The sequence below is a fragment of the Ruditapes philippinarum genome, unplaced genomic scaffold, assembly GCF_026571515.1.
Source record: "Ruditapes philippinarum isolate M1 unplaced genomic scaffold, ASM2657151v2 ctg3549_1_1_1_1, whole genome shotgun sequence".
Lineage (NCBI taxonomy): Eukaryota > Metazoa > Mollusca > Bivalvia > Venerida > Veneridae > Ruditapes > Ruditapes philippinarum.
The window spans coordinates 4,508-76,596 of record NW_026861604.1 but is presented as its reverse complement, the minus strand read 5'-3'; the positions used below and the strand labels follow the sequence as shown (position 1 = coordinate 76,596).

The following is a 72,089-nucleotide window of genomic DNA, read 5'->3' as shown; positions in this document are numbered from 1 at the left end:
ACCTGGGGTTCAGTAAAAGTAATAATCTCGTAAAAAGATTAAATTTGCATGAAAACATCCGTTACAATGCGGAAATATACCGTTAAATTAGGACTGCCACTTATAGTCATGTTTGTTGATTTAATATTGATGTACGGATGATCCGAAGGCGGAGTTTCTTATGCCAACAGAAATTGTATTTCCCATTTCGCCACAATGAGGTTACCTTTTTTATGCTAATAAAACTCATTTTGGTTGTTTGGACACCAAAATAAGACCTGGAGTCGATATAAAACCCAATTTATTAATGAAATGTCGCTATTTAGTTTTTTATGAAATTTATTAAATGTAACTTTAAATAATCAATAACAAACGATAATTTAGTCATCTGCAAAAATTATTGCTGTATTTTGAAGATTAAATTAAGAGTTTAACCAAGGAGGTCAATTCCGTAAACTGAACGTTACTTGCTGGTGATTGTGAACCCTACTTGTGAGTTTACGAATTTTATCTGTACCCTGACTTGTGAGTATTTTAAAAGATTTAATGGAGAGAAAGTATATCATTTAACGTATTTATATGTTATTGACAGGCAAAATGGAAGAATTCAGTTGTCTTAATTGCCCCCTTTCTCTTAAAAAAATCGGAAACACTATTTTCACAATTATGACATAAGAACAAAAGCTTAAAATAACAATTTCTCAGTTTGACAACAATAACATAAACATTAAAATCATACCCCAAAGACGTAAGAATTATTTCAAAAGAATTGAAAAAAAAAATAAAAAAAAGGACTTGTAAAGCAAATGATATTACAAAAACAGTAAAAGTTTCAAGACAAGAAGGACTTGAAAAATAATCTCCAACCAAGAAATGTCAAAAAATCAAAACGCCTTTTAAAGATGTTCACACATCGACCAAAGATACGTTTTTTAGTACAGCTGACTAAAAGTTTAAGTTTAAACTTGGAGTCAAATTATTCCACAGATCCCACATTTAAGTTGTGTTTTCAGGGGAGTGTTTGTTACACAGAAGCAACTGTCAAGACCCTCAACTACAAATGATTCACCCAAATCCACCTGAAATACATGTATATGGCAATTTATAGATATATATATCTTTTGACTTAAGATCACTTATGATAGCCAATGATAAACTTTTCAAATTGTGTGAAAAGAAAACTAACAGGTTGTCGTAGACAATGGCAAGACTGTTAACTATTTAAAAATAAGTGGAAATAAACTTGCAAGAGTGAAAACTACCTTTTACACATTTAACAACAATATGCAGGAAACTCTTTAAAATGATTTATTATGAGTGATCCTAGTCGCGCATGTAAGAAATAGAAATTCAAGGCATTTATGAGAATATAAAACCGTGTTTCAAAAAGCATAATGAAATAAACGGTGCGTGTAAAGCTTTCATGTTAAATACAAAATGTAAGTAATCTTGTGATGATCTTTCGAGGAGGATGGATTAATTTCTGACGTTATATAACGGTCGCGTCAAGACTAACAACAATGCCGTTGAACTTAAAAGTAGAAACGTTTATAGTACTTATGTTACATCTTAGCTTTATATCTTTTCAAAGAAAAATGAATAGCAAATGAAGATAAGACTTGTTGGTCAAGAAATAATTTTCTTTCTAATTCGTATTACCAGCTACTTCATGCTTGTATTTCCATGGAAAGTGAAAACATGATGAAGGTCCATTCATGTGCAGTATTGGCTACTTATATAGAACTAAAAGATGTGTCATGCTCTTGTGACACAATAACTTCATATTATGCAAGATATAATTTGGAACATAGGACAAAAAAAATTAAAAATCATCAAAAGTGACTCGCAAGTTATGGTTCAGTGAAAACACAAGTAGGGTACAGATCATTAAAATTGTTTTAGCAAGACGGGTACAGTTATCAGAATGTTCGCCTCTATTACTTACTGTGTTTTTAGCTCACCTGTCACAAAGTGACATGGTGAGCTTTTGTGATCGCTTTTCGTCCGGCGTCCGTCCGTCGTCCGTCCGTCCGTCCGTAAACTTTTACTTTAAATGACATCTCCTCATAAACCACTAAGCCAATTTCATCCAAACTTCACAGGAATGTTCCTTTGGTGGTCACCTTTAAAAATTGTTCAAAGAATTTAATTCCATGCAGAACTCTGGTTGCCATGGCAACCGAAAGAAAAAACTTTAAATATCTTCTTTTAAAAAACCATAAGAGCTAGAGCTTAGATATTTGGCATGAAACATCTTCTAGTGAGTGTCTACCAAGTTTGTTCAAATAAAAGCCCTGGGGTCAAAATTGGCCCCGCCCCGGGGGTCATTGATTTTCCCTATATACATATAGTAAAAACTTAAAAAATCTTCTTTTAAAGAACTCAAAGAGCTATGGCTAAGATATTTAGCATCAAACATGTTCTAATAGGTGTCTACCAAGTTTGTTCAAATAAAAGCCCTGGGGTCAAAATTGGCACCACCCCGGGGGTCATTGATTTTCCTTATATGTGTATAGCAAAAACTTAAAAATCTTCTTTGAAAAAACCCAAATAGCTAGAGTTAAGATATTAAGCATGAAACATCTTTTAGTGAGTGTCTACAAAGTTTGTTCAAATAAAAGACCTGGGGTCAAAATTGGCCCCGCCCCGGGGGTCATTGATTTTCTTTATATGTGTATAGCAAAAACTTAAAACTCTTCTTTGAAAAAAACCCAAGTAGCTTGAGTTTAGATATTAAGCATGAAACATCTTCTAGTAAGTGTCTACAAAGTTTGTTCAAATAAAAGCCCTGGGGTCAAAACTGGCCCGGCCCCAGGGGTGTCATTGTTTTTAACTATATGTGTATAGTAAAAACTTTAAAAAAATCTTCTTTCAATAAAGCCCAATGAGCTAGAGCTTAGATGTTTAGCATGAAACATCCTCTTATGGGTGTCTACCGAGTTTGTGCAAATAAAAGCCCTTGGGTTAAATTGGCCCTGCAACGTTGAGGGGGTGCGGGTTGGGCGGCCTATATACAGGTGAGCGACCTCAGGGCCATCATGGCCCTCTTGTTATCAATATTCAAAGATATCCACACAAGTGTCTGTGCGGTAAGACAAGTTTAGACAATAAAGTTAAGATTCAGATACGAGTTATAGTGAAATAAAACAATTTTAGGCATAAATTTGCTTGTGTAATCGGCGTGTGTTGACATAGACAAAACACGAAGCGAAGAGCAAAGCGTTTTATGCGCATTAATTTAAAGAAGCTGGATATAAATGTATCTATAAGCAAAGAAAAAATATTTCTTAATATGATTCAAATGTTTTCATACCGTCTCAGATTAAATGCAAACCGTCATAAAAAGTTGTATTGGTCACCCCGCCTGTTTGTACTGAACTGATGTTGAGATCTTCTCCCAAGATCCGGTTGGGGTACAAATCGTTTATATACTGTGCTACAAGGCTTAGCCTTGAAACATTAAACTGGACTTAGTCCTAAATACAAGCGTTTACGTTTATTGTAATCGACCTCTTGTAAAATATATCATAAACATAATCTTAATTAATTAAGTAATATAAAACTATATATAATTTTATTAGTATACTTATTAAATTTGTTAGGGCTTTTCATATATTAAAAGCATTGATTGAAATTGTATTTACTAGCTGTTGTTGTTAAGTCCATCATCTTTATTTAGATATACTTATATAAGTCTACTGAGCCCTGAGAATTTATTCTAGTTATAATTTGTGATCGTTTGGTCTCCGTGTAAGCATTGATTCTCATTAGAACCTGACAATTATTACACATGATATAATATAATCTACATGCATGTGTATGTTGAAAAGTTAATTGATTTCAAATCAATTTACTACATGCGTAGGACATATATTTTCTGTAGCGTGATGAATTATTATAATCAAATTGACAAATGAACCAGTTATGGAGGAAGGATCCAAGAAATAAATGTTAGTTTGTATTTCAGGGGAGGATCACGCTTCAATTAATTCTTTGTGTGAAGCCATTTTCAACATCAATCTCTGCTATTTTTTCAGCTAGACTTTAAAGAAAACTTTGTTGTGTGTATAATTCTAAATGTATTACGCTTGTGAACAGGCAAATTTTAAAAAGAAACACATCCTCAGTTCCATTTTATACAGATGAATACTAAATTATGTGGAAATAAATTTTATTTCATTTAAATCAAGTGCGTATATGATCAAGTGCGTATATGACTTTTTCATGCTTTTCATAAGATAAGTTGTCGTTTTCGTTTATTTTTCTTTTGTAATAACATCATCTGTATAACATGAATGTGTGCTATTTATCACAATGCTAGATATTAAACAGTTTATTAAGCATCAACAAAATGCCGCTTTGTTATTAATAACTACACATAACTAATTTGTATCAGTTACATAAACATTGCAGAGTAGCCACCCTAAGTTGAAAGAAGAGAAAACTTTTATCCAACATATTTTAATTTGGATTCAGAGCCATCAAAACATAAATTTCATTTTTAGTGCATTTATATGGGAATAGATTATTAATACATGTCTTGTCCGAAGAAAAATAAGTTTTTGCTTTATTTATGATGCTGTAATTTTTAACTGTTAAATGTTTTTTTTTATATTAAAATTGCGTTTTGCGCTCTTGTTGATACAGTCAAATATCGTTATCTCGACTTCGCTTTTCTCGATATTTCGTTATCTCGATGAAATTTTGAAAGTTTCGATTTTCTTCCTTCTTTATCTATATTGGAAATATTTGTTTATCTCGATATTTTTATTTCGATATTTTCAGTATCTCGATGTACAATTTCAGCCCCGACAGTTATTTTCACACTATTATCCTTTGTTTATCTCGAGTTATAGTTTTCTTTCGTCTTTTCCCTTCAGACGTGTGAAAAAGACAAACTAGACGAAAATTGCTCAATAGCGCTTGCCATAATGATGATTATGTTTGTAAGATGTTTAGCTGTTTTTATCGGTTTTAATTTATTTAGGGTGTTGATTGACTTATGTCCAAAATGAGTGAAATTTACAAATTCTTCAAAATTCATTAAAACCAAACATATTTTTTTCTATGGCCTACGCTTTTACAGTAACAAAAAGTGGGAAAGGGGAGGTTTTTCTTTCAAAAGCAATGTAGCGTGTACGGTTTGATAATTCCATGTAGTGCATGCCAGCCTGGGCTCCAGTCTGTCTATTTTAATGCTTCTGTTCGACTTTATCAAAACACAATCGAGTATGTAATAGCGCTTATGTTATGAATAAGCAAAAAAATATCAACGCATGAATCCCAGGCTAAGTACATGCCCATTGAAAAAAAGAAGAAAGAAAAACAAAATACATCCCGAAACAAACATCTGGCTTCACTTAAACATTCATGTATATCCACTAAATTATACGGCAACTTCAAGTGGAGTTACTTATACCACTTGAAATCAAAAGCTTGTGAAGGACATCTTATGAACCTTACAGAAAGTTCGTAAACAACTCGACGGCTTGAAATACGAGGGTAAAACATAAGGCCGGGCCTCTTTTAACATTTTTTACCTGTTACACTTGTTAAAGAGACGCTAGATGTCCTACCTTGCCCTCTTCAGGCTAGTTTATGTATATACATAGAGTTACATTAATTGTATTATATACACATTAAACAAAAATTTGGAATCCCTTGATTATAGGTATTAAAGACGTTTGTCAGTTCAAAAAATAAGCATGTGATGCTTCTTTGGTCAGTTATTTTGAGAAAATATCACTGGTTTATTTATTTGACATAATTTTGTCAGAAACTGTTGTAAATATAGAAAATATTGCATTTGTCTGCTCTGTGTCAATCAATGTGAAAACCATTTTGCATTGATAATATCTCTGCTTTTCAGGTCCGTACAAAAACCGGTTCATTTTAATCTATAAGCATGCCAAAGTTGAAACTAAATTGGAATACATATTTAAAATTTAATCTGATTAAAAGTCTACGCAGACAGGTGCTTTATGCAAAAATAATAAATAAACTTATATTTTACATTTGGCCTTTTTTTCTTCCTTGCATGAACATCTAGATTTATTTTCATAAATAAAGCGCAAAATATATATTCTAAGAAATAAGATAAACCATTCGGACTTTTTGACGATTTTTCGTTTAATCTGTAAGAAAAACTATGTCACTTACGTTTGTAAAAGCTTCTTTGTTCTTACTTTTAATAAGAAAGTGTTCATTGTTTAGTTTTGAGTATGCCTTACAAAAAGTTGATAGTTTTGAAGCTAGAGTGGTTGCTCTGGAGACGGCGGATAGTTTAAGGCGTCTTGAAATCGATGAGATATTTGTTCAATTTTCTGAATTCACCAAGAAATTGAGAGCAATGAACATGTCATTAATTTCGACAAGTTCAAACGTGGATGTAAACAATGGTAATACTTCAGGTGTGATTACAGATGGACACTCACTTAGTTACCTGGTTAAAGGAATGGCTGCAGAGAAACTGTTGAGCTACAAGAACAAAAAGAAATTTAAGAGATTGATACGTTCCTTACGAAATGTATTTAGCGACCACGAGAATAAGTTTGAAGAGATGACGAAAATGTTAAAAAGTGAAATTGATCAAAATAGAGACAATCTGATAAATGGCCAAGCTTTATTGGCAGACACATGTGATACCATAAAAGAAGGTTGTAGAAATGAAATGGCCTCGTTAAAAGCTGAATTTGAGCAAATAAAGAACGAAATAGAATTGTTAAAAGACGTAACAAAGAATCATCGGGCTATCGAGATAGAATCATGCGTAGATTTATTAGGTCAGGAACAGTTCGTTAGTGGTACTTATGAGCTCCAAAATGGTCTGAAAGTTTATTGTGACCAAACTACTGATGGGGGAGGTTGGATAGTTTTTCAGCGTCGTGAAGATGGAAGTATCAATTTTGAACGCACATGGGATAACTACAAAGATGGATTTGGAGATTTATTGCACGAGTTTTGGATAGGAAACGATAATTTACATGTCCTTACAGAACATGGTAACCACGAGTTACGTATAGATATGGAGGATTTTGAAGGTAATAAGGCTTATGCTAAGTACAGTCATTTCAAAGTTCATGGAGAAGTTGATAAGTTCAGGCTTGAAGTGAGTGAGTATAGTGGAAATGCTGGCGATTCTCTCATCAATCATAACAAAGCGGCGTTTTCTACACTTGACAGGGACAATGATCCAGACAATGACCATTGCGCTAAAAAGTTCAAAGGTGCATGGTGGTATTTTGCAGGCTGTCACTATTCAAATCTCAACGGATTTTACTACCAGGGGTCGGATTCCCCATTTGGTAAAGGTGTAATATGGTATCATTGGAAACAATCATTTAGGTATTCCCTAAAATTTGTCGAAATGAAGCTCCGGTCAACTTAATCTTATGGATGTTTTGTATTAGAATCGAGATTCATAAAATTTGGAATAATACAACTGCACATCTTCGCATGTACACATGTTTAACAAATAAATGTTTTCTACAAATACATTTTTGCAATGTGTTAATGCAAACAAGCATTTAGGGTAAATGCAACATACTGTACCTAGTTGTGAAAGACAGTGAAACTAGTTATGAAAAAAAAACAGTGTACAATTACACGATTAAATAAATGCATGAATTCATTCAGTTGTTTTTTTTTTTTTTCATTATTTCATAGAGCGATAATGGGAGCAATTCATTGGAATACTTAATGTATATAATGCCTTACATTTAGATAAATATCTGGTAAGATAAAATATAAACTATAAAAAATGCAATATGATGTAACATTAAATAAAAAACGCTATTAAAGTCCAAATTAACGAAGGCAATTACATGTTAGTGTCGAGGAATAATTTACGTTAACAGTGTATTACAAGTAAATGTAAGCGTCTCGCAATAATTTGAATGCACTAATTGGAACTCGTTGCATATTTATCATTATAATTTGCTTCACTTTATTCCCCTATTAAACAGTCCTGTCACTCGAGTGCATATTATTTCTAGGAAAATATGCTCAGAATAAATAAGGGATGCCTACATTTCATACGAAATAATAAATTCTTACAATCTTCATGTTTAAGATGAAATCGTGAAGAATAGATTATGGTGTCGAAAACTAATCGTCACTTTAAATCATATGTTGATTTCAACTCTTACTAATTATTCAGTCGCACAAAAAAGAACATTATGCTGGTGATGACCAATATAGAATGAATAATGGAATATTTGAAAGGTTGATCACCTATAAAGGGTGTCAGCATATATTTGGCGATGACTACTACATGTGTATAATCACCCGGTGGTATAATATATAAAGCAGCTATATGATATACATGTATATCAAACTACCGTTTATACACGGACGTATTTGCTGTTTAATACGACTTCATTATGCTTCTTATCCTTCTTTTCAAATCAAAAAGATAATTCACGAAAAGTACTGTTTCGTTTCCATACGATGCAAATACATATTTTGTAAATTGTAGCTATTCATTGTAATGAATTGAAGGTACGTTATGCCTCAGGAACGAATGAATATTTCGTTCTGTAAAAATGGCAAATAGGAGTTTTATAATGTTTGGGGCATGTTAGATGCATATCACCTGAAGAAAATAGTGTTGCGTCATAAAAGTAACAAAATGTAAACAAAGTAGTATTTTGACTTGTATTCAAAATACTAAATCGATATATCTGTACTTATTGCTAAAAGCAACAGAAGAAAACGATGGCTCGGTTAAAAGCCAATGAGTAACTTTCTGGAAATATAACCGGACGTTAAAAAACAAACAAACAACAACAAGCTTTTGAAAAATAAAGATTTAAGTATTTCTGAGGCATAATAGACATTCATTGTTTTAGAGATGGCTACATAACCTAACGAGTGATTTTATTTCAAGTTACTATGCTTCCTTACTTATAAATGATTGATAATTGAACCACAATGTTGTTACATATTTTGTTATTTGCTCATACGAAAATAAATCATTAAATAACTGACAAATGTTATAAGACCTTGTTTCTAGGACAGAATACCTTAAAATAAAATAATGAGATTTGCATTGTTCCAATGTTTCTACATAAACTTCAGTAGAAGAAATAACAGATCATTGTCTTTGGTTGTTGAATTCATAGAACTTACAATGCTGATTATTTACATAGCGACAGATGGTTATTTTTGCCCCATTGTAGCATGTGCGGTGGCATAGAGGGGACATATGACATATTTTATCTATCACGTGGGCACGCGATAGCTATTACATACGCACGCGAAAGCTACTGTATAGGGGCACGAGATAGCCCCTACGTTGGTCAATCATTACGTGCGCATGTGAGAGCTATCGCGTGCGCACGTAGTAGCTATCGCGTGCGCACATGGTAGATAAAATATCTCTGAAGGCCCCTTTTTGCCACCGTATGCATGTCCTCATCTAGCAAAATCTGTTTAACAATTTGCTAATCTCCTTACAGTAAATGAGGGCTTTGTGAGGGCATTGTGGTCTGTACAGTTGGGCAAAGTGGTCTGGCGTGTACAATGTAAAGTCCTCTAGTGTAAATAGTATAAGTGCTTTGTAATAGCAGGAATATTAGAAATAATATATATTCTATTTACATTATATGTATAATCGGTTAAGTAACACGATGATTATAAAGGCTATTTTGTAAGTTTCAAATCATACACTGGTCTTACTTGTATCAAGTTTGAAGCATTATATGCGTTCAAAGTATAGTTTAAAAGTAACATTTGTTTTGTTTTGTTTGTATAATTTCAATATTTTGTGCCATATTACTATTGCAATAAATCAAAACCATATAGCTTAGATTAGTAAATGTACTACAAAGACCAGTGTATGGAAGATAATTTCCATTCATGTTTTAAAATATACTATGTAATAGATGCTGACAATGTCTCTCCTGAGATTGCAAGTGTAATACATACACGAAGTATTTCTTAATATTATATATTTGAATGTAGAATCTCTAAAAAAGTAAATAACTTGTAAATTAAATATTTAATCAATGGTAACCATTAATAATGAAAGAAAAGAAATACTTGCAGTCACGTCATCTTGCTATGTAATTAGTTATTTACTTATGCATACATGTAATTGTATATATCATGAATGCTTATACATGACTCTTTTGAGAGTTAATTTTCAAAATAAAGATTCTTCTTCTTATTATTATTATTCTTCTATATTCCGTTTAATTTGAAGGTGCGGACGGTATTGCTGTCTGATCATTTCTTGCAAATAATTCTTCATCTTTAAATAAATTTAGAATTATGTTGATTCGTTTTATTTACGCCATGTGATCATCCTTTTTCGAAAGGGCTTGGCTCACTAAAACCATAATAGTGCCCTTAAATTTGGAAAAAAGTAAAATGGCTTCACCATATCAAATGCGTTTATTTTTATGCACACCTACCCTAGATATGTCATTTGCAAATATGTAGCCCATGTTGATTTTATATTATTACTTCATACCAAAATAATAATCTCTTGTTGGGAAATTCTGTGATATGAGAAAATCCCCCCCCCTCCTCCCCACAAAAAAAGGTATAAAATAAATAAATAATATTTTTTTCAATACATCAATCACCAATTTTCAACAATTTTTATTAAAAAGTAAAAACGTCCATGAATGTATTTGTTTACACTATGTCCGAACGTGTTCACGAACAAACCAATATTTTTCGAAATGTGTGAGTACGGGTTGAGTACGGTGGATCAAAAGTCTTACAGTGAATTTACTAGATTTCTATTTATTACTTTTTCTTTCTCAGTTATCATATGAAATCAAGAAAGATAACTAATTTAGAAACATTCCAGACTTATGATTGTGTTACTTCCCTTTAATTGTTATTTTGGTGGTTTCTCTCACGATTTCTTGTGCAAATAAAATAAATATAAAAGCTAGAATCTTGTTCGCAATATAACATACATATATAATTGATTGTGAGATAATTATTGAAATCCATAGCCGAATGGTTAGGATTGTTTTTCAGTCCCAGCGAAATTGTTTGAATCTAAAATCGACACTTTGGTCAACTTATCGTGATAATATAGATCTAAATTCATTTTGAAATAATGTTATGACACATATGAAGAATGAATTTTTTTTACATGTTTGTATGACAAAATCTCTGTTGAACATGGGGTTTATGGTCATTTTAATTCCCAAGTTGAACGTGGACTATTCTATGATAATATCGACAAAAGGAATTTTCACTGGAAATCAGTGACATCAGAAATTCACTGACATCAAGCGCTCTAGGCTGCGTATATTTTACAATATGGCAAATTTAGATTTCAAAATACGCAAAAATCGTCATGAACCATATATTTGACGTTGTAAGTAAAAATGACTTATTTATACGATATTTATAATTGCAATCACAATTCAAACGTCACATGTTAATGAAATACTCCCGTTAAAACTATATCGTCGGAATGTCGATAATCGATCAATAAAAAAAATGTCAAAAGTAAGACAAGAAACTGTTTAAAACGTAGAAAAAGATTGTGGCTATCAAGGGAAAAGTTCCAGAAAGCCACAGCATAGTTTTTATTAGCAGAAAGAATTTAGAAAGGGTAATATAGAAATAGAAAACAAGTAAGGGAGAGACAGAAAAAATAAATGTTTAAGGACGTTGGTGACGTCAATCGCCAAGACATTGAAAAATGACATTGTCAACGATGTTCGACAGTAGCTACGGGACGGTGCAGTCTTGGTTTTACATAAGGTAAATATTCTATAAAGGGAGGTAATAAATATTTATTACCTCCCTTTATAGAATATTTACCCTATGTATTTTTGTAGCAATTCAATACTTCTTATAGAGACAGTAAAAGAAAATTTCATTTCCAGCGCAACGTCGTATTTTTACGTTTCCCGCACTTTTATAACGTTACGTCATTGTTATATTTGTTATGATTATATTATACGTTACTGTCTGAAGATATGTGAAAACATTTGAAAGCGCTAATAGAAATAAACGTATAAAAAATTAACGAACTTTGTACTCTGCATTTCCCAAAACATACTTTTTTATACATGAGATCCACACAAGGAATCGAACTTCTTTATATATATATATTGTTTCAAACATTCAAACACCAAATAAACACGTTTCTCTGATGTCAATGTAAGAAAAGGTTTGCACGCAATAAAAAGTGTGTTATATCAAGTTAAACCCTCAAAACAGACATTAATGCTTGGTCGTTTTGTGCAAGTATCATTCATACGATGCGATGGCGGTGTATAAAAAGAGTATGAGCCACTGCATTTGACAATTTATCACCCGGCATATGTGTTCAATAGATAAAACCGGATTCCAAAATGTATATTTGTAATTGGAACATGTGGTGACTCATATCTAAATTTTAACTGAAAGCACACTGGTAATGCCCGTTAAACTCAATATATCATATCACAATTTAGACATTAGTTTAAGTATAAATAAATAAATAATATTTTTTCAATACATCAATCACCAATTTTCAACAATGCATATTAAAAAGTAAAAACTTCAGTGAATGTATTTGTTTACACTATGTCCGAACGATTTACAAGAACAAACAAATATTTTTCGAAATGGGTTGATTACGGTGGATCAAAAGTCTTACACTGATTATTAGATTTCTATTTATAATTATTATCAATTTAATATAAAAATGTTGTTTCTCGGGTATCATAGTGTAATGAAATCAAGAAAGATAACTTATTTAGAAACATTCCAGTCTAGTGATTGTGTTACTTCCCTTTAATTGTTATTTTGCTAGCTTCTCACATAACAAACATCTGATAAAAGCGCAATATAACATACATATATAAATGACTGTGAATCCATAGACGAATGGTTAGGATTGTTTTTCAGTCCCAGCGAAAGTGTTTGAATCTAAAATCGACATTTTGGTCAACTTATCATGATAATAGATCTAAATTCATTTTGAAATAATGTTATGACACATATGAAGAATGAAAATCTTTTTTTACATGTTTGTATGACAAAATCTCGTTTGAACATGGAGTTTACGGTCATTTTAATTCCCAAGTTGAACGTGGACTATTCTATGATATTATCGACAAAAGGAATTTTCACTGGAAGTAAAATGGAAGCGGGACTCCGACATCTATTTGTATATATATAATCACCAAATAAAGACGTTTCTCTGATGTCAATGTAAGAAAAGGTTTGTACGCAATTAAAACGTGCGTTATGTCAAGTTAAACCCTTAAAATAGACATTAATGCTTGGTCGTTTTGTGCCAGTATCATTCATACGATGAGATGGCGGTATATATTTATATTTATTATTTATGCAATAAAATACTGGTTAAAAATTTTAAAAATGTCAGAAAATAGAATTGTCAAGAAATGTTATAAGATGATGTTAAATGATGATTTTTACGGAAATGTTAATTGGGTTACATCTGTAAAAAAATGTTTACAAAACTACGATTTTAGCTATGTGTGGTATGACCAAGATGTACAATATGAAAACTATTTTTTGAGAAATTTTGAAAATAGACTAAAAGATACAAGTCTACAGGAGTGGAATGAAAGTTTAAATACAAATTCAAAGTTGCAACTATATAAAACCTTCAAAAGGGAATTTATATTTGAAAGATATATTGATATTCTTAATCTCAGGAAGTTTCGGTATACATATGTAAATTTTAGAATTGGTAGTCATGATCTGGAAATTGAAAAAGGGAGATATAATAATACAATAAGAGAAAATAGAATATGCAAATTATGTGATACTAATACTGTGGAGGATGAATATCATTTCTTGTTAAACTGTAATTATTATTCTGATTTACGTGCAGCATACATACCTTTGAAATATTTTACTCAACCAAATATTAATAAATTTAATATCATCATGTCAACTAAAAATGAAGAACTTATAAAATCTGTTGCAATGTATTTATATTATGCATTTGAAAGAAGAAAACGATATATACAAGAATTGTAAATATTACCTATTATCATACACATGCTATGCTTTATTAAAATGTTTGTAATTGTATATATTCTTTGCATGGGCCGGAGGCCTTACAGCGAATAAAAGTTTGTTGTTGTTGTTATAGGGGACGTTTTGTCACATTTGTACGTGTTTTATGCTTTAACCAAAATTAGACTAAAGTGCTCTCCCACGGCCACCCCGGTCAAACTGTATAGAAGTGTCTGCATAAAAGGCAATGAACTACACAGTAATAAGTTGGAAAAGTACATAATGTGGCATCCTGCCTCACTTGGTGTAAAGAAAAATTCAAACGACAGCAAACGGATTTAAATTTAATTCAAATTCCAAATAAAATGTATATTTGTCATTCCATGTAGCTAAATATAGATAAGTATATATATCTGTGGTCACAAGCATGACACGTTAAATGACAGTCAACATACTGACCAATCATAATGTTAGCACCTGCTTTAATTCCTCAAAGGTACTTATCTAACAAGACTTCAAATTGCCGAGCATTTAATGTTGCTGGGTTGCTGGCATCAAATCACTTGCCTTTTTTGTTCTATTAATGTGAGGGGCTTTGTTTGTTTTACTCAAAAAACATATCCAGTACTGCGATGCCTGCTCATGCACTGAAACTACAAAATATATGTTTTAAATACAATCTGCGTCCACATATTTTCACTTACTATTTATTTCGAATTTCATAAAGACCCTGTAACGCAATTATTTATGATTTTATATCAAAAATCTGATGCTCAGATGAAATTTTTATCAATATTACCGTATTTAACATTTCATGTAAATAAAGGGAGGTAATTAGAAATTTATTAACGATTAATTTTAATTTAATTATAATGCATATAAACATTTGCTTTATATATTTAACATATTTTTGAATGTTTTAAAATTGTTTTAGAAGAATAATTATATGAAAATATATAAAACTTCACTTAACTGTATGTTACATCCTTAATTACAACATACAGGGGCTTTAATATGGGGAAAAAACCACAAAAACATGACAATTAAGATTTTATGTATGATCATTTTATTTTGGTTATAATTTATTTCTACACCTCTTCTTTTGTCACTTTTTGTAATTGCGCAATCAAAGAGGCCGTACTCGCAGCTAGGACACAAATCGGACAGAATGGATACTTAAGACTAGATTCCCCAGCAACCGTTAAAAAAATTCAAGAAGCATGCGGAAAGCAAATTTAATTATTGAATGATTATTGATATTGATATTCATATTGATTTAGTGTTTGTGATTGAATGTTACGTTAAATATATTAAATATGAATTGCTTGCCCACAGAATATAACTACCTGTGTATATTATTATTTCATGATTTAATAAATCCAGGCCCGGATCCACCGGGGGGGCTTAAGAGGCTGAAGCCCCCCCCCCCGGCATCTAAGCCTGAAAAAACATGTTTATGTTGACAAAGTGGATTGATTTTAAGTCAATTTACTACATGCATAAGACATACATTTTCAGTTTGATAGCGAGATGAACGATTATAATCAAAATGACATACATTTTCAGTTTGATAGCGAGATGAACGATTATAATCAAAATGACAAATATATCAGTCGTGGAGTTAAGGATCCCAGAAACAAGTGTTAGTTTGTATTTCATGAGATAGAATCACGCTTCAAAAAATTCTTTGAGAGAAGCCATTTTCAACATCAATCTCTGCTATTGTTTTTCAGCTAGACTTTGAAGGAAACAATATGTTGTGTGTATAATTCTAATTACTGTGTTTCTTTTTAAAATATGCCTGTTAAAAAGCGTAATACAAATATATATACTCATTTATATATATAAGCGTACATATATAATTATGCATTACGCTTGTGAACGAGCATATTTTAAAAAGAAACACATCCTCAGCTTCAGTTTATACAGATAAATACCTGAATAATATGAATGTGTGCTATTTGTCACAGTAGACAGATATCAAACAGTTTGATAAGTATTAATTTTCCTGCATGAACAAAATGCCACTTTATACTTTATTATGGATAACTAACAATGAACATTTGTATCCGTTACATAATTGTAGAGTAGTCTCCCTTTATTGAAAAGAAGAAAAAAAGGTCAAACTTCTTAAAGCTATTATTATTATCACAATCAGATGTCATCATTTTCTTCAAATCCACATCATTAGACAAATTACTGAACATTTAATGCCAGAGAACGGACATGCTTGTTTTAAATTTGGTTGCAAATTATTAGCATCACAATCCATGTGTAAAGGAAAGTTTTGTTTTACAGTTTGTTTATGCGTTTTTATTCATTTAGAAAAGTGGTGAAGGAATTGCGTTGACACTTTTAAATTAGGAAAGAATAAAACGTAAAATAAAGAGTAACATTGTTCTTGAGTTAATGTTGAATATATCACCCTTAAGAAGTTAAAATTGTGTTTTGCGCTCTTGTTGATATTACAAATTCATCTGAATAAAATACATTCCATATTCATTAAAACCAAATCTATATTTGGTATGGCCTACGCGTTTGCAGGAAAAACGTAGAAAATGGGAGGTATTTCTAGCGTACATGGTTTGATACATTCTATAGAGTGCATGCCTATTGAAAAGAAGAAGGAGGAAAAACAAAATACAGCCCGAAACAAATAGCGTGCGACACTTTAACATTCATTTATATTTCCTTAAATATATGGCAACTGCAAGTAGAGTTACTTATTCCACTTAAAATTAATAGCTTGTGAAGGACATCTTATGAACTTTAAAGAATTTTCGTAAACAACTCGACGGTGTAAAACTAAAAAAGGCCGGGCCTCTTAAACATTTTTGTCATGTTTCACTTGTGAAAGAGGCGCAATATGTCCTACCTTGCCTTTTTCAGGCACGTTCAAGCGTGTACATAGAGTTATATTTACTATATTATATACACATTAAACAAAAATGGAATCCCTCGATTAGGTATTAAAGACTTTTATAAGTTCAGAAAATAGGCATATGATGCTTCATAAGCCAGTTATTTAATTGACATAATGTTGTCAGAATTTTTGTAAATACATGTATAGAAAATAATGCATTTTGTCTGCTTGTGTCAATCAATGTGAAAACGATTTTTGCAAAAAGGCGCATTGATAATGTCCCTGTTTTTCAGTTCTCTACAAAAACCGTTTCATTTTAATTTATAGGCATGCCAAAGTTGAAACTAAAACAAAGTTTCAAAATAGGAATACATATTTTGAAATTTAATCTGATTAAAATTCTGAGCAAATAAGTTTAGATATGCATCTTTTGTTTGGTGTTTTATGCAAATAAATGGTACAATATAATAAATAAACTAATATTTTAGATTTGGCCTTTTTTATTGTACCAGTGCACAGAAAATTATTAGGCCATGCGTGGGCAAAAATCTACTTAATAAACTGTTTGAGATAAATCAAGCACCCGGAGAAGAAACGGCTGAAATTTATTTCATTTAGTTTTATTTTCATAAATAAAGCGCAAAACATATTCTAAGAAATAAGATAAACTAATCGGACTTTTTTTGACGATTTTACAAGTAAGAAAAACTATGTCACTTACGTTTGTAAAAGTTTCTTTGTTCTTACTTTTTATAAGACAGTGTTCATTGTTTAGTTTTGAGTATGCCTTAAAAAAAGTTGATAGTTTTGAAGCTAGAGTGGTTGCTCTGGAGACGGCGGATAGATTAAAGCGTCTTGAAATCGATGAGATTTATGTTCAGTTTTCTGAATTCGACAAGAAATTGAGAGCAATGAACGTGTCATTAATTTCGGCAAATATAAGTAAGGACGTAAAAAACTGTAATAATTCAGTTGTTAGTACAGATGGACATTCAGCTAGTAACCTGGTTAAAGGAATGGCTGCGGAGAAGCTGATGAGCTACAAGAAGAGAACGAATCTTGAGAGATTTATAAGTTACTTACAAAATGTATTTAGCGACCGCAAAAATAAATTTGAACAGATGACAAAAATGTTAAAGAGTGAAATTGATCAAAATAGAGAAAATCTGATAAATGGACAAGCTTTATTGGCAGACACATGTGATGCCATAAAAGAAGGTTATAGAAATGAAATGGCCTCTTTAAAGGCTGAATTTGAGAATTCACAGAAGGAAATGAAGAATCTAGAGAGGTTGATAAGTTCCTTAAAAAATGTATTTAGCGACCACGAGAATAAGTTTGAAGAGATGACAAAAATGTTAAAAAGTGAAATTGATCAAAACAGAGAAAATCTGAAAAATGGCCAAGCTTTACTTGCAGACACATGTAAAACAGTAAAAGAAGGATATAGAAATGAAATGGACTCTTTAAAGGCTGAATTTGAGCATTCACAGAAGGAAATGAAGAACGAAACAAACTTTTTAAAAGACGTAACAAAAAATCAAAGGGCTATCAAGATAAAATCATGCGTAGATTTATTAAGTCAAAAACAGTTCGCGATCGTAAGTGGCATTTATGAGCTCCATAATGGTCTGAAAGTTTATTGTGACCAAACTACTGATGGGGGAGGTTGGATAGTTTTTCAGCGTCGTGAAGATGGAAGTGTCAATTTTGAACGCACATGGAATAACTACAAAGCTGGATTTGGAGATTTATTGCACGAGTTTTGGCTAGGAAACGATAATTTACAAGTCCTTACAGAACATGGTAACCACGAGTTACGTATAGATATGGAGGACTTTGAAGGTAATAAGGCTTATGCTAAGTACAGCCATTTCAAAGTTTATAGAGAAGTTGCTAAGTACAGGCTTATAGTGAGTGGGTATAGTGGAAATGCTGGCGATTCTCTCATCAAACATAACGGAAAGGCATTTTCTACAGTTGACAGGGATAATGAACAGTACCCTGGCAATTGCGCGAAGAGGTACAGAGGTGCATGGTGGTATCATTCAGGCTGTCACCATTCAAATCTCAACGGATTTTACTACCAGGGGTCGGGTTCACCACGTGGTAAAGGTGTAATATGGTATTATTGGAAAAAATCTCAAACATATTCCCTTAAATTTGTCGAGATGAAGCTCCGATCAACTTAATCTTATTCATGTTTTGTAATAGAATAGAGATTCATAGATATTGGAATAGTACAAAAATGTATACATCTTCGCCTGTACATGTGTCTAACTAATGAATGTTCACAAATACATTTTGCAATGTGTTAATGCAAACAATCACGCAGAGTTAATGCTACATAATGAAGCTAGTTCTGAAAAAAAGAGTACAAATACACGATTAAATAAATGCATTAACTCATTCAGTTGTACATTTTTGTATATCATAGAGGGCATCATAGGAGACATTCATTGGAATACTCTATAATGTCTTACATTTAGATGAATGCCTGGTAAAATAAAAACTATAAGAAGTGTAACGTGATGTAACATAATAAAACGATTAAATTTCAAATTAACAAAACCAATTAAAGTCGCAATAATTTGAATGTACTAATTAGAACTCGTTGCATATTTATCGTTCTAAGTCATTTCATAAATAAAGGAATGCTTACATTTCATAGGAACTTAATAAATTCATGAACTTCAAACATTCATGTTTAAGATAAAATCGAGTAAAAAGCTTCTTGTGTCGAAAAAGAATCGTCACTTTAAATCAATATGTTGGTTTCTGCTATTACTTAAAGCTTTAAGCAGGTGATGACCAATATAGAATGAGTTATGGAATATCTAAAAGATTCTATGATCAACTATAACAGTTGTCAGCGATAGCTACTACATGTATAACAATAAGTAGCAAACTAACGTTTATACAAAGACGTATTACCTTATGTTTTATGACGTCATTCCCTTTATGTATCAACTGAGGAAGCTGAATAAAGCGAAACATGTTTTGATACTTAAATTTGTGTAGGTTTTTGATCCAATTGTCTTATGTTTTATACGAATTCATTAGGCTTTGTTTCCTCTTATTAGATTAAAAGGATAATTGATTAAAAATACTATTTCCATGTAACGCTTATATATTTTTTTATTATAAATTGTGACTATTCCTTTTATATTAATTTTACATTCATTGTTAAATTGTTTTAAAGGTGTCTACAGATTGAATGTTAAGTTACATATAAATTGCGTGTCCGCGGAATGTAACTGGTGTACTTTATTGTTATTGTAAGATAAAATATAATCTTTTTGTAAAATTTTATTGTTTTGAAATCAATATACCGCATGCATATGACATAAATTTTCTGTTAGATAGCGTGATAAATGATTAAAGATTATCAAAATGACAAATATACCAGTCGTGGAGTAAGGATCCAAAAAGCAAATAGTAGTTTTTATTTCATAAGAGGATCACTCTTGAGAGAAGCTATTTTCAACATCAATCTCTGCTATTTTTTCGGCTAGACCTTGAAGAAAACTTTGAAGAAAACTTTGAAGAAAACAATATGTTGTGTGCATAATTCTACTTACTTGTATTACGCTTGTGAACAAGCATATTATTTTATCCTCAGCTTGTATTAAATGATGTGAAAATGAATTTTATTTTATTTAAATCAAGTGCTTATATTATCATGATTTCAGAACGGATAATGTATTATATGACTTCTTATGCTTTTTACTTCTCATAAGATTAGTTTTAGTTTTCGTTTATTTTTTGTTTTTGTAATAGCAACCTCTGTATAATATGCTATTTATCACAATGCTAGATATTAAACAGTTTATTAAGTATCAATTTTCCTCCATCAACAAAATGCCAGTTTGTTATGGATAACTAAACAAACAATGAATATTTGTATCAGTTACATGAATGCAGAGTAGCCTCCCTTAATTGAAAGAAGAGAAAACTGTCACACTATCCAACATATTGTAATTTGGGCATTTTTGAAATTCAAAGCCATCAAAAAATAAAATTCATTTAAAGTGCATTCATATGGGACTAGATTTTTAATATATGTCTGGCACGAAAAAGTGTAAAGTTTTTGCTTTATTTATGATGCTGTAATTTTGAACCGTTGAAACGTTTTTTTTTTGTAAATATTGACTTAAATTTTACACACACCCGCTAACAGATTGCAAGTGGATCGGTCGATTGCAGTAATCCGGTTAAAAACTGACATTTATATAATAAATTCTACCTGCATGAAGCTGTCTAACTCGCAACATGTTCACAGGTGTGATAAAAGGGTTGTTTTTTTTTGTCGATAAACAGAACTTTCGTCAGTTCTAAAAATACAGGCACAGTCCATTAAAAGATTAACACAGGTAAACATAGGTAAACTGCAAGTGATTAACCAAATAACTCGTTAAAAGTTATACAAATTATATTTTATGAGATATAACATTCGTTTGACTCTATAGCACAGTTAGTAAGACCGCTTATTAATATCAAAGTAAATTCAGCTAGTGGATTCGAAACCTGATGGAAACTGTATCATTTTTTATTAAAGTTTTAATTCTCTTTTTTCTTAATTACTAGTACTTTTTAATTGCTGACTTAATAAAATTTGATTACGCATATGAACTTAAAGATACTGTATTTTTGTCTCTCTTAAAATTTGTTAAAATATTTATACATTTATAATAAGAAATTAAAAAATATATATATAATAAGAAATCAGAGGGACGGATTTTCTGACCCGGACCACAAACATATATATCAGATATCTTTCTTGCATATTCTATTATTTTTTAAACTCTTAACCTTAAAAAAACAACAATTTTTATTGACATTTATGTCATTACACTCGTTAACTATTTTATTAGAACAGCGTATGAAATTACAACTTCATTCATAACGGCAATTACGTCATCCAAAGCGTGCCATTGTACAGCACGCGACTCATCTGGCACCCCACGCCAGATGAAATTTCTGGCATGAGTAAAAATAACGGAAACGCCAGTCTGATATGCAAGAAACTGGAATTAATGAGATGAATATACTTCGATTAAAAACGTACATAAATAAATCAATCAATCAAAATAACAACGCATTTTGTAGTTTTGTACTTAAAGGAGAAAATTGAAAAAAAAAACACGAACATTTTTGTTTTAAACATAGACTTCTGCCATTCAGTAGGTTCCTTCTGAGCTTAGCTCTATACCGATTGAGCTATTGCGACATTTGTTACATACTTTTACAATTATTAGTCAAATGCTTAATCAATAGGTTGTGCAACAATAAATTTACCTATATGGTCTTAACGTGGACTGTTCCGTACTATAAATAAATATGAAGAAACTTCTGTTTATCGTGCTCGGATTATACGTGAAAACTGTAAAATTTACTTCTGTGCACATTTAATAACTGTAAACAAATATGTTGATGTTTAAGACACGTTTTTGTGGGAGAGTAGCTTTACCACCTTAGTTATTTACTCTCGGACAATGGTGCAAATGGACGGACGGAATATTTGGCTTTTCCTTCTAGCATCTCCAAACAGGTGACATGACTCGAGTCTTTAGATTTCAGAATTGATACCATCGAAATATCTTATACAATTATAGAATGGACTAAGAAAACAGAGTTAGATAAATAATTCTAAAAGAGATAACTCCACTATGTCTTCTTTTAACGGTTCCCGATTTTCTCATCTTTCCAAGAAAAACACTATTTGCTACTTGATTTTTTATGCAAATGTAAAATTTAAAATCGTTTTGTCAAATTGCTATTAAACAGGGAACACGATCAAAAGAGATAGTTTAGTTGGTAAGATGTGATGCCTTAGTCACAAATACAATAATCCCCTCGTGACTTGACATTTCCAACGTAGTGGTGAAATGACGTCATCGTAGAAACTTTAAGTCAAAGTTGACGCCAATTATGTTTCATTATACGACACGCGTTTTTCCAATCAGAACGGTGCAGTTTTTTAAACAGTGTGCATATCAGTTGCATGTAAACAAAAAAAAACACAATTCCTTAGTGCACTAAATAAAATGATAAAATTGGTTACAACAATGATGACGGTTTTCGCAGTTTAAAGATATGGGTAGTAATGACCCATTTTTACAATACAAACTGCGCTGATAAACTTGTTCTGGTAACCTTGAACCTCTGACAAAATACTCGCCGAGTCGTATCAAATAAAAATAATCTAAAGGAAAATATGAGTTGATATATTCAAACGACACTTGGCTTATTGTCCTTGCAACAGAAAACACTTTCAGAGCTTACTTATTTGAAACAATTACAATAATTACATGTATTCTTTTGATTATTATTTAATTTCCAGTGTCCAGATGTGTTCCAAGTATTTCTCTTCATTGTAATATCTGATTTGTATATAAATTGAAATAAACACTTTAATGTAAATAGAACAAGGAAGATATCACATCACATGGATATCATTGTTGTTTATAACGGAAACTCAAAACAAGAGTATATAATTGAGAGACAAATGTGAAGTGTAGTGGATGTGTGCGTAAGACGCTTGAAGTTGTTGAAATCTTGTCATGCTTTATATAAAATTAAGGGGGAAAAACAAAATTTCCTTGAAATAACATCAATCTGCTGCTGCCATCATCTTCACATCATTAGACAAATAACTGAACAGTTAATGAGTCATTTATTTAGTCGGAAACATGCAAGACCCCACCCACATTATCCAATTTTGTCAAATTTTCTGCTGCATCTCCAAAACTAGAAATACAGAATCACTAAGAACTTCCGTAACGGCAAAATTGAAAATGTTTTAGGGTCGGTTTGACTGAACTTGTTCATCGACAGTACTGGAAAGTGAAAGCTATGGTCCACGCCCTCAATTTGCACCGATGTAAGTCCTTAAGTTGTTATGTTATAGTGCCTAAAACAATACTTTTTATCGACGTTATGTCCTGTATTTCAATTCAAAATGCTGGAAAAATGATGTGCTTGTTTAGAGCCGGAAGAATACGAAGAGCATCAAGGATAATGTCGTACACAGGATGCAACTTGTTCAAATGAAACCACCATTTAACTCCTTTGTCTTAGCTGTTAATATACCATCATAATTAGACATTTGTTAAAATTGTTATTGTTACGGTTCTGTTAGTTTCAAGAGAAGTTAAAACAAATTTATTTAATGTATCTACGATTATAATCTACAAATTTTGCCAGTGAACGGACATGCTTGTTATAAATTTGGTTGCAAGATTATAAATATCGCAATTCATGTGCAAAGGATTTTTTTTTACAGTTTGTTTTTGCATTTTATTAAAATAACGGAAGGTAAAGCGTTGACACTTTTAAATTAGGAAAGAATAAAACGTAAAATAAATAGAAAAGTTGTTTGTTTTTGAGACAATACATCATCCTTTAAAAAAGAGAATATTTTAATATTTAAAATTGCGTTCTGCACTCTTGTTTATATTAAAATTGAGATACATTCCATAATCATTAAACTATATATTTTGTAAGGCCTACAATTTTACAGCAAAAAAGTGGAAAAGGGCACGTATTTCTTTTTAAAGCAATGAAGCGTGTACGGTTTGATAATTCCATATAGTGCATGCCAGAGTGGGTTTCAGTCTGTCCTTTTTTATGCTTCGAGATCTGTTCGGCAATCGACATTATCAAAACACGATCGAGTATGTAATGAATAAGCAAACAATATCAACGCCTGAATCCCAGGCTAAATACATGCGTATTGAAAAAAAAGAGAAAAGAAAAACAAAATACAGCATGAAACAAACATCTGGCTACACTTAAACATTCATGTATATCTACTTAATTTTATGCCAAATGCAATTGGTTTTACTTATACCACTTGAAATCAAAAGAGCTTGTGAAAGACATCTTATGAACCTTACAGAATTTTCGTAAACAACTCGACGGCTTGAATAAGATGGTATAACATAAGGCCGGGCCTATTTTAACATTTTTTACCTGTTACACTTGTTAAAGAGGCGCTATGTGTCCTCCTTTTCCCTTTTCACGTTTGTGTATTATATATTGATAATTGATAATGATATATTATGTATTATATATTATATAAACATTGAACAAAAATGGAATCCCTCCATTAAGAATTAAAGACTTTGGTGTCAATTGCGTTCCTTAAAAAATTATTTCCGTTTCAAAAAATAGGCATAATTTACGATGGTTCTTTGGTCAGCTGTTGTGAGAATATATAATACTGCTTTTCTTCTTCTTCTTCTTCTTATTATTATTATTATTTTATTGTTTAATTAAGTCAGTTATTGAAAGAATTATGTAGCAATGTTTGTAAATATATATAACATGGCATTTGTCTGATACTTGTCAATCAGTATGAAAACCGTTTCATTGATAATGTCTCTGTTTTTCAATTCCGTAAAAACTGTTTCATTGTATATGCATGTCAAAGCTGGAACTAATACAAAGCTTAACAACTGGAATACACATTTTGAAATTCATTAAAAGCCTATACAAATATAGTTTCTTCTTCCGTGCTTTTGCGAATATGTCATTCTATAAAAAATAATATTTTAGATTTGGCCTTTTATTTCAATGTACAATGATTAGGCCTTGCATGAGCAAAGCAAATGTACTTAATATAATGTTTGAGACAAGCACTAGGAGAAAAGACAGCTGTAAAACATTTATTTCATCTAGATTTATTTTCATAAAAAAAGCGCAAAACATATTCTAAGGAATCAGATAAATCATTCGGACTTTTTGACGGTATTTCGTTTATCCAGTAAGAAAAACTATGTCACTTACGTTTGTGAAAGTTTTTTTGTTTTTACTTTTAATTAGAAAGTGTTCATTGTTTAGTTTTGAGTATGTCTTAAAAAAAGTTGATAGTCTTGAAGCTAGAGTGGTTGCTCTGGAGACGGTGGATGGTTTAAGGCGTCTTGAAATCAATGAGATTTTTGTTCAATTTTCTGAGTTCACCAAAAAATTGAGAGCAATGAACATGTCATTAATTTCGACAAGTACAAACGTGGATGTTAACAATTGTAATACTTCAGTTGTGAGTACAGATGGACACTCACTTAGTTACCTGGTCAAAGGAATGGCTGCGGAGAAACTTTTGAGCTACAAGAACAGAAAGAACTTTGAGAGAATGATAAATTCCTTACGAAATATATTTAGCGACCACGAGAATAACTTTGAAGAGATGACGAAAATGTTAAAAAGTGAAATAAATCAAAATAGAGAAAATATAAAAATCGTACAAACTTTAGTGGCAGATACATATGATACGATAAAAGAAGGGTATAGAAATGAAATGGCCTCTTTAAAGACTGAATTTGAGCATGCACGGAACAAAATGGAGAAAGAAATAGAATTGTTGAAAGACGTAACCATGATTCATCGGCCGATCGGGATAAAATCATGCAAAGATTTATTAGGCCAGGAACAGTTTGTAAATGGTATTTATGAGCTCCATAATGATCTGAAAGTTTACTGTGATCAAAAAACAGATGGGGGAGGTTGGATAGTTTTTCAGCGTCGTGAAGATGGAAGTGTCAATTTTGAACGCACATGGGATAACTACAAAGCTGGATTTGGAGATTTATTGCACGAGTTTTGGCTAGGAAACGATAATTTACATGTCCTTACAGAACATGGTAACCACGAGATACGTATAGATATGGAGGACTTTGAAGGTAATAAGGCTTATGCTAAGTACAGTCATTTCAAAGTTCATGGAGAAGTTGATAAGTACAGGCTTGAAGTGAGTGGGTACAGTGGAAATGCTGGCGATTCTCTCTCCAGTCATAACAAAATGGCATTTTCTACAGTAGACAGGGATAATGATCCGTACACTGGCAATTGCGCTAAGGATTACAGAGGTGCATGGTGGTATTTTTCAGGCTGTCACAATTCAAATCTCAACGGATTTTACTACCAGGGGTCGGGTTCACCACATGGGAAAGGTGCGATATGGTATTATTGGAAACAATCTTATTCGTATTCCCTTAAATTTGTCGAGATGAAGCTACGACCAACTTAATCTCATTGAATGTTTTGTAAAAGAATCGAGATTCATAAAATTTGGAATAATACATCTTCGTCTGAACACGTGTCTAATGAACAGTTTTTGGAAATACATTTTGGAATGTGTTGATGCAAACAGTCACGCAGTGTTAATGCTACATAAGGAAACTTGTTGTGAAAAAGTGTACCCTTACACGATGAAATAAATGCATGAGTTCATTCATTTGTACATTTTATATCATAGAGCGCATGGTTGGAACAAATCATTGGAATACTCTATAATGCCTTACATTTAGATGAATGTGTGGTAAGATAAAACATAGGCTATACAAATGTTATGTGTAATATAACATAATGCACTGTATAAAAAAAAACGATTAAATTCCAAATTGACGAAATCAGCTGAAGTATCGTGAAATACTTTAAATGATGCATTTGATAACAATAAGGTGTTAATTTGACAATTTGTTTTGATGAATTTGACCAGGAATATAACTTTAACATTTTTTTTTCAAAGTTTGTTTAATGTCAGCACATTGCAATAATTTGAATGTACTAAATAGAACTCGTTGCATATTTATCATTCTAAATCGCTTTACTTTATTCCCTTATTAAACAGTCCTGTCACTCGAGTGCATATTTCTTGGAAAACATGCACAGAATAAACTAAAGAATGCCTACATTTCATACGAAATAATAAATTCTTACAATATTCATGTTTAAGATGAAATCGTGAAGAATAGATTCTTGTGTCCAAAAATAATCGTCACATTAAATCAGTATATTCGTTTCTGCTCTGAAAAGTTATTTAGTCATACAATGTGGTGTATTAAGCAGCTGATGCTACAAGGTGTAAATAAAGTAACAATTCGTTATATAGTACAATTTGACATGTTATATGACCCACTATAACGGTTGTCAGCATAAATTTGTCGATGGCTACAACATGAGCGATTTGAGTGATTTGACTTCATGCTACTAGGCTTCCTAACCTATAAATGATTGATAATTGAACCACAATGTTGTTTCATATTTTGTTATTTGCTCATACGAAAATTAATCATTAAGTTCCTGACAAATGTTATGAGACCTTGTGTCTAGGACAGAACACCTTAAAATAAAATAATGAGATTTGCATTGTTCCAATGTTTCTATATAAACTTCAGTAGAAGAAATAACAGATCATTGTCTATGGTTGTTGAATTCATAGAACTACTTCATATCGACGGATGGTTATTTTTGCCCCATTGTAGCATGTGCGGTGGCAAAGAGAGGACATATGAAAATTTTATCTATAACGTGGCTAGTGATAGCTACTATGTGCGCACGTGAAAGCTACTACGTGCGTACTAGATAGTTACTATGTGTGCATGAAATAGCTACTACGTGCGCACTCGATCGCTACTATACGTGCGCACGCGATAGCTACAGTACTATACATTCGCACGAGATAGCCCCTACGTTGGTCAATCATTACGTGCACATGTAATAGCTATCGCGTGCGCACGTAGTAGCTATCGCGTGCGCACATGGTTGATAAAATATTTTCGTGCCACCGTATGCATGTCCTCATCTAACAAAACTGTTTAACAATTTGCTTATATCTCCTTACAGTAAATGAGGGTTTTGTGAGGGCATTGCGGTCTGTACAGTTGGGCAAAGCGGTCTGAACTTTAAAATGCAAAGTCTTCTAGTGTAAATAGTATAAGTGCTTTGTAATAGCAGGAATGTTAGAAATAATATATATTCTATGTATATTATATGTATAATAGGTTAAGTAACACGATGATTATAAAGGCTATTTTGTAGGTTTCAAATCATACACTGGTCTTACTTGTATCAAGTTTGAAGCATTATATGCGTTCAAAGTATAGTTTAGAAGTAACATTCGTTTTGTTTTGTTTGTATAATTTCAATATTTTGTGCCATATTACTATTGCAATAAATAAAAACCATATAGCTTAGATTAGTAAATGTACTATGAAGACCAGTGTATGGAAGAGAATTTTCATTCATGTTTTAAAGTATACTATGTAATAGATGCTGACAATGTCTCTCCCGAGATTGCAAGTGTAATACATACACGAAGTATTTCTTAATACATGTATTATATATTTGAATGTAGAATCTCTCAAAAAGTAAATAACGTGTAAATTAAATATACATGTATAATCAATGGTAACCATTAATAATGAAAGAAAAGAAATACTTGCAGTCACGTCATCTTGCTATGTAATTAGTTATTTACTTATGCATACATGTAATTGTATATACAAATGTATCATGAATGCTTGTATATGACTCTTTTGAGAGTTAATTTGCAAAATAGAGATTCTTCTTCTTCTTCTTCTTCTATATTCCGTTTAATTTGAAGGTGCGTAAAAATACATGGACTGTCTTGTTGTCTGAACATTCCTTGCAAATAATTCTTCATCTTTAAATAAATTTAGAATTATGTTGATTCGTTTTATTTACGCCATGTGATCATCCTTTTTTCAAAAGGGCTTGGCTCACTAAAACCATAATAGTGCCCTAAAATTTGAAAAAAAAAATAAAATTGCTTCACCATATCAAATGCGTTTATTTTTAGATATGTCATTTGCAAATATGTAGCCCATGTTGATTTTATATTATTACTTCATACCAAAATAATAATTCTTAGACACACTTGTTTTGGGAAAATCTGTGATAAGTGAAAATCCCCCCCCCCCCAAAAAAAGAGTATGGGCCACTGCATTTGACAATTTATCATCCGGCATGTGTGTTCAATAGATAAACCGAATTCCAAAAATGTATATTTGCAATTGGAACATGTGGTGATTCATATTTAAATTTTAACTGAAAGCACGCTGGCAATGCCCGTTAAACTCAATATATCATATCACAATTTAGACATTGGTTTTAATATTAATAAATAAATAATATTTTTTTAATACATCAATCACCAATTTTCAACAATGTATATTAAAAAGTAAAAACTTCAGTGGATGTATTTGTTTACATTATGTCCGATAGTTTTACACGAACAAACCAATATTTTTCGAAAAGTGTTCAAAAGTCTTACACTGATTATTAGATTTCTATTTATTATCAATTTAATATTAAAATGTTGTTTCTCGGGTATCTTATTGTAATGAAATCAAGAAAGATAACTAATTTAGAAACATTTCAGACTTGTGACTTTACTTGTTATCACATAACAAACATCTGTTTAAGTATTCACATAAAAGCTAGAATCTTGTTCGCAATATGACAAACATATTTAAATGATTGTGAAAAAATTATTCAAATGCATAGCCGAATGGTTAGGATTGTTTTTCAGTCCAAGCGAAAGAGTTTGAATCTAAAATCGACATTTTGGTCAACTTCTCATGATAATAGATCTAAATTCATTTTTAAATAATGTTATGAAATATATGAAGAATGAAATTCTTTTTTTACATGTTGGCATGACAAAATCTCTTTTGAACATGGGGTTTACGCTCATTTTAATTCCGAAGTTGAACGTGGACTTTTCTATGATATCATCGACAAAAGGAATTTTCACTGGAAGGAAAATAGAAGCGGGACTCGGAAATCTGTTTGTATATATATAATCACCAAATAAAGACATTTCTCTGCAAAGGTTTGTACGCAATTAAAAAGTGCGTTATGTCAAGTTAAACCCTTAAAATAGACATTAATGCTTGGTCCTTTTGCCACATTTGTAAGTGTTTTATGCTTTAACCAAAATAAGGCTTAAATGCTCCCCACCAGGTCAAACTGTACAGAAATAATTGCATAAAGGCAATAAACTGCACCGTGTGCGTGTAATAAGTTGGAAAAAGTTAAATTTTGACTCCTGCCTCACCAGGTGTCAAGTATTAAGTAAAATTCAGTCAAAAACTTACCAACGACAGCATTTAAATGGCCATTTTCTACCGCTATTGCGACAAATATTCCACCGCGGCTGCGATGAACCAACAGCTTTTGCGACAGCTATGGCCAGTGTGATATTTCTTTTGTGATGACGTGAATTTAAAAGGTACACACTAATACATGTATATATGTTTGTCAAAATATTTATATGAATATATTAAATGGGAGTTCGAACTTCGTGGTTTTCAAAATATTCTAATGAGTATACAATGGAACCACAATAAATAAATATACAATAATATACAATAAATCCGTGATGGAACTTAAAAAAATCAGATTTCTATTTAAACTGGAGTTGAAATCCTCTACTTGTTTTAGAGAACTCTTGTTACCTGAAAAGAGTAGCGCTAAAAGTGTAAATAATGAGCCATTAAAGTAGCGAATGTAACCAAATTAGTATATTGACTTCCATATAAAATACTATAACTGACACAGGTTTTTGGACAATGGATACTGTAAACATGCACCAAACTTAATTTACAAATTTCTGAGTCACAGTATAAAACTTATAGGTCCCTGCTGGTAACCTAGATTTTATACTTCAGTGTGTTCGAAAGTAAAATTGTCTAACCGTACTTTTCAAGTCGGGAATATTTTTTCCGTTTATAAAACACGTGTTTCACGAGATATATTAATACGCTTGCCGCCTAAACCTAAATCAGTAACCGTCCGATTTTACCTCTGAAAATGGCCAGTCAATTTACCTTGTTTACACTCCATGCTTATGTTTGCTTTGAATTAACCGATGCAGACGTAGAAACACATTTTCTATTTTTTGGAAATCTCTTTGAAACAGGTAATATTTTTATTTTGTTGAAATACAACTGTTTACCTTACCCCACCACTTTTTACAATGCGTCAAATGCACCCCACCCACAGACACTTAGGGTGTGGAGCTCAAAGCGCATTTAAATTCCAAATAAAATGTATATTTGTCATTCCATGTAGTTAAATATAATCTGTGGTCACAAGCATACTACCTAAAATGACAGTTAACATACTGACCAATCATGTCAGTACCTGCTTTAATTCCTCGAAGGTACTTGTTTAACAAATTCAAATTGCAGAGAATTTTAATGATGCTGGGTTGCTGGCATCAAATCACTTGCCTTTTTTGTTCTATTGATGTGATTGGCTTTAGTTGTTTTACTCGTAAACGTATCCAGTGCTATAATGCCTGCATATGCACTGAAACGTACCAAATATATGTTTTTAATACAATCTACGTCCACATATTTTCACTTGCTATATATTTTAAAATTCATATAGACCCTGCAACGCAATTGTTTATGGTTTTATATCATAAATCTGTTGCTCAGATGAAGATTTATCAATATTAAAATTTAACATTTCATGTAAATAAATGGAGGTAATTAGAAATTTAATTACGATAAAGTCTAAGCTTTCAATAAAAATGAATGCATTAATTTTAACGTTTAATTATAATGTGTATAAAATTTGCTTTATATATTTAGCATATTCTTGGGTTTGAAGAATAATTATATGTACATATTTAAAACTTCACCTAACGGTACTGTATGTTACATCCTTCATTACAACATACAGGATCTTTAATATGAAATTAGGATTTTCTGTAGGATCATTTATTTTGGTTATAATTTATTTCTAGGCTGTCGGAGAGCCACCTCTTCTTTTGTCACTTTCTGTAATTGCCGCAATCAAAGAGGCCGTACTCGCAGCTAGGGCACAAATCGGACAGAATGGATACTTCATACTAGATTCCCCAGCAACCGTTAAAAGAATTCAAGAAACATGCGGAAAGCAAATTTAATTTTTTGAACGATTTATTGAATATTGATATTCATATTGATTTAGTGTTTGAGATTGAATGTTACGTTAAATATATTAAATATGAATTGCTTGTCCGCGGAATATAACTGCCCGCGTATTATATAGTTATTTCATGTGTAATAGGATGGGTATTTACGGTAATCTAAGTTAACAGTTAATCTATAAGTTATGAGTTACTATCTTTCATACTTATTGCATGGTATATACAATATTATTCTCAACCAATCAAATTGTTGCAGTGAATACTGAATGACTTTGGCAATGTTAGCTAGGTTAGGTACTGTACCTACTCTGGTCAGTACTACAAGGCTTAGCCTTGAAACATTAAACTTGACTTAGTCCTAAATACAAGCTTTTACGTTTATTGTAATCGTCCTCTTATAAAATATATCATAAACATAATCTTAATTAAATTTTTAAATAAGTAATATAAAACTATATATAATTTAATTAGTATACTTATTAAATGTGTTAGGGCTTTTCATATAATAAAAGCATTGACTGAAATTGTATTTACTAGTTGTTGTTGTTTAGTCCATCATCTTTATTTAGAGATACTTATATAAGTCTACTGAGCCCTGAGAATTTATTCCAGTTATAATTTGTGATCGTTTGGTGTCCGTGTAAGCACTGATTCTCATTAGAACCTAACAACTATTACACATGATATTATATAATCTACATGCATGTGTATGTTGAAAAGTTAATTGATTTCAAATCAATTTACTACATGCATAGGACATATATTTTCTGTAGCGTGATGAATTATTATAATCAAAAGTTATGGAGGAAGGATCCAAGAAATAAATGTTAGTTTGTATTTCAGGGGAGGATCACTTTCAATTAATTCTTTGTGTGAAGCTATTTTCAACATAAATCTCTGCTATTTTTTTCCAGCTAGACTTTAAAGAAAACTTTGTTGTGTGTATAATTCTATTTGTATTACGCTTCTGAACAGGCATATTTTAAAAAGAAACACATCCTCAGTTCCATTTTATACAGATAAATTATGTGGAAATAAATTTTATTTCATTTAAATCAAGGGCGTATATGACTTTTTATGCTTTTAATAAGATTAGTTTTAGTTTATTTTTTTGTATTAAAAAAACTCTGTATAATATGAATGTGTGCTATTTATCACAATGCTAGATATTAAACAGTTTATTAAGTATTAATTTTCCCCCATCAACAAAATGCCAGTTTGTTATTGATAACTACACAATGAACATTTGTATCAGTTACATAAACATTACAGAGTAGCCTCCCTTAGTTGAAAGAAGAGAAAACTGTTATCCAACATATTGTAATTTGGATTCAGAGCCATCAAAAAATAAATTTCATTTTAGTGCATTTATATGTGAATAGATTATTAATACATGTCTTGTCCGAAGAAAAAAACGAAAAGTTTTTGCTTTATTTATGACGCTGTAATTTTTAACTGTTAAATGTTTTTTTTATATTAAAATTGCGTTTTGCGCTCTTGTTGATACAGTCAAATATCGTTATCTCGACTTCGCTTTTCTCGATATTTCGTTATCTCGATGACATTTTGAAAGTTTCGATTTTCTTCCTTCTTTGTCTATATTGGAAATATTTGTTTATCTCGATATTTTTATTTCGATATTTTCAGTATCTCGATGTACAATTTCAGCCCCGACAGTTATTTTCACACTATTATCCTTTGTTTATCTCGAGTTATAGTTTTCTTTCGTCTGTTCCCTTCAGACGTGTGAAAAAGACAAACTAGACGAAAACTGCTCAATAGCGCGTGCCATAATGATGATTATGTTTGTAAGATGTTTAGCTGTTTTTATCGGTTTTAATTTATTTAGGGTGTTGATTGACTTATGTCCAAAATGAGTGAAATTTACAAATTCTTCAAAATTCATTAAAACCAAACATATTTTTTTCTATGGCCTACGCTTTTACAGTAAAAAAAAGTGGGAAAGGGGAGGTTTTTCTTTTAAACGCAATGTAGCGTGTACGGTTTGATAATTCAATGTAGTGCATGCCAGCCTGGGCTCAAGTCTGTCTATTTTAATGCTTCTGTTCGACTTTATTAAAACACGATCGAGTATGTAATAGCGCTTATGTTATGAATAAGCAAAAAGTATCAACGCATGAATCCCAGGCTAAGTACATGTCTATTGAAAAAAAGAAGAAGAAAAAATACATCTCGAAACAAACATCTGGCTTCACTTAAACATTCATGTATATATCTACTTAATTATACGGCAACTTCAAGTGGAGTTTCTTATCTAGAGCTTGTGAACTACATCATTTAAACCTTACAGAATTTTCGTAAACAACTCGACGGGTAAAACATAACAAGTCCGGGCCTCATTTAACATTTTTTCCCCTGTTACACTTGTTAAAAAGGCGCTAGATGTCCTACCTTGCCCTCTTCAGCTAGTTTGTGTATGTACATAGAGTTACTTTTATTGTATTTATATACACAAAGGACAAACATGAAATACCTCGATTAAGAATTAAAGACTTATGCCTTAAAAAATTATTTCCGTTTCAGAAAATAGGCATAATTTATGATGGTTCTTTGGTCCGCTGTTGTGAGAAAATAATACTGTTTTTTTCTTTTTCTTTTTCTTCTTCTTCTTCTTCTTATTTATTATTCTTATTATTATTGTTGTTGTTGCTGTTGTTGTTCAATTAAGTCAGTTATTGAAAGAATTATGTTGTAAATATATATAACATGGCATTTGTCTGTTACTTGTCAATCAATGTGAAAACCGTTTTGCAAAAAAGACGTATTGATAATGTTTCTGTTTTTCAATTCAGTAAAAACTGTTTCATTGTATATGCATGTTAAAGCTGGAACTAAAACAAAGTTTAAAAACTGGAATACACATTTTGAAATGCATTAAAAGCCTATACGAACTTCTGTGCTTTTACGAATATGCCATTCAATAAAAAAATAATATTTTAGATTTGGCCTTTTATTTCAATTGTTCCAATAAATAGGCCTTGCATGAGCAAAACAAATCTACTTAATATAATGTTTGAGACAAGCGCTAGGAGAAAAGACAGCTGTTAAACATTTATTTCATCTAGATTTATTTTCATAAATAAAGCGCAAAACATATTCTAAGGAATAACATAAAGCATTTGGACTTTTTGACGATTTTTCGTTTATTCAGTTAGAAAAACTATGTCACTTACGTTTGTAAAAGTTTATTTGTTTTTACTTTTAATAAGAAAGTGTTCATTCTTCAGTTTTGAGTATGCCTTAAAAAAAGTTGATAGTCTTGAAGCTAGACTGGTTGCTTTGGAGACAGTGGATGGTTTAAGGCGTCTTGAAATCGATGAGATTTTTGTTCAATTTTCTGAATTCACCAAAAAATTGAGAGCAGTGAATATGTCATTAATTTCGACAGGTGCAAACGCGGATGTAAACAATTGTAAAAATTCAGTTGTGAGTACAGATGGACACTCACTTAATTACCTAGTGAAAGGAATGGCTGCGGAGAAGCTGATGAGCTACAAGAACAGACAGAATCTTGAGAGATTGATAAGTTACTTGCAAAATGTATTTAGCGACCACGAGAATAAGTTTGAAGAGATGACAAAAATGTTAAAAAGTGAAATTGATCAAAATATAGACAATCTGATAAATGGCCAAGCTTTAATGGCAGACACATGTGAAACCATAAAAGAAGGGTATAGAAATGAAATGGCCTCTTTAAAGGCTGAATTCGAGCATACACAGAAGGAAATGAAACATCTTGAGAGATTGATAAGTTCCTTAACAAATGTATATACTGACCACGAGAATAAGTTTGAAGAGATGACGAAAATGTTAAAATGTGAAATTGATCAAAATAGAGAAAATCTGATAAATGGCCAAGCTTTATTTGCAGACACATGTGAAACGATAAAAGAAGGATATAAAAATGAAATGGCCAATTTAAAGGCTGAATTTAAGCATGCACAGAATGAAATGAAAAAAGAAAAAGAATTGCTAAAAGGCGAAACAATCAAGAAAGAATCATGCGTAGATTTATTTAGTCAGAAACAGTTCGTTAGTGGTATTTATGAGCTCCATAATGGGCTAAACGTTTATTGTGACCAAACTACTGATGGGGGAGGTTGGATAGTTTTTCAGCGTCGTGAAGATGGAAGTGACATTTTTGAACGCACATGGGATAACTACAAAACAGGATTTGGAGATTTATTGCACGAGTTTTGGCTAGGAAATGACAATTTACATGTCCTTACAGAACATGGTAACCACGAGTTACGTATAGATATGGAGGACTTTGAAGGTAATAAGGCTTATGCTAAATACAGTCATTTCAAAGTTTATGGAGAAAATGATAAGTACAGCCTTGAAGTGAGTGGGTATAGTGGGAATGCTGGCGATTCTCTCATCTATCATAATGAAATGGCATTTTCTACAGTAGACAGGGATAATGATCCGTACCTTGGCAATTGTGCCAAGAAGTACAGAGGTGCATGGTGGTTTGCGTCAGGCTGTCACTATTCAAATCTCAACGGAGTTTACTACCATGGGTCGAGCTCACCAAATGGTGAAGGTGTAATATGGTATCATTGGAAAGAATCTTTTAGGTATTCCCTAAAACGTGTCGAGATGAAGCTACGATCAACTTAATCTTATGGATGTTTTGTAATAGAATAGAGATTCACATATCTTGGAATAATACATCTTCGTCTGTACATGTGTGTCTAATGAATGAATGAATGTTCACAAAGACATTTTTGCAATGTGTGAATGCAAACAATCACGGAGTGTTAATGCAACATAATGAAAAAATGTACAATTAGACAATTAAATATGCATGAATTGAACACAGTTGTACATTTATTATTTTATAGAGCGCATATTGGCAGAAATTCATTGAAAAATTAGACAGTGCCTTATAAACACTTCTAAATTCCAAATTAACGAAGCAATTAAGTATCGAGAAATACTATTTAAAAACAATTTACTTAAAAACTAAAAATTGAAAGTTTGTTAAATGTCAGCACATTGGAATAATTTGAAAGTATTAAATAGAACTCGTTGCATATTTATCATTCTAAATCGCTTCATTTTACCCCCCTCTAAACAGTGATGTCATCCGAGTGAATATTTCTAGGAAAATATGCACAGAATAAATAAGGATGCCTACATTTCATACGAAATAATAAATTCTTACAATCTTCATGTTAAAGATGAAATCGTGAAGAATAGATTATTGTGTCGAAAACTAATCGTCACTTTAAATCAATATGTTGATTTCAACTCTTACTAATTATTCAGTCGCACAAAAAAGAACATTATGCTGGTGATGACCAATATAGAATGAATAATGGAATATAATATTTGAAAGGTTCTACGATCAACTATAAAGGGTGTCAGCATATATTTGGTGATGACTACTACACGTGTATAATCACCCTGTGGTATAATATATAAAGAAGATATATAATATACATGTATAGCAAACTACCGTTTATACACGGACGTATTTGCTGTTTAATACGACTTCATTATGTTTCATATCTTTCTTTTCAAATCAAAAAGATAATTCAAGAAAAGTACTGTTTAGATTCCATACAATTCAAATACATATTTTGTAAATTGTAGCTATTCACTTTATGAATTGAAGGTACGTTATGCCTCAGGAACGAATGAATATTTCGTTCTGTAAAAATGGCAAATAGGAGTTTTATAATGTTTGGGGCATAGTTAAGATGCATATCACCTAAGGAAATAGTGCTGAATGTAAAATAATGGGTCATAAAAGTATCAAAATGTAAACAAAGTAGTATTTTGACTTGTATTCAAAATACTAAATCGCTGTATCTGTAATTATTGCCAAAAGCAACAGAAGAAAAAGATGGCTCAGGTAATTGGCCAATGAGTAACTTTCTGGAAAATATAACCGGACGTTAAAAAACAAAGAAACAACAACAAGCTTTTGAAAAATAAAGATTTAAGTATTTCTGAGGCATAATGGACATTCATTGATTTAGAGATGGCTACATAACCGAACGAGTGATTTGATTACAATTTACTAGGCTTCCTTACCTATAAATGATTTATAATTAAACCACAATGTTGTTTCATATTTTGTTATTTGCTCATACGAAAATTAATCCAAGTACCTGACAAATGTTATGAGACCTTGTGTCTAGGACAGAACACCTTAAAATAAAATAATGATATTTGCATTGCTCCAATGTTTCTATATAAAATTCAGTACAAGAAATAACAGTTCATTGTCTATGGTTGTTGAATTCATAGAATTTACAATGCTACATATTTACATATTTACAATTTACATATCGACGGATGGTTAATTTTGCCCAGTTGTAACTTGCTTGTACGGTGGCATAAAGGGGACATCAGCAATATTTTAATTATCACGTGGGCACGCGATAGCTACTACTTCCGCACGTGAAAGCTACTACGTGCGTACTAGATAGTTACTATTTGCGCACGTAATAGCTACTACGTGCGCACACGATAGCTACTAAACGTGCGCACGCGATAGCTACTAGGTTGGTAAATCATTACGTGCGCACGTAATAGCTATCGCATGCACACGAAGTGTCTAGCAAAAACTGTTTAAAATTTGCTTTTATCTTCTTACAGTAAATGAGGGCTTTGTGAGGGCATTGCGGTCTGTACAGTTGGGCAAAGCGGTCTAAAGTGTACAATGCAAAGTCCTCTAGTGTAAATAATATAAGTGCTTTGTAATAGCAGGAATGTTAGAAATAATATATATTCTATGTATATTATATGTATAGTAGGTTAAGTAACATGATGATTATAAAGGCTATTTTGTAAGTTTCAAATCATACACTGGTCTTACTTGTATCAAGTTTGAAGCATTATATGCGTTCAAAGTATAGTTTAGAAGTAACATTCGTTTTGTTTTGTTTGTATAATTTCAATATTTTGTGCCATATTACTATTGCAATAAATCAAAACCATATAGCTTAGATTAGTAAATGTACTACAAAGACCAGTGTATTGAAGAGAATTTCCATTCATGTTTTAAAGTATACTATGTAATAGATTTTTCTGACAATGTCTCTCCCGAGATTGCAAGTGTAATACATAATTATACACAAAGTATTTTTTGAATGTAGAATCTCTCAAAAAGTAATTCACTTGTAAATTAAATATATAATCAATGGTAACCATTAATAATGAAAGAAAAGAAATACTTGCATCTTGCTATGTACTTAGTTATTTACTTATGCATACATGTAATTTTATATATCATGAATGCTTGTACATGACTATTTTGAGAGTTAATTTGCAAAATAAAGATTCTTCTTCTTCTTATTCTTCTTCTTCTTCTATATTCCGTTTAATTTTAAGGTGTGTAAGAAATACATGGACGGTCTTGCTGTCTGATCATTCCCTGCAAATAATTCTTCATCTTTAAATAAATTTAGAATTATGTTGATTCTTTTTATTTACACTATGTGACCATTCATTTTTAAAAGGGCTTAGCTCACTTCTAAACACATAATAGTGCCCTCAAATTTGGTAAAAAATAGAATGGCTTCAACATATCAAATGCGTTTATTTTTATGCACACCTACCCTAGATATGCCATTTGCAAATATGTAGCCTATGTTGATTTTATATTATTACTTCATACCAAAATAATAATTCTTAAACACACTTGTTTTGGGAAATCTGTGATATGTGAAAATCCCCCCCCCCCACAACCCCCAAAAAAGTATGAGACACTGCATTTGACAATTTATCATCGGCATGTGTGTTCAATAGATAAAATTATATTTGCAATCGGAATATGTGGTGACTCATATGTAAATTTTAACTGAAAGCACACTGGAACTGCCCGTTAAACTCAATATATCATATCACAATTTAGACATTAGTTTGAGTATAAATAAATACATAATATTTTTTCAATACATCAATCACCAATTTTCAACAATGCATATTAAAAAGTAAAAACTTCACAGTGTTACACTATGTCCGAACGATTTACAAGAACAAACAAATATTTTTCGAAAACTTTTGAAATTCAAAGCCATCAAAAAATAAATTTCATTTATAGTGCATTTATATGGGACTAGATTATTAATACATGTCTTGTCCGAAGAAAAAAAGTAAAGTTTTTGCTTTATTTATGATGCTGTAATAGACAGGACTGATTTTAAGAAAATATGAATACTAGAGGCATTTTATAGTACAAGTAATATCTTGAGTGTTTTAACCTAATACGGGTATGCTGAAGACGATTAGGGTGGATACCAAGAAACTAAAATTGACTTTGACCTTCAAAATGTCAATTCAAAATGGCCGCTTAAAAATACTAAAAAAGGTCATAAAAACTATGAAACAGTACGATGCAATTCATTATTCTTGTCAAAATCAAATGATTATTCAATATTCTCTAAGTTTATACAATTATTAAGTTGATTAATAACAAATTTCTAGTAATATATAAGGTTAACACGTAAAAATCACCCCAAAACAAGGTCATTAAGGTCATATATATTTTCATTTCGCAAAGCATGATTATTATTATCATGTAAGGTAAAACTACATTTCGTTATTAAACTTATATCATATTTAAGAATATGCTGAATGAATTTAATACTGTAGCTTTGAAATAACTTTACTGTGTTATGCAATAAAGCTCTCACTATGGTTTCATAATTATGTATATTTCACATCACACTCATGAATTGAGTGCCCATTCGTTATATGTATACATGCCAGTATTTGTCACAGCCTGAAGCATTGGCTTGGATAAGTTGTTTAGTCTTTCAATATGTTGTTTTCTGATTTTTGTTTACTGATCAAGAATGTGGCAAAGGCTATGTCGGTCTTAAACATAAAAACTATTAAAGGGCAGATTGAAATTAATTCAATTATTAGCATTTCCAAAAACGCTAGAAATCACCATTCAGCCAGGTTTTTGAAAGAACAAATCGTGAAAAAACCTCATTCCTGAACAAAAGAGCTAATATTTCTTCTCTTAAGAGAAACAGCCCATATATTAATTACCCAGTAGAAGCCCACACACTTGATATGAAGAAAGTAGTAAAGTTTTAATTCTATATAAAGCTAACCCGACAAAAAGCATGGCGGATGGCGTGTTCCGTAGGTGCCCCTTTTTGAGTTTTTTTTCTTTCAATGTGTTATCATGTGGCATTAAATTATGCATTTTGAATGGCTTATGACAGGCGCTGTTCAAGGAGAAATGGTTGAATCTTGTTAATTGTATATTATGTCGCCATCCAGGAACAGCAACAATAGCAAAACATCTAGGTAAGGTAATGTAAACCAGTGACTTGTAAGAAAATCAGGGTTGACTGGGTTGGAGATTCCTTAAGAGACATTCTTTTTTATTTTAGGGTTTTTATGGATTCCACTGCAAAACAATAAGGCTATGAGCGTATTATGCCATGATCTCATTTGAATTTGAACCTAGGTTGACCAAGGCTATCGGTGATTTGAGCTTTGAAAATTCTATGGAAAATGCAACTGTAACGCTTTCATTTTCAAATCCCACATGGTGGTTAGGGATAAGTGGTGGGTAGTGGTAGTAAAATGTAGCAAAATACGGGCTTACAGTCTCTGAAACCCCTACAACTTTTATACGGGAGTGTCTCAGATTAAAAAAATGTTTTTATCTGAGGGCTTTGGGGATAGTTTTAGTGATAGTGGGGGTTATGGGAGCTAAGGAAAAGGTTTTTCCCAGGGGATAAGGGGGGGGAAGAGTATTTAAGAGTGACTACCCTTTGCCCCATTAAGTAATTTTGGGGAGTAAGGATAATGCAAGAAAGGGGGTGCCTGAATTATATAAAAAACCAGTGATTTTATATTCTTAGAAAAAAATTTTAAAAAATTTTGCACGTTTTTAGGGTTTTTATGCCTAAAAACCCTTTGGGGAAATTAGTAAAAAAGAAAGTGATTATCAAATTATTTCTTTTTTTTCAACATTAAAAGGGATTACTTAATTTTTCTCCGGGGAGAAGAATCATTTTTTACGGGGCAATTAGAAATTCTGATTTTTTTCTTTTGCCTTTTTTGAATTGCAAAGCCCTATTTTAGAAAAATTTTGATAAAAAACTTTGCAAATTAAAATATTTAGTTTTTGAGTTAAAAATACATTGTTGAAATTTAAAATGAAGTTCAAAAAGGGGAAAAAACAAAGCAAATTTTTTTATTTAAATTTTGGTATTTATGAAAACAATTTTCAGAAATAGTAATTTTTTTAAAGGGGTTAAAATTACAAAATCTTGGGTATTTTAGCCTGGATATGCTTTTGTGTTTATCTTTTTTGTGACAAAAAGAACACTTCTTTTAACCTACTTTGTGCCGGCTTCAAGTACAAATTACTGTTATTAAAAAAAGGAAGCCAAAACGTTTGCATAATATAATGGCTTTTTTAATGTTAATCATTCATAAATTGCGTGACTTAGGGTTTCATGTGAAGAAAATAAAACGAGCATTTAGCAGAATTTGAAGTCATTACTATGACATCTCATTCGAAGACAAAGTCACAGGGCGATAAATGTTGCTGCCAAAGAAAAAACTTTTTTTCTTAGTCTGGCCAAGAGTTCGGAGGTTTTTGATTCGATTTGAGTTTTGTAATATGTATTATTAATTAACTGTGCAATATTGGACGCATTAGCACTTCCAATTCAGAGCTGATACATTTTTACCATGACAATATGGATAGAAAACTCAGCTATATGAAAAAAACACATCCATGAAAAAGTCGGACCGAAAAGTCTGACTGACTGTTTGACATGGCCAATATGCAGCTCACGCTAAACATTGAAAAATCCAATGCCATTTCGTTATTTATAACAAGTTCAAATGTTGCTGCAATGCAGCAATTGAGAAGCTCCGCGCAAAAAAAATGTGCTCATTACAGACAGATACCTTACCAAATTATTCCTACGCATAGGTCATGTTATATTCAGATTAAGTACTATTGTAGATTTTTTTTCCGAACGTTTTGTAAACCATTTTTTGCATAATTATACTTATGCTTATGCACTGGTCCATATTAAGAAGAGGGGAAAAATATTTAATATAAAAAATGCTTTCACTGATGCCTATCTGGTAAGAAAAGTAATTCCATTGAATACAAACAAGACTTACAAGAGCTTGTAAAATGTTATGTGACGATGACTGTAACTGTGGTTCTGTTTTCAGTAACAGAAGATAGATGATAGAAATATCAAAGTCCTGTTATAATGTAACAAAATATACAAATAGTAACAAAAGGACTAATATTATAATTACGTAATATTACATGCATAATTTTTCATGTCAAATTCAAAAACTTGGTTTTTTTCAATACTGAAAGTAAACAGCACTCTGGGAATGAAAAAATTGGGATGAATTTCCAAAAGACCAAATTCCAGGATTTTTTTTGTTTGGTATATACACGCGTTAGATGGTGATCTACAGTAATTTATCAACATAATAGAAGACTGTTCCCTGAATTTAGTAGGATGAGGAAATTCACTAATATCATATCCGTGCGAGACAATTAAAGATATGAAAGCTATTTGACATTGGTAATATATATAAAAACTATTGTTAATTAATTTTTAAGGAGATCAATATATATTTTTTTGTTGAATTGCTATAAAAACCATTCTTAAAAACATTACACTTCATGTTCAAACTGCAGATCAAAGTTTTCTGTTGTTGTCATGATATCTATCTATAGCTATGCTTAAGGTGATTCGCTTTGTCAGCCATGTTTGTTTTACTAAGTATGTCCAAAGTGAAAAGTAGGCCAAAATTCATATAACAACAAAGCTCTTATTGTAAAATGATGAACCATTTCGAAAATTTAAGGACAATTATAAAAAAAATAAAAATGATAACAAATAAGAATATTTACCTTGAATGTGCTACCATTTCTGAAGACCAAAAACATTCTATTGCAAAGTTTTTATGCACATTTCATGTAGTGGCCAAAATCCTTTTAAAATGTCTGTTTTAGTGCCAACAAAAGCTATTTTTTTGCAGCAAATACAAACTAACTCAAAATAAATTAGTATCTCATGTCCTTCTAAGCACATGGCCTCCTATTAATTTTTGTAAAAAAGTAGTGCAAGAAAACAATCATCATTTATAGCCTTATGAACTACAATTAAAATAAAAAACACAATCAAACTTTAAAATCTTACGTTTTATGTGTAAACAGTGAAGTGTGTCTGTTTGTCATATACACAAGAAAATAGGTAAATGATGTTTTTTCATGGTACTATTTTTTTACACATGTCATGGAGGCCATGTTTTTTCAAGGTCAGATAAACTACTTTCCTAAGATTTATGTTTTTTTTAAAGTTTTTTGTATTTCTGCAAAAAATAGCATTTTTTGCACTAAAATAGACTTTAAACTGGATTTTGCCATTCATGAAAAGTGCATTAAGATTTGCAACTAGAATGTTTTTTTGGTCTTCAGAAATGTAGCCCATTCAAGGTAAAGTTCTTATTGTTATCATTTTTATTTTTTGATTAAAAAGTCTTTAAACATAGAATTGAAAAGTTTACTTGCAAATGGCTCATCATATAACAATGTGAGCTTTCGTTGTTATATGAATTTTGGCCTACTTTCACTTAGCACAGACTTTGTGAAAACAAACTTGGCTGACAAAGCGGAATCACCATCCGCTCGTTAGGCTACAAAATGCATCTTTCGCTGTCGAGTGGCGGACATCCCGAACATGTCACCAGTCATACCATTAATACAAAGTGGTATGCTGTACCAAAGACCTAATGAAATGTAACCTTATGTACTAAAATTTTTTATTTAAAACAAAATAATCAAATGTTTTTAAAATTTTAATTTCATAAAATAAAATTTAAAAAAAATTAAAAAAGCAAAAGTTTTTAAATCTTTTTCCCGAAATCTTCTTTTATTGAAAATTTAAACAAATAGTTAAATTTAATGCTGTTGTAAAAGTTTTTCAAAATATAAAAAAATTAAATTTTGTCACAAAAAAGGGAAAAAACAATTTTTAACCTAAGTTCAAAAATCAAAACATTTTATAGCTTTTTAAGCTTTCGAATTTTGTAACAAAAATGCTTTCCTTTTCTCATTCATTAATATACATCTGGAATCCCCGACGGGAAAACCCAAATAAAAAATCGAAAGGATTTTTGAATCAGTTTTTACTTTTAGCTTTTTAAATGAAAGGATTTATTGCTCAAATCCGGGCCCATGGACAAAAAAATAGTAAACACAAATAGCTCCGCGCCTGTGGGCGCGGAGCAATAATTAAAGGTTTTCATAATTGTACTTGTTATTGGTTGAGCTTGATTATTAAGCGTGAATCCTTTGGCTTTATAACAATATCATTATGATAACAAACTCCAACTACTGACATCATAGTTACACAGCTTTTCCCTTATGTTGTTGCTTATGGGTCAATAAAAAAATTGTAATTCGCTGGATAGGGCCTTTTAACTGGGATCAAAAGATAATTTTCTAGATGCTCATGCAGTTCAGCTGGAAGATATGTAGATGTGTATTTAGATGATGCATTAGTCTCAAGACAAAGCCTCATTCACCGACATCTGACTTGGAAACCAGTGCATGTATGGGAGGACAGGGTTGTTTGACAGTAATAAGAAACCCTTAAGTGAAGCAAAATTAAATCTAAGCTATTATATAAGTGTTATTGGTTTTAAATGTCTAATGACAATATTAATCATCCTACTTAATATTGCCTGAATTTCAATATCGCAATGAGTGAATTGCATTGGGCAACTCTGAGTAAACTAATTAGAAATTTCTCAGGTGTTTAGTCAAGTTTAAAAACCTTGTTGAAAGAAATACTTGCATATAGTGCTGTGCAAATATAAGTAGGAATCTGAGTAGCCACTCTATATGCTTGCATAAACTGTCAGATAAAATACTTGAAAGCTCTATATTTAGCAGATAGGGCAGGGAAGAGTGTAGTGTTCGCTGCGTAAACCCTAAATGGTTCAAAGGAGTAGGGACTTTCTAGAATTTTTATCTCTTACATTCTTGTCTCTTATGTTCAATTGCCTTAAAATATTCAGTACTGTCTTTAATATTACATGTACTTCTATATTACAACTATATTGGCCTATAGAAAAATGCCCGTCATCTTTGATTTTTCGGCCATATTGGATTGTTTTGTGTTTTTTTTTAAATTCTGTTTTGGTGTCTAATTTGGTTTTACCTTAAATGCTTTGTGACAAATTTCAGACTTTTCCTATCTTTAAAAGTTTAATTTGATATATCATCAATTTATGATAAAGAAATTTGGCGGTTCCTATATTGGCCTTAAGAAAATGTCCGCCATCTTGGATTTTTTTCGGCCATATTGGATTGGTTTTTTTTTAAATTCTGTTTTGGTGTCTAATTTGTTTTTATAATATACTTTGTGACAAATTTCAGGCATATCCTTTCTTTAAATGTTTAATTTGATATAACATCCATTTATGATAAAGAAATTCGGCAGCCATTTTTGTGGTCACTTTAAATGGCCATTTCAATAGTCAAGATCAAGTTTTTCAGTTTGGTATCCACCTTTATCGGATTCAGCATACCTTAAATAGGTAAAATACACCAAGATACCACTTGTACTACAAAATGCCTCTAGCATCTTATAGAGGGCCAAATTCTTAAAATCAGTCCTGTCTATAATTTTAAACTGTTGAAACGTTTTATTTTGTAAATATTGACTTAAATTATACACACACCCGCTATCTTATACATTATAGAATGGACAAAGAAGACAGATTTAACGGTCCGTGATTTTCCCTCTTTCCAAGAAATACACTATATAATACTTGACCTTTTATGCTAGGGAATAATGTCGTACACAGGATGCAACTTCTTCAAATAAAACCTCCATTTAACTCATGTCTTTGTCTTAGCTGTTATTATACCATCATAATTATGCATTTATTATAATTATTATTGTTACGGTTCTGTTAGTTTCAAGAGAAGTTAAAACAAATTAATTTGATGTATCTACGATTATAATCTACAAATTTTGCCAGTGAACGGACATGCTTGTTATTATAAATTTGGTTGCAAGATTATAAATATCACAATCCACGTGCAAAGGGAAATTTTGTTTTACAGTTTGTTTATGCGTTTTTATTCATTTAGAAGAGTGGTATTAATAGCGGGAAGGAATTGCATTGACACATTTAAATTAGGAAAGAATAAAACGTAAAATAAATAGAAAAATTGTTTGTTTTGAGACAATCTTGAATATATCATCCTTTAAAAAGGAAAATATTTTAATATTTAAAATTGCGTTCTGCACTCTTGTTTATATTAACAATATCCACTTCTGCTATAATCATTAAATCTAACTATATATTTTGTATGGCCTACACTTTTACAGTAAAAAAGTGGAAAAGGGGACGTATTTCTTTTTAAAGCAATGTAGCATGTACGGTTTGATAATTCCATATAGTACATGCCAGCCTGAGTTCCAGTCTGTCTATTGTTTGTGCTTCTGTCCGGCAATCGACATTCGCAAAACGATCGAGTATGTAATATTGCTTATGTTATGAATAAGCAAAAAAATATCAACGCCTGAATCCCAGGCTAAATGCATGTCTATTGAAAAAAAAAGGAAAGAAAAACAAAATATAGCCCGAAACAAATATCTGACTACACTTAAACATTCATGTATATCTACTTAATTACTGCAAGTGGAGTTACTTATACCACTTGAAATGTACATGTTATAAACCTCACAGAATTTTCGTAAACAACTTGACGGTTTGAAATACGAGGGTAAAACATAACAATTAAGGCCGGGCCTCATTTAACATTTTTTTCCTGTTACACTTGTTAAAGAGGCGCTAGATGTCCTACCTTTCTTTTTTTTCAGGCACGTTTATGTATGTACATAGAGTTACATTTAATGTATTTATATACACATAGGACAAAAATGGAATACCTCGATTAAGAATTAAAGACTTTTGTGCCAATTGCGTTCCTTAAAAAAATATTTCTGTTTCAGAAATTAGGCACAATTTATGATGGTTCTTAGGTCAGCTGTTGTGAGTAAATAATACTGCTTTTCTTCTTCTTTCTTCTTCTTCCTCTTCTTCTTCTTCTTCTTCTTCTTCTTATTATTATTATTATTATTATGGTTCTTCTTCTTCTTCTTCTTCTTCTTATTATTATTGTTGTTCAATTAAGTCAGTTATTGAAAGAATTATGTTAGAAATGTTTGTAAATATATATAACATGGCATTTGTCTGTTACTTGTCAATCAATGTGAAAACCGTTTTGCAAAAAAGACGTATTGATAATGTTTCTGTTTTTCAATTCCGTAAAATCTGTTTCATTGTATATGCATGTCAAAGCTGGAACAAATACAAAGTCAAAAAACTGGAATACACATTTTGAAATTCATTAAAAGCCTATACAAATAAAGTTTTTTCTTCCGTGCTTTTGCGAATATGTCATTCAATAAAAAATAATAATTTAGATTTGGCCTTTTATTTCAATTGTTCCAATAAATAGGCCTTGCATGAGCAAAACAAATCTACTTAATATAATGTTTGAGACAAGCACGAGGAGTAAAGACAGCTGTTAAACATTTAGTTCATCTAGATTTATTTTCACAAATAAAGCGCAAAACATATTGTGAGGAATAAGATAAACCATTCGGACTTTTTGACGATTTTTCGTTTAATCAGTAAGAAAAACTATGTCACTTACGTTTGTAAAAGTTTCTTTGTTCTTACTTTTACTAAGACAGTGTTCATTGTTTAGTTTTGAGTATGCCTTGAAAAAAGTTGATAGTCTTGAAGCTAGAGTGGTTGCTCTGGAGACGGTGGATCATTTAAGGCGTCTTGAAATCGATGAGATTTTTGGCCAATTTTCTGAATTCACCAAGAAATTGAGAGTAATGAATATCTCGTTACTTTCGACAAATATAAGTATGGACGTAAAAAATTGTAATAATTCAGTTGTGAGTACAGATGGACACACACTAAGTTACCTGGTTAAAGGAATGGCTGCGGAGAAACTGTTGAGCTACAAGAACAGACAGAATCTTGAGAGATTGATAAGTTACTTACAAAATCTTTTTAGTGACCATGAGAATAAGTTTGAAGAGATGACGAAAATGTTAAAAAGTGAAATTGATCAAAATAGAGAAAATCTGATAAATGGCCAAGCTTTATTGGCAGACACATGTGATACCATAAAAGAAGGTTATAGAAATGAAATGGCCTCTTTAAAGGCTGAATTTGAGCAAATGGCGTCTTCAAAGGCTAAATTTGAGCATGCACAGAAGAAAATGAAGAACGAAATAGAATTGTTGAAAGACGTAACAAAGAATCATAGGGCTATCGAGATAGAATCATGCATAGATTTATTACGTCAGTTCGTTAGTGGTATTTATGAGCTAAATAATGGTCTGAAAGTTTATTGTGATCAAACTACTGATGGCGGAGGTTGGATAGTTTTTCAGCGTCGTGAAGATGGAACTGTAAATTTTGAACGCACATGGGATAACTACAAAACTGGATTTGGAGATTTATTGCACGAGTTTTGGCTAGGAAACGATAATTTATATGACCTTACAGAACATGGTAACCACGAGTTACGTATAGATATGGAGGACTTTGAAGGTAATAAGGCTTATGCTAAATACAGTCATTTCAAAGTTCATGGAGAAGTTGATAAGTACAGGCTTGAAGTGAGTGGGTATAGTGGGAGTGCTGGCGATTCACTCATCCGTCATAACAAAATGGCATTTTCTACAGTAGACAGGGATAATGATCCGTACACTGGCAATTGCGCTAAGGATTACAGAGGTGCGTGGTGGTATTATTCAAGCTGTCACCATTCAAATCTCAACGGATTTTACTACCATGGGTCGGGTTCACCACATGGGAAAGGTGTTACATGGTTTCATTGGAAAAAATCTTATACGTATTCCCTAAAATTTGTCGAGATGAAGCTACGATCAACTTAATCTAATTGAATGTTTTGTAAAAGTATCGAGATTCATAAAATTTGGAATAATACATCTTCGCCTGTACACGTGTCTAATGAATATTTTTTACAATGTACAAATGTATAAATACATTCTTGCAAAGTTTTGATGCAGACAGTCACGCAGTGTTGATGCTACATAATGAAACTTGTTGTGAAAAAGTGTACACTTACACGATGAGATAAATGCATGGATACATTCAGTTGTACATTTTTATATCATAGAGCGCATGTTGGAAACACATCATTGGAATACTCTTTTATGCCTTACATTTAGATGAATGTCTGGTAAATTAAATCATAAACTACAAGAAAAAGTGTAACGTGATGTAACATAATTAAAAAACGCTACAAAATTCCAAATTAACGGAAGCAATTAAGCGAGAAATGCTTTTAAAAGTACAATTTACGTTAAAAGTGTATTAAATATAAGCACCTCGCAATAATTTGAATGTACTTATTGGAACTCGTTGCATTTATCATTCTAAATCGCTTCTCTCTATTCCCCTATTAAACAGTCCTGTCACTCAAGTGCATATTTCTAGGAAATATGTACAAAGTAAATAAAGGAATGTCTACTTTTCATACGAAATTCAATACGTTGATTTCAGCTCTTACACACAAATAAGAACATTAAGCTGGTGATGACCAATATAGAAAGAATAATGGAATATTTGAAATGTTCTACGATCAACTATAATGGTTGTCAGCATATATTTGGCGATGGATACTACAAGTGTATAATATATGAAGAAGATATTTGTTTGTTTTGTGTCACATCGACACAGTATAGGTCATATCGCGACGTCCCAGCTTTACTGGTGGAGGAAAACCTCAGCATTATTTCAGGCACGAACAGGCACCTGAGTAGAACCTCTGACGTTCCGTAAGCTAGCTGGATAGCTTCCTCACATGAAAGATTCCAAAGTCCCTGTCGGGATTCGAACCCACAGCGATGAGGGACAAGTGGTTTGAAGTAAACGACCTTAACCACTCGGCCACGGACGCCCCTAAAGAAGATATATAATATACAAGCACATGTATAGAAAACTGACGTTTATACAAGGACGTACGACTTCATTATATTATCTTTCTATTTAAATTAAAAAGATATTTCAAGAAAATACTGTTTCGTTTCCATACGATGCAAATACATATTTTGTAAATTGTAGCTATTCATTGATAAATGAAATTGAAGGTAACGTTACCTCAGGAAACGAAATGAAATTTCGTTCTGTAAAAATGGGCAAAAAAGGAGATTTATAACTTCAACAAGTCCATTTGTTTACCAGAAACGAGGTAATTAAGTTCTAATTACGTTGCGCATTGTGAATAGTCTAACATATGACGCATAACTCACCGAATGAGAACAATAACTGATGCGAATGTATAAGATTTAAATGGATCATCAAAATAGTAGTCAATATTAATTGAAACAAAAGGGTAGTATTTTAACTTGTAATTCAAAAATATAACGCTGTAAATCTGTAATTATTGCCAAAAAACAAAGAACGTAAAATATTGGCCTCAAAAGGTTTAACTGGCCCGCATTGAATAACTTTCTGGATAAATATTATCGGAAACCGGTAAAAAAAACAAAACAAAAACCAAACAACAAACCCTTTTGAAAAATAAAGATTAAAGTAAATTTTTCCTGAAGGCATATGGGAACATTCATTGTTTTAAGGATTTGGCTACATTAAACCGAAACGGATAAGATTGCTTTCATGTCATAGGCTTCCTTACCTTATAAATGATTGAAAATTAAAACCAAAAATTTGTTTCATATTTTGTTTTTTGCTCATACAAAAATTAATCTTAAATTTTCCGGGAAAAATGTTTAAAACTTTGTCTAGGACAAAAACCCCTTTAAAATAAAAAAATTGAGTTTTTCATTTTCCCCAATTTTTCTATATGGAAAAGATAAAAATTTTGAAGGCCCCTTTATGCCCCCGGGTATGCTTTGCCCTCATTAGAAAATCTGTTTAATTTTTTGGGCAAATTTCTCCTTAAAAGTAAATGGGGGTTTTGGGTGAGGGTTTGTGGTCGGGAAACATTGGGCAAAGTGGCGGGCTGTAAAAATGTAAATTTCCCTAGTTTTAAATAGTATAAGTGCTTTGAAATTTAGCAGGAATATTAGAAATAATAAAATTTTAAATTATGGGATAATCGGTTAAGTAACACGATAAATTTTAAAAAGGGTATTTTGTAAGTTTCAAAATTATACACTGGTTTTACTTGTATCAAGTTTGAAGCATTATATGCGTTCAAAGTATAGTTTAGAAGTAACGTTCGTTTTGTTTGTTTGTATAATTTCAATATTTTGTGCCATAGTACTATGCAATAAATCAAAACCATATAGCTTAGATTAGTAAATGTACTATAAAGACCAGTGTATGGAAGAGAATTTCCATTCATGTTTTTAAAGTATACTATGTAATAAATTTTTTTCTGACAATGTCTCTCTCGAGATTGCAAGTGTAATACATAATTATACACAAAGTATTTTTTGAATGTAGAATCTCTCAAAAAGTAATTCACTTGTAAATTAAATATATAATCAATGGTAACCATTAATAATGAAAGAAAAGAAATACTTGCATCTTGCTAATGTACTTAGTTATTTACTTATGCATACATGTAATTTTATATATCATGAATGCTTGTACATGACTATTTTGAGAGTTAATTAGCAAAATAAAGATTCTTCTTCTTCTTCTTATTATTATTATTATTTTTCTATATTCCGTTTAATTTTAAGGTGCGTAAGAAATACATGGACGGTCTTGCTGTTTGATCATTCCCTGCAAATAATTCTTCATCTTTAAATAAATTTAGAATTATGCTGATTCATTTTATTTACACTATATGACCATTCATTTTTAAAAGGGCTTGGCTCACTTTCAAACATAATAGTGCCCTCAAATTTGGTAAAAAATAGAACAGCTTGAACATATCAAATGCGTTTATTTTTATGCACACCTACCCTAGATATGCCATTTGCAAATATGTAGCCCATGTTGATTTTATATTATTACTTCATACCAAAATAATAATTCTTAGACACACTTGTTTCGGAAAACCTGTGATATGTGAAAATCCCCCCCCCCCAAAAAAAAAAGAGTATGAGCCACTACATTTGACAATTTATCACCCGGCATATGTGTTCAATAGATAAAACCGGATTCCAAAAATGTATATTTGCAATTGGAACATGTGGTGACTCATATCTAAATTTTAACTGAAAGCACACTGGTACTGCCCGTTAAACTCAATATATCATATCACAATTTAGACATTAGTTTAAGTATAAATAATAAATAATATTTTTTCAATACATCAATCACCAATTTTTTCAACAATGCATATTAAAAAGTAAAAACTTCAGTGAATGTATTTGTTTACACTATGTCCGAACGATTTACAAGAACAAACAAATATTTTTCGAAATGGTTGATTACGGTGGATCAAAAGTCTTACACTGATTATTAGATTTCTATTTTATAATTATTATCAATTTAATATAAAAATGTTGTTTCTCGGGTATCATAGTGTAATGACATCAAGAAAGATAACTTATTTAGAAACATTCCAGTCTAGTGATTGTGTTACTTCCCTTTAATTTTATTTTGCTAGCTTCTCACATAACAAACATCTGATAAAAAGCGCAATATAACATACATATATAAATGACTGTGAATCCATAGACGAATGGTTAGGATTGTTTTTTCAGTCCCAGCGAAAGTGTTTGAATCTAAAAAATCGACATTTTTGGTCAACTTATCATGATAATAGAAATCTAAATTCATTTTGAAATAATGTTATTGACACATATGAAGAATGAAAATATTTTTTTTACATGTTGTATGACAAAATCTCGTTTGAAACATGGAGTTTACGGTCATTTTAATTCCCAAGTTGAACGTGGGCTATTCTATGATATTATCGACAAAAGGAATTTTCACTGGAAGTAAAAATGGAAGCGGGACTCCGACATCTATTTGTATATATATAATCACCAAATAAAGACGTTTCTCTGATGTCAATGTAAGAAAAGGTTTGTACGCAATTAAAACGTGCGTTATGTCAAGTTAAACCCTTAAAATAGACATTAATGCTTGGTCGTTTTGTGCCAGTATCATTCATACGATGAGATGGCGGTATATATTTATATAGGGGACGTTTTGCCACATTTGTACGTGTTTTATGCTTTAACCAAAATTAGGCTTAAAATGCTCCCCCAACCTGTCAAACTGTACAGAAGTGTTTGCATAAAAGGCAATGAACTGCACCGTGTGCGTGTAATAAGTGGGAGGACTCCTGCCTCACTAGGTGAATTCAGTCAAAAACTTACCAACGACAGCATTTAAACGGCCATTTTCTACCGCTTCTACGACAAATACACCGCCGCTGCGATTAACCCCAGCTATGGCCAGTGTGATATTTACTTTTGCGATATTTACTTTTGCGAAGAAATGAACTTAAAAGATACACAGACACGAAGACCATAACTTTTAAACGGCCCTCTGTCTCCCCTACGGAATGTGGCACTTACATTGCCATACCAGCTAGCATCGTATCTATGTATATATAACATTGTGTATAATATGTGATAGAAGGAACAATGTACATGTACACATGGTTGTCAAAATATTTATATGAATATTCAATGGAAGTTCGAACTTCATGGTTTTGAAAATATTTTAATGAATATATAATGGAACCACGGATCTTAATATAAATCCGTGATAGAACTTTAAAAAAATCAGATTTCTATTTAAACTGGAGCTGAAATCCTCTACTTGTTTTAATGAACTGCTTGTTACATGAAAAGAGTAGCGATAAATGTGGAAATAATGAGCCATTAAAGTAGCGAATGTAACCAAATTAGTACATGAAGTATATTGACTTCCATATAATATATTATAACTTACAGGTTTTTGGACAATGGATGCTGTAAAAATGCACCAAATTTAATTAACTAATTTCTAAGTCACAGTATAAAACTTATAGGTCCCTGCTGGGAACCTAGATTTGATACTTCATTGATTTCGAAAGTAAAATTGTCTAACCGTACTTTTCAAGTCGGGAATATTTTTTCCGTTTATAAAACACGTGTTTCACGGAATATAAATACGCTTGCCGCCTAAACCAATCAGTAGCGGTCCGATTTTACCTCTGAATTTACCTTGTTCTGTTTTGCTTTGAATTAACCGATGCCGACGGAGAAAGACATTTTCTATTTTTTGAAAATCTTTTTGAAAGAGGTAATATTTTTATTTTGTTGAAATACAACTGTTTACATTACCCCACCACTTTTTACAATGCGTCAAATGCACCCCACCCACAGACACGTTGGTTGTGGAGCTCAAAGCGCATTTAAATTTAAAAAAAATGTATATTTGTCATTCCATGGAGCTAAATAATACGGAAGCGTCCTGGTGCCAATTCATAATGTTCTATAAAAAAAAATAAACTCCTACGTAGGAGATAAAAAAAGCCTAATTAGGAGTTTGTAACTCCTACGTAGGACCTACTTAGGACTTTATAACTCCTACTTAGGACTTTAAATTATAACTCCTACGTAGGACTTTATAACTCCTACGTAGGAGATAAAAAAGCCTAATTAGGAGTTTATAACTCCTATGTAGGACTTTTAAACTCCTAAGTAGGACTTTTTAACTCCTAAGTAGGACTTTTTAACTCCTACGTAGGACTTTGTAACTCCTACGTAGGACTTTTAAACTCCTACGTAGGAGTTTGTAAGTCCTACGTAGAACTTTATAACTCCTACGTAGGACTTTAAAACTCCTACGTAGAAGATAAAAAAGCCTAATTAGGAGTTTGTTACTCCTACGTAGGACTTTTAAACTCCTACGTAGGACTTTGTAAGTCCTACGTAGGACTTTATAACTCCTACGTAGGAGATAAAAAAGCCTTATTAGGACTTTATAACTCCTACTGTACATAGGACTTTTAAACTCCTACGTAGGACTTTCTAACTCCTACGTAGGACTTTATGACTTTATAAGAAATGCATACAGAATGCTTTGCAAATCTTAACAATCCGGAACGGTATATCGGCGAAGGAACAATACACTTACTCCCTCCCCCCCCCCCTCAAATCTTAAATATGGAGGACATTTCACCTTTGGTTCATACAGAATTTATTTAAGTTTGATTGTGTAGGAAGCTATAAGCTTATAGACACACTTTCGAATCCGTTCCTGGAACCAACCAGTACATACTTAGCACTGAGTGTAAAGTTTCTTGCTCAAGGAAACAACGGCTTGCGCCTAACGGGGTTTGAACCCATGCGGATAGCGATCATTAGGCTACTAGTCACACGGCCATGCGGCAACACTTTACCTTTTAATAAAGTGTCTCAGGTTTCTAGAGTGTACAGTGTCTTAGGCTGAGGTGTCTGTAAGCATTGGCGATGTATCCCGAAAAATTGCTTTACAGCTATTCGAAAAAAACTTACTCGCAACAAGCATATATATCAAAATTTTAAAAGGCTTTAATGATTACGATTTCAATACGAACTAGCTGAACAAAACGAGCAATTTATCCATTTTCAGCCGTTTCAAATGATGAAATCCTTATAGGGGGCAGGGGGGGTGGGGGGGGGGTAGTGAAGTGTCTTGTTCCTGCTCCTGAAGTTTAAGAAGATAACGGTTTGCGGAGCATTATGCATGCATAATGTTTAATAATGAATTACATTGTATATCCTACTTTGAACAAAGTTTAACCCATACATTTTGTGTACATGTGTATAATAAATATAACTAAACGTACATAATGCAGAATCATCGTTTAATATATGCAGAGAATGACAAAATCATCTCTGGCTACAGACTAAAGGTATTTACTATTTAAGTGGCTTGCCACAATTACAACTTGACACATATGAGCCGTGCCATGACAAAACCAACATAGTGGGTTTGCGACCAGCATGGATTCAGACCAGCCTGCGCATCTGCGCAGTCTGATCAGGATCCATGCTATTCGCTATCAGTTTCTCTACTTGTAATAGGGTTTGTAAGCAAACAGCATGGATCCTGATCAGACTGCGCGGATGGGCAGGCTGGTCTGGATCCATGCTGGTTGCAAATGCACCATGTTGGTTTTGTCATGGCGCGGCTTATATAATTTATTTTCTTACATAATATGCTATCTTAAGTTATACTCTAGCATACATGTCCGTCGAACTCTGTGCTTTCAGTTCTTTGATATGTATCCTACGTAGGAGTTATAAAGTCCTACGTAGAAGTTTAAAAGTCCTACGTAGGAGTTATAAAGTCCTAATAAGGCTTTTTTATCTCCTACGTAGGAGTTATAAAGTCCTACGTAGGAGTTACAAAGTCCTAATTAGGCTTTTTTATCTCCTACGTAGGAGTTATAAAGTCCTACGTAGGACTTATAAAGTCAAGAGCAAGCCTCATTACCGCCCAATGGGGGGGTCACCTCGGGACGAAATATTCCGATCCGAACCGCAAAATATGACAGATATTATTAATCATAAATCCTATAACAATGGAATTTTATCCAGGTTAAAGTTACCTTATCAAGCACGAAATTTTACATTTTGACCCAGTCTTCCCTATAATAGGCAATTAACAAATACATGTATACAGTTACAAACAAAATGTTTGATTAACAACAAATTTTGACAAAAGTTAAACAACATACAGAAGCAGCCTTTAAGCTATTGGAAAAGGCACATTAAGAACATAGAATATAAACAAAATTGATTAGAATGTAAACATTTAAGTGCATGTATGACATTAACTTTTTATCAGACAAAGTATACAGTGCCATAAATACCTTTACACCCTTGAAAAATACATTTTTTGTTTATATACCAAGTATTCATCAATTGCAGAAATATTTTCTGTATCAATTTAGTATAAGTGATTGTTACTATTTTAATTACATAAGAAAATTTACTAGAAATCCAGAAAATAACATGAAATTAGTTCAAAATCTTGCGCTCAGATGTTTTTTTATTGAATATCCAACTTTGTATAGAATTTTCATTTGCTTCCTATGACCTTTAGGTACACTAATATCTATTTTAAAAAATCACAAATGTCCACTTTCAGATCCTGCAGTTGCTAGAGTGTGTGTTTTTCAAGATAAACTTGCATTTATTCGCATACCCTACGTTTTTGCAGAGGTTGAGGTCTAGCAACTGAATTTGACATCATACATAATATGATATATTGCATGCTTTTCCTTACATTGCTTATCATTACAAATGGGTCATGTGATACTTTATTACATCATTACTATTGACAACAAAACCAAGTTTAATCATTTTAACATGATAATGTCCACTTAAAGTTGCAGAAGGTGGCATGAAGACTTTGCTTTATTATTGGTACCAACAGTCAATTTCCTCAGTCAAGTTCCATGATGGTAATTTGATGACATGGTGATGTAGTGTTATAAATAAATTTAAGGGCAACTAGTAGTACATCTAGAAGACTGCATGGCAATTTGGTTTTCACTGGTCATTTGAGGGACATTACTGTTCCTTAAGAACATTTTTTGGACCAGATCAACAAGTAATAGCACCAGGATGATGGTGCACTCAGTCACAGGATCAATATAGTCACTCAGTGAAGGGAGGGATATTGTTATGGATTGTTAAGAATGACCATCAGACTTTAAAAACTGCAAAATTATTTGTACATCATTAAGAACATTACACACCCCTGGCAACCTGCAAGATCTTGAAACAAATAACTATGATCTTGCACAAATGATGATATTTAACTTTGTCAAACACACTTATCTTTTATTTATGCTAAAGGTGCATACAATTATAATAAGATAAAGGATAACCCATGTAAACAATTTTTGAAATATTGTGGATTTCCATTAATATATGAAAATATGAATAAATTTTCTGTTAATTCTTTAATTGACCTTAAGTGATAATGATTTATAAAGTTTACAGGCAATTATACTCATCTGGTGTAAAAGTTTATTTCAGAAATGTATAAAATCAGGATTTTTTTTTCTCAGGATTTTGGGAACACGACCCATACCCATGGAATTGGGAATTTCAGTGGCGTTTTGTTAAAAATTGGGAAAGACTGAAATTTTGCAGTGATTAAATGGATGCAAACAATTACTGTCTATATTGGCATCTTCTAACATTTAAGCACTATTAGAGTAAAGAAGCCCTTATTTGCATAGATTTTAGAACTTTTATTCAATATTTTTATTTTGTAACTTTCATTTAGGAATTTTTTCCTGTGGGTTGGGAAAATAATATACTATTTTCAATTGGGAATATGACCCAATAACGGCTTTAAAATAAGCCAAAAAAAAATCCCTGATTGTCCATTAAGCAAATTACAAGAGGTGTAAAAGTATTTATATGGATGGCACTGTAATTTGCCCAGCCTTTGCGGTGCTCTTGCTTCAAGATTATTGTTACATTACAAGTTAAATTTTGTGTATATTGCCTTGACTTAATTTGCTGTGCTATTGTTTTAACCCTGTCACTGCCATAAGGACGGCATTATGCCGTCCCTATTATTTTTGGCGTATTTGCCATATGGACGGCTTTTGCCGTTTCTATAATATCAATAATAATAATAATAATAATAATAATAATAATAAATATATAGATAATTATACCATCAACAATAATTATTATTATACTAGCAGATTTGGAAATATATATAATTATTATAATACTAATAACAAATAATAATAATTATATTAATATTATAATATAGTTATTTCTTAGAAAACCCTCTGGCAAATAGGTGATCAATAAATCAATAACCCTCTGGCAGCTAAAATTTTAAATGTCAGGTTTAATGTGATGTTATATTGCCTTGCTTATATTGCTTATTATTCTAAAAAACATATTATTTACATTTACTGAATTCTCTTAAAAGACTTGGCCTGTGACCTTCAATTTTTGGAATTGTCTATAATCAATTTTGGGGAAGTCAAGATAAGATTGATAAGCCTAATAAAACCCTCAATTTAGAAGTCTGATATAAAGGACTGTTTTAATGAGAGTTCGGGGATAGCTGGGAATCAAACTTGCAACTAAGGCCCCCATGATTACACGTTTAAACGGTTTCGTTTCGATTTTCACTCATAAACGTTTACGATATTGTTTACCGTTTAATCGAAATGACCATATTGTCTTACAAAATTTCTTAATCATTGCCTGTATTCATGGATTTTATCAATTCTAGTGGTTTATTCCAAAGTAAACAAACGGAAAATATGTGTTTACAACCCTCCACACAGTATTACGGTGCAAAATTCTCGTGAAATAATACATTTTTGGTAAAAAATGGGGATACAATGCAAAAAATGTGTGCTGACTCAATCGTGATGAGCCCTGAACATTCTTTATTTGTACATGTGTAATAAATAGAAAGAAATACATAATTTGGCAACTTAAATACATGGTGTGTATAGTACATAGAGGTACCACCGTTTAAACGGTATCGTTTCGGTTCTTAGCAATCGTGTAAACGTTTACAAAAAATTGTAAACGTGGGAGCCTTACTTGCAACCCCTTGATTTGTAATTAGACCATGTAGACAGTGTTACCATTAAATTACTGCATCCTTTCTATTGTACATTTATTTCATACTTTCAAAGTTGCTGAATTTCTTAAATAGACAATTAAGCTGCTTTCATTTTTAAGTGTGTCCAAAGTCAATTTCGGGGATGTCAAGATGAAAAAATAAAAATTATATAGACTAGCCTGGCTCTAAAGTGGTGGCCTGGCTCTATGGTGGTGGGTTTTGGTTCCAGCAAGTTAAATGTTAAAGCCCTCATTTGCTGTGTACTAATCTAACAGCTATTATCCCTTAATCCAATTGTACCTGTCTATATGTGACTGGTATATAGGTGGTCAATTTTAATTGAGTGATAATTGAGGCCATACAAAGTATTGCCCCTGGCACTACTGCACAATAAATCAACCTACTGTTATAATGACTGACACAATACAAGGTCACATGTTCTTATTTTTCACATTTCACAAAATAACAGTACTAACTGGATTGCTCAGTTGTTTAAGTACATGTAGTAAGAAGAATTGACCCAACAACGTTTTGAATTTAGTTCTTTGCATGTGCTTTACATGTAAGTAGCCTATTTATTAATGGAGATTCATAATTTGAATATTCATAAAGAATTTTTTAACTTTAAAAAATAATTAAATTGTCAATTTTGGGTATTCCTGTAATGTTATATGTGAAAGTTGTTTATTTTCTTTTAAATTTGTAAACATATATTCACATATCTGCATGCACAACATTAATATAGTAAAATATTTTTCAGGTGGGTAGTGACCTCACAGATAACAATTATGAGAAATAAAGGGGGCGGTAGAGATCCATTAGTTTGAGACAAGACAGTATGTCCTGCTAGTACCAAGAATATCTTGCAAAAGTTGGACATGAGGCAAAAAAAGAACTTGATGTAATTAATTCTGAAGTTTTATCCCTTTGATGAACTTATGACTAAGGCAAGTGACTTATTATAATCCTCTGTAATATTGATGAAATCTACAATTACAACTGATCAATAGGATAAAAGCTGTTACTTTATTTGGAGTGTTTTCAAATGTTACCTGTGTTTTTTCAGAACTTGGACAATAATTTTGCAAACTCAGCAATTCTACCTGTAAATATTTGTACATAATTTGATGCATCTGTTGACTGGTTGTTAAAAGATACTGCAATTTTCTTGTTGTGGGATCATTCTTGGAACTTTGAATCATTCTCTGCAAGGATTCGCTATATATCCAGCTAAGCGTTTGAATGGTTGTGATTCTCAAAACTTGTGTGTCTGTGTAGGTTACTAAGGGCACAATTTGGTGAAAAATAATCTACATTTTGATAAAAGTGTTTTCATATTAAATGATGCAACCTCTGCACAATGGTCCTCTGTATCTTTAAGACATCAGTAAGGCCTAAACTAAAATAATGTTTGTTTCTCCTCTTGCTATGTTCCCACGAAAATCAAGCTACCTTAAATATTTTATTGCCTACTGAATATGAAAGCAGAGAGTGTCAGTGAAAAACAGATCTTTATATCTGTCTAATGTGTTTATGTCGCCTGGAAAAAGGTTTTTTGTGAATCGATTATTGTCGTTTTACATAACAGTAACTGATTATCGACGACTTCCGACAATCGGAACATCACTAGTGCCCTAAGGCTTGTTCGGAGCATATAACTCAATCACTCTTTAAGTAACTTCGGATTGACTTCAAACTTGGTATGCATGCTTCTTTCAATGACTCAAAGTGCATTGCACAAGATTGTTACTCTGCACTTCTTATTTTTTGAGTTATTGCCCTTTGTTAATTTTCATATTTCATTTTTGTCTAGGCCATTTCTCATAAACTTTAAAAGCTATGGACTTGAAACTTCATAGGATGATAGATCTCATTAAAAAACAGGGCAGTGCACATTAGAATCATTACAGGTTGGAATGGGTTGAAACTTCAAACAATGTTTTTTGAACATTATAGACGTCACTATCTTAAAGGCCCATAACTCTAACACAGATTTTGACAGAATAAAGACCCTTTTTCGTCGGCGTAGGCGTCAGCGTCTGCGTAGGCGTCTGTGTTGGTTCAAATTTTTTGTAAAGTCAAATATCTCAATTATTACTTGACATATTCAATTGAAACTCACAATACTTAATTATAGTAACAAGGTACATCAGATTGACAAGTTGGATAACTCTGCCTACAATATTGACAGAATTATGCCCCTTTTTAACTTAGAAATTTTGGTAAAAGTTTTTTGTAAAGTCAAATATCTAAATATTGCTTGAGATATTCAATTGGAACTTACAATACTTATTTATAGTAACAAGGTACATCAGATTGACAAGTTGGATAACTCTGCCTACAATATTGACAGAATTATGCCCCTTTGTAACTTAGAAATTTTGGTTAAAGTTTTTTGTAAAGTCAAATATCTAAATTATTGCTTGAGATATTCAATTGAAACTTACAATACTGAATTATAGTAACAAGGTACATCAGATTGACAAGTTGGATAACTCTGCCTACAATATTGACAGAATTATGCCCCTTTTTAACTTAGAAATTTTGGTAAAAGTTTTTTGTAAAGTCAAATATCTAAATTATTGCTTGAGATATTCATTTGGAACTTACAATACTTATTTATAGTAACAAGGTACATCAGATTGACAAGTTGGATAATTTGCCTACAATATTGACAGAATTATGCCCCTTTGGAACTTAGAAATTTTGGTTAAAGTTTTTGTAAAGACAAATATCTCAATTATTGTTTGAGATATTCAATTGAAACTTACAATACTTAATTATAGTAACAAGGTACATTAGATTGAGAAGTTGGATACATCTGCCTACAATATTGACAGAATTATGCCCCTTTTTAACTTAGAAATTTTGGTTAAAGTTTTTTGTAAAGTCAAATATCTCAATTATTGCTTGAGATATTCAATTGAAACTTACAATACTTATTTAAAGTAACAAGGTACATCAGATTGACAAGTTGGACAACTCTGCCTACAATATTGACAGAATTATGCCCCTTTGGAACTTAGAAATTTTGGTTAAAGTTTTTTGTAAAGTCAAATATCTCAATTATTGCTTGAGATATTCAATTGAAACTTACACTACTTATTTAAAGTAACAAGGTACATCAGATTGACAAGTTGGACAACTCTGCCTACAATATTGACAGAATTATGCCCCTTTGGAACTTAGAAATTTTGGTTAAAGTTTTTTGTAAAGACAAATATCTCAATTATTGTTTGAGATATTCAATTGAAACTTACAATACTTAATTATAGTAACAAGGTACATCAGATTGACAAGTTGGATAACTCTGCCTACAATATTGACAGAATTATGCCCCTTTGTAACTTAGAAATTTTGGTTAAAGTTTTTTGTAAAGTCAAATATCTCAATTATTGCTTGAGATATTCAATTGAAACTTACAATACTTATTTAAAGTAACAAGGTACATCAGATTGACAAGTTGGACAACTCTGCCTACAATATTGACAGAATTATACCCCTTTGGAACTTAGAAATTTTGGTTAAAGTTTTTTGTAAAGACAAATATCTCAATTATTGTTTGAGATATTCAATTGAAACTTACAATACTTAATTATAGTAACAAGGTACATCAGATTGACAAGTTGGATAACTCTGCCTACAATATTGACAGACTTATGCCCCTTTTTAACTTAGAAATTTTGGTTAAAGTTTTTTGTTAAGTCAAATATCTCAATTATTGCTTGAGATATTCAATTGAAATTTAAAATACTTTTTTATTGTAACAATGTTCATCAGTTTGCAAAATTGCATAACTCTGCCTGCAATATTTGCAGAATTATTTGCCCCTTTGAATCTTAGAAATTTTGTTTGAAGGTTAAAGGTCTTCAAAGATATTTACTTGAAACTTTAAACATGCACTTAGGGTCATAATTGGAGGGTTATAATTGTATGTCACTAACCAAGTTCCATAACTCTATCTTGCATTAAGGCTGATTCATATCCCCTTTTCTACTTAGTCTCTTGGTTTAACCATGTTTACATGCAAGTTTTACATATCTCAATAACTATTAAAGATATATATTTAAAACTTCACATATGCATTTAGGGTCATAATTGTAGGTAACTGACAAAGATCCATAATTCTATCTTGCATTTTGGCTGATTTTTCTCCCCTTTTTCTACTTAGAAATTCATGGTAAAGTTTTGCTCAATAACTACTGAAGGGTTTGTGCCTTTTTTGGGACAATTTTATGCTTTCATAATAATAAAGCAGTGATTTACTTGATAAAACATCTTAAAAACAAGCCTTTGTACCTTTTCTGTCAAATTTATGTATTCATAGGTAATTAGTATTATTATACTAAATAAAACACCCTTGTGACAATACTGTATAATTGGACCCTCTCTAAGGCCTATAACATGAATTTATAAAAAAAATTAGCCCTTTTGTGAACTTAAAAAATTCAACATTATTAAGGCTCTTTTTCTATCAAGCACGAATAGTCGAGCGTGCTGTCCTACCGACAGCTCTTGTTGTTATTTGTTCTTTGCATACTTTTTAGCTCGACTATTCAATAAGGATAAGTAGAGCTATTGCAGTCACCCTAGCGTCGGTGTCTGCGTCTGCATAACCTCTTATGTTAAAGTTTTTATAATACCTCGAATATTTTCAAAGTCCATTGACATATGGCTTTGAAACTTTGCAAACTTGTTCACCATCATGACCCTAACCTGTAGACAGGAGGAGGTAACTGTACAAAGCATTTTGACAGAATTATGCCCCTTTTTTGACTTAGAATTTACATTTAAGTTTGCATACCACCTCAGATATTTTAATATTCTATTGACATCTGGCTTTGAAACAGGTTGAAATTTTATACACATCTTTGAGAGCATAATAGGACTCTCTTCAAGGCCTATAACACTAACATGGTTTTAAAGAAAAAAATTTCCCTTTTGTTAACTTAGAAAATTTTACATTATCAAGCTTTTTTTACTATCAAGCACTAAGAATAGTCGAGCGTTGCTGTCCTACTGACAGCTCTTGTTGTATTAGACCATTACTCATAAAAGCTTAGAGATATTATTACATGTAATTCAAAAATTCATTGGAAAATTGATCACAATAAGAAGGAATGCAGTAGAGTATTGAGTCCTCTTTGTATAATTTTTATGCTCCCTCAGAGCATACAGTCGGCGCCTTGTCCGTCCGTCCGTCCGGAGCATAACTTGAAAATCCTTGGAGATAATTTGTTGAAACTTCATACAGTGGTAGAGGGCATAGAGTGGGAGTGCAGTGTCAAAGAACCATAACTCTATTTTGCCCGGTCTTTGAATTATCTCCCCTTGTAGAAAAATCTTGTCCGGGGCATAACTCTAAAACTATAAGAGATATCAACATGAAACTTTGTAGGTGAATAGATCTCAATGGGTAGATGTGCAGTGCATAAGAACAATAACTCTTTTTGTCCTAATTTTGGAGTTATTGCCCTTTGTTAATTTTAACACTTTGAACTTAACTCTAAAACTATAAGAGATATCAAGATGAAACATTGTAGATAGATCTCATTGAGTAGAGGTGCAGTGCAGTGCAAAAGAACCATAACTCTGTTAAGCCTCATTTTTAAATTAACTCCCCTTTTAGAAAAGTCTTGTCCAGGACATAGCTGTAAAACTATAAGAGATATCAACATGAAACTTTGTAGGTAGATATATCTCAATGGGTAGATGAGCAGTGCCCAAGAATCATAACTCTGCCTTGCCTAATTCTGGAGTTATTGCCCTTTGTTTATTTTTACTTTTTGAAGTTGTCCGGGACATAACTCAGAAATCATAAGAAATACCATCAAGAAACTTTGTAGGTTGATAGATCACATTGATAAGAAGTGCAGTGCAAAGAACAGTAACTCTGCCTTGCCTAATTTTGGAATTATTGCACTTTGAACTTTTTCCAGGGACATAACTCTGAAACTACAAGAGGTGTACTTTCCTGTGTCCAAAACCTATTCGGGGAGCATCACCCGGCTCAAACCGGGCTCTTGTTCTCATGTTTGACAGAAGATTTGACGGTGTGTGACTGCTTCTTGCTGTAGTTTAAAATGAACAGCATGTAAAAAGGCCAAAATTGTCAGGTTAATTGTGTATTATTGTCACAATCGGTGGTCGAGGGGTTAGAGTCGGTGACTTCTTATCCAGTTACCTCTCTGGCGTGGGTTCCATCCCCGGGGGATGCTTTGGTAGTTAAGCACAGAAGAAGGTAGTCTAGTACTGGTGTAACTCTCCAGGTACGATGGTTAGGAAACTACCAGCCTAATATTATGACTGAAATACTGTTGAGAAAAGGCATAAAATGAAACATCAAACAAAAACAAAAAACATACCCTAAGATGTGGCCATGTGGGACATGGTTTATGCATGCTTTATATATACTGAAACAAAAAAGAAACTTTCTCCAAGTTTAAATGTCACAAAGATATGTTAGTACAGTTTTTCAATCCTTTTGAAACTCGATTTTTATGTTGAATAAACATATCGGGCTTTTATACGGGGATTAGCTGACAGATTTTGCAAACAAAACGAGTTTTACAAGCTACTGCATGTATATAAGTGTGTATATCTAAGTGGTACCCTTGAGCAACTGGCACATACTTTGCGAAAGTTTCTTTTTTGGTTCAGTATAATTATGTGCAACTATAGGCAAATTACAGTACTAAATTGAATAGCCTTAGAATTTGATATGAGTATGTTCAGTTTTGTAACTAAGTAGTGAATGCTTTAAAATGTCAAATATAAATTGGAAATACACTTTCCTGCAACTGGCTGGTACATGAAAAATGTTGTAGAGAAAGTAAATTGTGGACATTTTCTTGCAAGTAGATTTAAACATTGAAAAAAAAAAACTATTTAGAATAATTATAACCTATTTCTTGTTATATTAATTACCATATATTTCTACATCTAACAGGAAAGTTGTCCGTCTGTCCGTCCGTAACATAACTTGCCCTTTGTTAATTTTAACACTTTGAACTTTGTCAGGAACATAACCCTAAAACTATAAGAGATATCAACATGAAACTTTGTAGGTGAATAGATCTCAATGGGTAGATGTGCAGTGCATAAGAACAATAACTCTTTTTGTCCTAATTTTGGAGTTATTGCCCTTTGTTAATTTTAACACTGAACTTTGTCCGGAACATAACTCTAAAATTATAAGAGATATCAAGATGAAACATTATAGGTAGATAGATCTCATTGAGTAGAAGTCCAGTGCAAAAAAAACATAACTCTGTTAAGCCCCATTTTTGAATTATCTCCCCTTTTAGAAAAATCTTGTACTGGACATAGCTGTAAAACTATAAGAGATATTAACACGAAACTTTGTAGGTAGATGTATCTCAATGGGTAAATGTGCAGTGCACAAAAATCATAACTCTGCCTTGCCTAATTCTGGAGTTATTGCCCTTTGTTTATTTTAACTTTTTGTAGTTTCCGGAACATAACTCGAAAACCATAAGAGATATCAACAAGAAACTTTGTAAGTTGATAGATAACAGTGATTAGAAATGCAGTGCAAAGAACAGTAACTCTGCCTTTCCTAATTTTGGAATTATTGCACTTTTAACTTTTTCCAGGGACATAACTCTGAAACTACAAGAGGTGTACTTTTCTGTGTCCAAAACCTATTCGGGGAGCATCACCCGGCTCAAACCGGGCTCTTGTTTCTTCATGTCACAATACAGATACAAGGTGTATACAGTAATCAATGGTAAGTACCTTAAATCTGATCTGTCTTAAAGGAACTCCACTGAGGTCCAAAAGATTTGAAAAATTCTTTACCCTTTCACTGCCATAGGGACAGCTTTGCAGTTTCTATAATAATAATAATAATTATAAAAATAATAATTATAATAATAATAATAATAAATATATTGATAATTATACCATCACAATAATTATTATTATACTAGCAGACTTGGAAACATATATAATTATTATAATACTTATAATAAATAATAATAATTATATTAATGAATAATATAGTAATTTCTTAGAAAACCTGGCAAATAGGTGATCAATAAATAAATAACCCTCTGGCAGCGAAAGGGTTAACAAGATCAGCCGTGACACTTAAAACAGAAAGATATGCAAAATATAAATAAGAAATAGACAAAGAAATAAATAGAAAGTCATATTTTTATGCAATTCTTAGTCCATATATTTAGTGAGAAGCATCACAACACTTTAACTTTGGGTCATTTTCACAATTAGAATAATCATTCTAGAAAAACAGAGTGTGTGAATGATCTGAAATATAGAAAACAAGTTATTTGTCTAGATCATACTATGCTCATCTTTGGGCAGAAATTTATTGAAATCTAGTAAATTCTTCCTGAATATGATAAATTTAAATAAGTGTATGTTACAAATGAACTATGGGAAGTTGCCTTCTGTATAACTTGTCAAATTAATTTGGTCTATTCTTATAAAACTGCCAGTGTTTTGTAATGACACTATATAATTATGTAGTCATATGATTAGTACAGTTTAAAAACATAACTTACTTATTCTGTATGTTTTCCAAAGATGTTCATTTATATTTCAAAAAAATACTGCATTGTAATTATCTGTTTTTCAAATATCAAATTTAAGCATAATATATCCTTTAATTTAGAATAATTATTTTCAGTCCCGTTTGGTCAGAAAACCTTAGTTGAGTACCTTTAACTGTTAGCCAAGTATGATGCTTCTTGTTCTTAAACTTGAGTGTGTGAAGTGGTGTATGCATTTTCGTGACTTCTTTAAACATAATTGACTTTGTTTAAATTAAATATGATATAATCCCGGTTAAGGTATTTTCGAATATTTAAAGAGAAACATGTATATTGCAGAGCTCCAGATAGCGTGCGTATAAGCGTAAAATACGCATAGAAAATCTAAAATACGCATCACTTTCAAAATTTGTGCGTCACAGTTACGCACAACAAAATGAAAATACGCTTGTATGTCAAAATTTAAGCGTGAAAGAATAGAAGTGTAAGCATTTGATATTTAGAAAGAGAATGTTTAAAGCATAAAAATACAATATATTTCCATTTTATTGCATTGAAAACTAAAAATTCTGTTGTCAACAACGCATGTTAAAAACGAAAGTAGCAGGAAGTACAGAAGGGAGGCAACTACCGTAGATCAACCTGTGAAATTATTGATAAAATTTGTGCCAGATAATCATTGTAGGAGTTAACATAGTATTAAGTTTTTTAGGCATCTATTGACATGCTTATGCCTCAATATAAACAAAAATATATGTTAATTTCTTTCACTTTTGTTGTTGGAACAAAATAACATGTTTTTCACCTGCAGTTTTGTACTCAATATTTCGTACACAGTCTACAGTTACGGTCAATTTTCTCTCAGTAATTGTGTCGCCTTTGAAAAGGTGACATATAGGGGTTACTTTTGTCGGCGGCGTCTGTGTGGGCGTCGTTGTCGGCGTCCCCTAAAGCTTGTCCGGAGCATAACTCAGTCACTATAAGTCTGATTGACTTCAAACTTGGTATGCATGCTTCTTTCAATAACCCGAAGTGCAGTGCACAAGAACCGGTACTCTGCAGTTCTTATTTTTTGAGTTATTGCCCTTTGTTAATTTTCATACTTTAATTTTGTCCGGGCCATTTCTCTTCAACTAAAAAAGCTATGGACTTGAAACTTCATAGGATGATAGATCTCATTATTAAGAAGTGCAGTGCACAAGAACCGGTACTCTGCACTTCCTAATTTTTTAGTTATTGCCCTTTGTTAATTTTCATACTTTATTTTTGTCCGGGCCATTTCTCCTAATGTATAAAAGCCATGGACTTGAAACTTCATAGGATGATAGGTCTCATTAAGAAGAAGTGCAGTGCACAAGAATTGGAACTCTGCATTTCTTATTTTTTGAGTTATTGCCCTTTGTTTATTTTCATACTTTAATTTTGTCCGGGCCATTTCTCCTTAAGTATAAAAGCTATGGACTTGAAACTTCATAGGATGATAGATCTCATTATTAAGAAGTGCAGTGCACAAGAATTGGTACTCTGCATTTCTTAATTTTTGAGTTATGGCCCTTTGTTAATTTTCATACTTAATTTTTGTCCAGGCCATTTCTCCGAAAGTATAAAAGTTATGGACTTGAAACTTCATAGGATGATAGATCTCATTAAAAAGAAGTGCAGTGCATAAGAACTGATACTCTGCATTTCTTATTTTTGAGTTATTGCCCTTTGTTGATTTTCTTACTTTATTTTTGTCCTGGTCATTTCTCCTCAAGTATGAAAGTTATGGACTTGAAACATCATAGAATGATAGATCTTATTGATAAGAAGTGAAGTGTACAGAAACTGCTGCTCTGCACTTATTATTTTTTGAGTTATTGCCCTTTGTTATTTTTCATATTTCATTTTTGTCCGGGCCATTTCCCCTAAACTACATTGTTCACAAGGCGACACATCCGACGCGCGGAGTTCTAGTTTTTTTAAGGAAAGATAAAAAAAATCTTGTTTATTTTTCTTTAATTCTAATTTAAACTATAATTGTTCAAACTGGAGTACAAAATAAGGTACATGCCAACAGAATGAATAAAGAATGAAAAATATTGACTCCTAAAATATAAAATAATTTCAGGGCTTCCACTAGTGAAAGTTTGGGAGTCATTTACTCCTTCATTTTGGCCTGTGACTTCCAAAAATCTAATACTTTTCCTTCTTTACCTATATCCAATATCAGAGATTTTGAAATCTTTGACTTCTAAATTTTGAAAATGGAAGCCCTGATAATTTTGCTGTGTATTCTAAACTTGAGTTCCAGTATACTCTGGAGGGCATGATTTGTACAATGTTTCATAAAATTTGTTTATAAAAAATGCAAAATGCTTTTTTGACAGATTTTACCCCTTAAGTTTTTCAGAATTTGCATTTTACCCCTCACTCTAAATTTTGAGGGGTAAAAACCCCTTCGCCAAAAAAATTA

At 31.8% G+C, this 72,089-nt stretch overlaps 5 protein-coding genes across 5 annotated transcripts; all 5 read left to right on the top strand.

Annotated features, from left to right (window-relative positions):
• Window positions 1–6,027: 6,027 nt before the first annotated feature.
• On the top strand, window positions 6,028–10,147 carry LOC132716304 (ryncolin-2-like). Its single transcript, XM_060699552.1, has one exon. The coding sequence runs from the start codon at window positions 6,128–6,130 to the stop codon at window positions 7,364–7,366; it is 1,239 nt and encodes a 412-aa protein (XP_060555535.1). The 5' UTR covers window positions 6,028–6,127; the 3' UTR covers window positions 7,367–10,147.
• A 7,205-nt stretch (window positions 10,148–17,352) lies between these two features.
• On the top strand, window positions 17,353–19,339 carry LOC132716303 (angiopoietin-related protein 7-like). The gene has a single exon (XM_060699551.1). The coding sequence runs from the start codon at window positions 17,503–17,505 to the stop codon at window positions 18,982–18,984; it is 1,482 nt and encodes a 493-aa protein (XP_060555534.1). The 5' UTR covers window positions 17,353–17,502; the 3' UTR covers window positions 18,985–19,339.
• A 6,078-nt stretch (window positions 19,340–25,417) lies between these two features.
• LOC132716302 (ficolin-1-like) lies at window positions 25,418–28,630 on the top strand. Its single transcript, XM_060699550.1, has one exon. The coding sequence runs from the start codon at window positions 25,572–25,574 to the stop codon at window positions 26,820–26,822; it is 1,251 nt and encodes a 416-aa protein (XP_060555533.1). The 5' UTR covers window positions 25,418–25,571; the 3' UTR covers window positions 26,823–28,630.
• Window positions 28,631–35,324: 6,694 nt separating this feature from the next.
• Window positions 35,325–37,428, top strand: LOC132716301 (fibrinogen-like protein 1). Its single transcript, XM_060699548.1, has one exon. It carries the CDS (start codon window positions 35,703–35,705, stop codon window positions 37,161–37,163), a length of 1,461 nt encoding a protein of 486 aa, XP_060555531.1. The 5' UTR covers window positions 35,325–35,702; the 3' UTR covers window positions 37,164–37,428.
• Window positions 37,429–49,072: 11,644 nt separating this feature from the next.
• LOC132716300 (angiopoietin-related protein 7-like) lies at window positions 49,073–51,705 on the top strand. The gene has a single exon (XM_060699547.1). It carries the CDS (start codon window positions 49,235–49,237, stop codon window positions 50,507–50,509), a length of 1,275 nt encoding a protein of 424 aa, XP_060555530.1. The 5' UTR covers window positions 49,073–49,234; the 3' UTR covers window positions 50,510–51,705.
• Window positions 51,706–72,089: the final 20,384 nt, after the last annotated feature.

Bases quoted from the DNA above. Each gene is read 5' to 3' on its own strand.
- LOC132716304 (XM_060699552.1), top strand. From the start codon at position 6,128: ATGTCACTTACGTTTGTAAAAGCTTCTTTGTTCTTACTTTTAATAAGA.
- LOC132716303 (XM_060699551.1), top strand. From the start codon at position 17,503: ATGTCACTTACGTTTGTAAAAGTTTCTTTGTTCTTACTTTTTATAAGA.
- LOC132716302 (XM_060699550.1), top strand. From the start codon at position 25,572: ATGTCACTTACGTTTGTGAAAGTTTTTTTGTTTTTACTTTTAATTAGA.
- LOC132716301 (XM_060699548.1), top strand. From the start codon at position 35,703: ATGTCACTTACGTTTGTAAAAGTTTATTTGTTTTTACTTTTAATAAGA.
- LOC132716300 (XM_060699547.1), top strand. From the start codon at position 49,235: ATGTCACTTACGTTTGTAAAAGTTTCTTTGTTCTTACTTTTACTAAGA.